A 72089-nucleotide genomic window follows, 5' to 3' on the forward strand; every position below is an offset into this window, starting at 1 on the left:
AAATCTCCTGAAGTGAGATAGATGGAAGCAGTAGTAGCGCAATGTGTGATCTGACATGTCCTCCGCACACTTTAGCTAGTATTATTAGAGAGCTTGACAGAGTGGGTTTGGCCTGGGAAGACATGTTGGACACACTGCAGCAGATCAGAGGAAAGACAAGGGAAATGCCTTAACACCTCTGAAACAGCGAGGCAAAAACGTGATGAGAAGATGGGAATTACTGCTGAATTAAGCACCGCTTTGATTGGAAAGTGATTGGCCGATGGTTGGCAAAACATCAAAGGATGACCTTGAATTCTCCAAAGCAAGTATGGATTGGCACTCAGCATCGCTCTCTCTCTCCTCCCTCTACTGCTTTCTCTCATCCACTCTCACTTTCTCTTGAGTATGCCAACACGTGCACAGACATACCACTGCACAAACACACGTACAGCCGGGCACATTCTGAGTGAAACACACCTGGCATTGAGGAACACATACATGTGTATCGGCACACACAAGCACATCATCTCTCTCTTTTTCTCACTCTCTTTAGTGAGGGGGGAAAAATGAACACACAGTCACGTACGACAAGCCAGAGTTGAGAGAGCAACTTCAAAGTAAGGCAGATGCAGGGACAGCACCCTCTGAATAAATTTTCTGGCCACCAGTCGATCTGCCCCCAGGCTAAGATTGTGGCTGTTCGTATCTCTCCTGACCCCTCATCAGCTCCCAGTTAAAACCAATCCTAGTCTAACAAGGAAAAAGGCAGAATGGGGGATACATAGGTAAATATAAGGGAGATTAAGTCCTTTTCATGTATAAAAATGTTTTTTTTTTTCAAATACTTGACAGATAATATTTGCCAAAAAGCCACAGTGTAGCTGCTTTGCTGAATAAATCACAATGAAAAGCTTTTTTATTTATTTTTTTTTATCCAAACTCAACATATATAAGATATGTGTATATATAAAATGATCAGCCAGTTAATATAAATTATTCTGTCCACAAAATCATCATTTTTTTCAAGCAAATTCAACAGCAAACCCATTCATGTACTTTAATTTGAACAACAGGCATCATTGTGTTTATGAAATGATGCCTTCCTGACTTTGCCATAAAACTTTTCAGATATACTGGATTTTTTTTATTTATCACAAACGTGTTATATCTCACTGTCCTGTTACAGCTTTCTGTGAACAACAGTGAACTTACTGCATGCCAATGGTGCGTAATAGCACACTGCTGAAACTTATGCATGAGTGAGAAGTGTCAGTGTTTAAGAGATATTCCTGTTCAGCAGCTGATTTATGCACATGATTATTATTTTTCTGTGTTGACTTGTTTTAATATTTGATTTCTTTATTAATCATTCATAAGGCTATGGTGCATGAGCACTGAATAATTGTAATTACACCTGCTGGGACATGAGTCTGTAACATCTCTGACATGTGATACATTTAGATAAAATTCTATGTTTGTTCTTATATGTGTTTCATTTAAGAGGAGAAAACTATAGTTCATTGACAAACAGGAGGGCTGCATCTTACATCAGGATGATTAAAATGAACATCTTGGGTGAACATCATTTAGTAAATGCATTCTGTTACATTCTCTGCATATACTGTAGCCCAGAAAAAACAATGATATGTTGCCCTTAGGGCAAATATTCACCTGTGTGTGTGCATGCAAGTGCAAATGTGTATTTCTGCGTACAAGGAACCCACTATCAATAACCACCCTGCATGCAATTCATAGAAATGCAACTATATGTTGCTTTTGACTGAATACAAATACACACACCTACGTGCAAGCACACACAAACACCCAGGAGGAGTGGAGATCTAATGAGGCCCGTAGAGACACCGCTGAATTGTCAGTCAATCCTCAGCTTGCTGACACGCAGTCGACAACATCAATGAATTCTTTTCTCAAACAGGGGAAGCCTGTCGAATTGCATCAGAACCAAAGAGAAGTCCATGAACAGGAAAAGGTGAAGGATGAGTGAGGAAGTGTTTTAAAATAATCAAATTGAAGGGACACATGAAAAACAGATAACTTATTTGTTACACATTGGAAAACTTTGCAACTCGTAGTGATTTTTGAGCAAACATTTCTTTTTCATACATTTGGAAACACATTTCTATGCCGTGATTATGATTTATGTGCATGTTACTTCACAGGAACAACACACACAAAAAAAGTTGTAACCACTTCCCTTGTTCTTCCAAGACTGCTTGCAAAACCGGGCCTCCAATCCTGTTCCTCAAATCAACTGAGGCCATGTACAGTATTTCAGACTACAGAGAGAAAAAAAGAGCCTGGCTTGTCCTGTCATACAGGGCTTGGATGTTCAGAGGCTTGCCTCACTCCATCACGCCTATAGTTGTGCCATAATGGGCCATGCTTATCCCAGGTGTTATGGCGCTTTGTCTTCCCCAGCATATTGTTTCAGGACACACAGACATGCAATTTACATGGCAGTGTGTAATTATGACTTTCCCACTGAACTCGGGCCTGTCATTTTCACACAGATGGAGGCAGTGTGGTCTCTGGTGTTTGCCTCGACAGTGCTGTGGATATCAGCAGGACGCACCACATGACTGCTGCTCAAGTTTACTTTGAGTCTAATAAAACACAATTAGGGAAACACATCATTTGTGCTCATCAAGTTTTAATTGCAACAAGCCTAGCCACATAGTAAAGAACAACTGATATGACGGAATGCTTCTGATGGAGATGTGTCTTCCTGTTTATAATAATAAGCATACAACATATGGTGATAATAATAATTTAGGTTATATAGGCCTATGTATTGGTTACTGTAAATCTTCAAGCTCTATTCGCTTTAAAATGCCCTCGATTATTTCATTGTGTTTTGTGGTGTGGTGAGTTGTGCCTTGGTGGCTTGAGGGTTAAGAATAGCTGATCTACATGGTGGTGAATGAAGTGTCGGTTTTCAACGCAAACTCCTCCTCTACGGACGGACGGGCTGCGCTTTTCTTCCACTTGAACAACCAAGTAGTTTTTCAGGGCGCATTCCCCGGCAGCAATGTGGAGGGAAAGGGCGACTGCGTCCAGCTGAAAATCTACCACTTCTGCATCGGGTTTTATTTAGCTTTTATAGTTTTTTGTGTACTGAGTTTATCGCCAGGAAAACAACGAAGTGTGGGTTTAAACTTCTGCGGGAATCAAGCGAGTCAGAAGTGAACTGAACTGCAGCCTGACCGTCTCGTGTTTTTTTTTTCTTCTTTTTTTTGCTGCTCGCTGGAGCCATTGTTTTCTTACACATGGATATTAGGAGATGAAATCGGACGTGTTTCTTGTTCTTGAGTAACCTCTCGGTCGCTCGGACTGTAGTTTATGTGGTCCCTGGGCTCTTTAGGAGGAGATCCCATTCCTCAGCAGCACAACAAGGAGACACACACACATACACACACTCACACACACACACACAGGGGCCACAAGTTGTCCACAAGCTGCGAAGGAGACGAAACTTTGCCAAGTTGCTGCGCATCCGGCAACCGACGCCAAATACTACCCATCGATATTTCCAAGCAGAGTCCTTGTTGTAACTACTTGTGGATTATTGCGAGAGTCGTCATGGATCACGTTCAGGGGATGAAAAGGGAGATCTGAAAATATGAACAGTTTCTTGTAGATAGTTTGCTACTCCAGTGACTCGTTTGGACTACACTGATCTGATAAAAAATAGCCAATTGTTCCAGCGATTGTTTTTCCTCCTCTCGATACTAACTCAACGCGCTGCAAAAATGCCACAGCTGAACGGAGGTGGTGGGGACGATTTGGGGGCCAATGATGAAATGATATCTTTCAAAGACGAAGGGGAACAAGAGGAAAAGATATCCGAAAACGTATCGGCGGAAAGGGATTTGGATGATGTGAAATCCTCTTTAGTGAACGAGTCGGAAAACAACAGCAGCTCGTCAGACTCAGAGGTAAGGACTTGGGTTTTAAAAATACGTTATGCAAACACAGATTAGCCTTAAAAGAAATGTGTTTTTAATGTGGCTGAAAGTTTCAATAGTTTCTTCCCCAATCCGTGTGTATATTCTCCCCTTGTCAGCAAGCAGAGAGGCGCCCCCAAACCAGACCCGACTCAGAAAGTTATGAGAAAGCAAGAGACTACTTCGGTGAAGGTAAAAAAAATGAAAAAAAAGAGAGACATAATATTCTTGGTATTCTGTGTACTCAAACTGGTATTTATATGTTGCTTTTGTGCCTTTATGAACGCTCACAAACGACTTTTCTTCTCCCCGCAGCACTGAGAAGGCAGCAAGATGGTGGCTTTTTTAAGAGTCCACACTATCCTGGTTACCCGTTTCTTATGATCCCAGACCTCACCAATCCCTACCTATCCAACGGCTCACTGTCTCCGAGTGCAAGAACAGTAAGTGCCCATGTGGATGTGTTAGTGTTCACTCTCTGTCCTGTGCTCTGTCGCACTCTCCAAAAAAACTTTGGCCGTGCGTAAAAGTTCCTGTGTGCGCTGCCAGACCGCCATATTCCCTCCGAGTGGCCTCTCAAGGAGTACTAACTACTTCTTTGTTCTTTTTGGGGATATAAATGTCTCCCAGCCATCCACCCTCGACAAGGGTTGCGTTTGACAACTTATCATTCTGCTCAAAGTTAAGACACATTAATGTTTTTTTTGGGTTTGGGATAATTTATGGTTACTCCTTATCGAAAGTACCCTGCAGCAGCACACATGCTGGATGTTGATTATAATGACCACGTCTTCCTAAAGCTACTTATAGCTCTTATACTATCACTGTAATTCCACTGTGGGGACTTATGTGTTGCAACATGGAGCCTAACATTCCTCTAAAATGTATTTCAGCATTGTTAGATATTTTTATGTGTGACCATTTTCACAACACTGCTTTCCTTTTTTTCTAGCCAGGATGCTTTTGAGAGAGACAGTTCTTTTGTTTGCAGGCTAGTAGTTGTCCACTGAGTCTATTTTAGAAGCTCTAGGCATTTTTGCACACATTATCTGCAGACAAAAAGTGAGAAAACGGTTCCTAAAGTCATATCCTACAGTCATAACAATGTAATACCTTGCTTTGACACACATGGGAAGCATTTTACTGCTGTGTCCATGACAGTTCATATCCAGGGACTTTTTAAAAAGTCTAGATAAGGTTGACAGTCGTAAGTAAGTGTTGCTGATTTATCCGGTGTATTGTTTTGCATCACATCAGCTGTCCATGAAGCAGTAAACGGTTTATAACCTTTAATGGCAATTGTCGCATTGACTTATTTCCTGGTAAAGTGTCGTTATGATTGAGTATAATTCTGCATTGCCATAAATATCACATATCTAACAATCCTTTACAATTGATAATTAACCTTACAATAATGTCCTGCCAGTTAGCGATGATGCAAATATTACTTAATGATGTAACATTTAAATTAAAGTTTGTTCACAAGAAGCAATAAGAAAGATTTGAGCTGATTTTACTAATAATATTTAGAAGGCTGTAAAATACATTTTAAATGGGACTATGCAAACTTCCTTGAAATAATCCCTGCTGGAGAGCTGTGTTCCTAAAAGCACGTCCATCCCCCAATCATTGTCACATCCCCCCAAAAAACAAGTACTTTCGTTAAGGCCTGGCAGGCATCTGACTGAAAAGACCCCCCACCCCTCCTCCTCCTTCTCCCTCCTCCCTTCTTTTTTTTCTGTCTTCTTTTCACTGTTCCAGGCCCACTCCCCTCGCCTCCCTGTACCTTCCATTCAATTAGAAAGGCGTTAGTTGACCATTGTTATTCTGAGCAGTCTTGATGGCTTCATTGGAGGTCCCCATTGGGGCTCATTAACTAAATGGCTACTTTGCTCACACTAGGTGATACATACCAACTTGTAGATGGTCTATCTCGTTTTCCTTTGGCCAACGGAGTTTAGCAGGAATAATGTCACAGATAAATATGCGCTGTGTATTTTGCTCTTCTTTTCTGTCACTTCAGTTCTGTTGCAAGAGTTTCAGTTGGAAGCATTGGCAGATGTTTTTGATATAATCAAGAAGTGCACAAAATCAGTCAGGAATCAGTGACAGATTTTTTTCTTGTCCATTATCTTGTCTTTTTGTTTTGTCTGTTGTGTCTCTGGTAGGAAAGCCTTTCACTTCCTTGTGTGGTTGTCCAGGAAAACAAAGATGAAAATTAAAAACGGCTGTTCTTGTTGCTTAAGGCGAAGTTACAAATAATTGGTGAGGATGTAACATTTAGAGCTTTAATCCTACATATTATAGAGGAGAAAAAAAGAATGAGGTCAATGGGACAGAGTCGGCAGACTGCGTCAATCATCACCATGTCAGAAAGCAAGCAGGCAGACAATGGCTGGCATACTTAAGGTCTCCATATTGCACCGTGCTCGTTGCTCAGTGTGGATGCAGTGAATGTGATGGATGAGAGGTTCAGCTTAGTGCCTTTTTAAGGCTCGAACTCAGGGGGTTTGGTTTGTTTACACCTGTGGACCAAACTCAATGCAATCAGATTTACTGGATGATATTTACCAGTACCCTGCACCCACATCTGGCTAGCAACTTTGTTTAACTAATGAGCCTTACAGTTACATTCATCATGCACACTTATGTGGAACATACTGATTGGCTTGTGTGATAAAAAATTTGCCCACTGAGTAAAATTATTTGTGTTGTTGAGATACTGCAAACAGTTCATTATATTGTGTGTCTTGGACAGCTCTGCTGGGAATGACACATTTGTTTTGTAAGCGTGGTGCGGTATGTGGTTGTACTGGTGCTGGATGAGACACTTAAGAGTTATGTCACTCAGATCATTTGATTAACACCAGGCAACAAAATCTGCTGAATAGTGAAGAATTTTGAAATTACACACACGCAACAATTTGTGTGTATGTGAGAGGCATTCATTTTTATATTTTCTGCATGTATCTATTTACAACTCCCCCTTCTGGTTTGACATCTTAGTACTTTGTGTGATTTTAAAACAGTTTACTGCATGTCAGTATTTTAAAGAACGCAGTGCTGAATAACAGATATGTTGCTCAAGAATCAGGCAGTGATTTCACTCTGCGATGTGCTACACGATGAAGGATTTGAGGCCCAACTTTTAAATTTGGATGTGGCAACCCTATCATGAGCAATGAGAGACAGGCCTACATGGGATCAGCACAGAGTTCCCCCGAGGGCCAAGCATAACTGATTTAAAGCCTGCTCAGAGCTGACATTCCACTGTAATCCACCGAGAGCTGAGGAGGAGGTTTTATGTTTTGAGAGATGTTCCACCAGACTTCTGCCTGCTGCGGAGTGGAGCTTTTTCCTACTAAGTCAGGCCCACAAATCTAGTTTGTTGTTTGTCGATTCATTGATGTGATTATCGCTGCATTGTTTCTGTAGTGACGGGCCGGTGCCAGATTTAATTGGTGAACATGCACTCCGCTTGACGCCACTTCTGTGAGCTTCATCAGCACTTTTAGATAACTCTGCGAGTACATCATCGTCGTCGTCACTAAAGAGTGAAATGTCTCTTATGTGTGAGAGATGGCAAGTAAGCGAGAGCAAGGTTAGCCGCTCAAATATATCTTCATCAAATACACAGTGGGACACTCAAACTCCCGAGCATGATTGTTGAATAGAAAATGGTTTGAGATGGAGATATGAATGGGGAGCTTGTATAAGTCTGAACATGTCAGTGGCTACAATTGCATGCCTCTCTGACTTCTTTTTTTTCCATTCTTTCTGCTGCTTTTGGTGCTTAAAAATGTGCAGACAAAGAAAAGTCAACACAGACATTGTCCCCGTGAATAAAAGGACCTCTCCCTGCATAAGCAAACGCTGTTTGTGTGGAGTCGTCTTTTCATCAGGTTGCTCACTTTGGCATTTCACTCACCTCAGTGCATATACGTGTGTGTACGTGCACACATGCATCCATGCGTGCCGCACGCTTGTGTGTGTAAAGTCTGCGAGGGTGAGGGTGAGGGTGAGGGGGGCGGTGGGGTGTTCAGGTGGATACTTTGCAACAGAGGGAACAGTGTACAGGGCTCACATTCTGACAACCCTCAGTGTTGTATTCCGCTGCTGCAAGTAATCTGAATGTTAGCGCGCAAATATTTTTTCTACCAAGCACTGTGTCAACACAGCTAACATTTTTGACTGGGTTTATAGTTTTTAAAAGGTTTTTCCTTCAAAGGCAAACACATCTACATCAATTTAGTGGCACTGTTCAATTAAAAACAGATCGCCAGCAACCGCAAAAATGCCATCGCTGGCTGAGAGCGCTTCCCCGGAGTGATTCGTTTGATAATGCACTTATTGCTAGGCTTGAGGAAATTAAAATAAATTTGGCAAAATATGCGTTTTGAAATATCTAATTAGTCATGATTTAGTTTAAAAGGGAGGTGATGCACTTTCATATTTCCAAAATATGAGCTTTTCAATTGATTATGCTCAAATGTCTCAGCAATTACTTTTATATTGCGCAGAGGTAATCACAGTCAGGTCTAATTAGTGCAACATAAAGCAAAGCAGTTTATAGTGGTGATTATATTGCCATAACATGTCACAAATGTTCTACTTTACATGCCTCTCTACATGTATAAATCACTCACTGTGTAACCAACATATCAGTAGATGTTACAACTGTATGGGATACATTTTTTTTAATAATCTTGCAGCTTTATTTGCTTCCCATAAAAGCTCTCTTACTGGATTTTTACTGGAGCACGCGCTTTGGCGTTTTCAGGCCGGGGATGCTCATGCTCATTTCCTAACCACACTTGTGTAGAACTGCGTGAAATGGTGTCAGTCCTGGTCTGTATCCTTCCCTCTTTGGTCTCTGTGGAAAGCATGAGCTGGCGTCAATTCCTCCCGCTACCCCATAGCCTGCTAGTTCGCTACCTACCCACCCACCCGCCCGCTTGACATTAGAAATTCTGTTTATAGTGCTCTCTGGCTTCTCTAGCGCAGGGCCCATCAGGAGCATCTCAGCACCCTTTGAGGAAAGGATAACCAACATCTCCCCTCTCCAGCCGCAGACTCCCCATGTTCAGCGACATCAATGAATCCCTTTGATGTGCCAAGATGAATATGTGTGCAAATGTGTTTTTATCAATTTATGTGTTTTTCTCATTTGCTATGTTTGTTGGCCAGAGCTACTGCGCAGTTTGGGCTTTCGGTACCTTGCTTTTTCCCTGTTAACATTTCGGGGCACGTGTTTGTTTGACACGTTTAGCTAAAGGTGAACATCTCCCATGCACCTGAAAATCTTTACCTTTACAGCTCTGAGACAGTTTGAAGACATGCTGTGTAGACCATGTCAGTTCAACAACCTCAAAAACAGAAAACCCATGTCATCAGGTCTGCACGTGTTCTGTGTTGTCAGTCTTCTTTCAGTGGTCACTGTAGGGTTGAGTGATTGTGGGACTTAAGAGACACAGGAGTTCAGGTTGAAGTGATGGAATTCAAAAGCCGGCTATCTGCACTCCTCCACAGCTGCTAATTATCAAAAAAAAAGAGAGGTTTCTGCCACAAAGTGAAACTCAGAGATGGAGGTGTGGGAGATGGAGACACGTATCATATGTCTTATGAGTACCAGGGTAGTCATATCTATCTTGCGGTGTTAACCTGGAAGCCTGGTGTGGGGGTGGGGGAGGCTTGAGGGTGGGCCCCTGGATTTATCTGGAGGTTTGGTTTAGTCTGTCTCGCTCCCAGGTGACAACACTCCTGAAATTAATCAAGTCAGACAGTAAATAAACCAAAAATATGTGACAAACTCCGTAAAACTCTAACATGAGATGACTGAAGCTCCTTTTTAAAAACATTTGTGTGTCATCACTTTGAGCTCTGGTAACTTCTGGCGGGTATTTGTCAGTGATTTTGACATTTTATTGAAAGTGGAGTAATTCATAATGAAATGACTCCTTAGCTGCAGCCCTAGTTGAATCTGACTGATAGGTGGGGTGGGATAGGGGTGGGGGGTAAACAATAAACTGTGGGATGTCCCATGTATGTGTATGTGGCCGTTGCACAGCCATAACCACTAGCTCACATAAAGAAATGTTTTCCCTCTATAATTGTGCCTTAAACGCTTCACTCCATGCTAATAAAACATGATTGTACAGCAGGAAGAAAAAGAAAAAGCTCTAAACAGGGTTTCATCAGTCTGGTATTCCAAGCAGCTGTTTTCAGTTTAAGCTCTGCAGGCAGCAGGAGAGGGAGAGAGAGAGAGAGAGAGAGAGAGAGAGCAGGCAAGAGGAGAGAGATTGTTGATGAGATGTGGTGGGAGCATAAACTGGGGCAGATACGGGTCCTGCTATTCCTTTGCCTGTTATCCCGAGGTGGGCCAGCGTCCAGACCTTGAGGCACTCACTTATCTGAAGGGATTCTGTCTCCCACAGAGCACAGCTTCTCCACCGTAGACCACATCGCCTCACCATTCCTGTACAGTCACAGCCCAATCAGCAAGCAGCAGGAGGCTATCAGATCATGCACATGTAGCATCGGTACTACTAAGATTTGTATCGGGCTTCGCTTCAGTTCACACACAGGGCATATAAATGGTTTCTCTCTGCGCAGGGACCGCTAAAGGCCATGTCGTACAGTATGTGCGTAGCATCAGCGAGGTTGTAGTGGTCATACTAAATTAAGAAGTGGATGGATATCCATCCAGGATGAGGTTAGTTGACAGAGAGCAGAGCAGCTGTGCTTCATGTTGAGGTTATAAATCAGTTTGGCTGCTTCCCACCGAGTTTGTCCTGCAATGGTGGAGCAAGTTTGGACTGCTGGTGAGGCTCATGTCCCCTGACAGACGCATGTCACGTCAACACACTGCACCTGCATACACGTGCGACCCGCTACAACCAGACCGTAAACAGTTTACAGCAGACTGGCTTAGCTTTAACTCATGTAGATTATTACTTTCCTGGTAATAGACCATGGATCCTTTTACATTTTAATACATTTTATGTTTCAGTATTGACCCTTCTTCCACTCACAGTAATATTTAAAAAAAATGGAGAATGAAACCCAAACTTACAGCTGTAACTGATGATGTATGTAACTGATGAGGCTGACGCACCATCTGTAATCTGAATTTAGCTCTGGCTCTAAAAACACAAGTAATGTATGTAACGGATCATATGTTTGACTGCATAAATCTTAGAGGGAGCTGCAGGGAATTTTCCATGTTTAATACATTTGCATGAGCAAGTTTCCATACGTTTGTCTAAAATACAACAATGAGCCAACAGTTTAAAAACTAGGGGTTGAATTTAAATTTTAGATCTTTATATGATGTAGATGAGCGGTTAGTCTTATTAAGTAACAATGTGAGTCTTATTGTTAGTATGGATTTCTCCTCATGGTGGTTTGCATAACAGCATGCAGAAAGTATACATGATCTGCTGACACCCATATTGTGATAATATAATAATAATAATAATGATATAATGGAATAACTATAGAATTGTGACACTAATTATGTTAAGTGTTTATTACGTGTTTTTAAGGTTAAGGTTAAAGGTTAGGGTCAAGTCATACAAATAATAGACTTCTTTTTTTTCATAAATATAAGCACCAATTTCCCATGAGATCTGGCTTCTTCTCCTAATATTGATAATAATTTAACCTTTGGGTGCCCCCTTGCTTCCCCCAGTTACCCTCATAAACCAATTTGACTTGTTAAGGAGTCACAATGTTCTGCGGAGCTTCAAATTTGATTAAAGCCAAGCAAAGGCACAAGTCATCTAAAATGTGTAGCCTCCTTATCTCAAGCAAGACTTGTGGATCCTGTTAGAACAAACAGCAGAAACCACTGATGGGCTGATATTTTTACGTTTGGCCTCAGCCACAGGATATCACTCTTTCCTAACCTTATCTGCTCAATTTAAAATTATGAGGTAATGTTCTTGATTAGTTATGAGTAATGGCTGTGGTTGAGGGCCTTGTGCTCCTCAGGCATAAGACACAAGTGGGATTCCCCTTGTGCCTGCCGCAGATGATCACCATGATTAGGTTTTCTTTGTTGGGAGATTTTATCATTTCAGGTTGGGATAGGGTTATAGTTAGTCTTTTGGATACACCTTTTCTGTAAATGTTGTCATCTTGGATAATGGCTGGATGACAGCTCTGCACCTCCACTGACATAATCCCTCACTCATTTACATGGCTAGATACCAAATCCCTACAAATGTGACTGACTTATTTGCTTCAAATTTAGAGTAGCTACATTAGAAAAAAAAAGATCTAATCAGCCTTATATGACATGGAGTAGGCCAAGGAGCCCTTTTGTTTGATTTGTACATGGGTTGGAGGGGCTGGCTATTGGAAATCCCTGAAGCAGGCTTTAGGGGCAGGTCTGATTCTCGTGTGAAATGGGAAGGCTCTATAGCTCTCGGCTGACTTGACTGGGGCTGTATGGGTGTGTTGGCAGGGGGAGCACCGGTCATGAATAGGGTCTTTGACTACCTCAGACTTGCCCTGAAAGGCAGGACAAAGACCCTAGGGCAACGGCTTAGAGCCTCACAGCTGAGCTACAGAATGCTTGGCCCAGTCTTCCTCCCTCCTTGCCTGATTTAAATACTACAGTGGCTTTCAGCATTCTGGCGACGGAGGCTCGCATTCACCGTGGCACATTTACCATCAACTTTTCTCTCTGTTTTTGTTTACAGTACACCGCTGCCAGAGCTGTTTACGTAATCCGTTGTATAGAAATGCTGGTGAATATGCATCAGCGAGTCTCCTAAAACTGAAGATTAGCTTCACGTTGTTCGTATTAAACATAATTTATTTCCATACACACTTAACTGCAGGCATGTGTGTACTCTCGGTCGTTAATTACGGAGCGTTTTTGTTTATCTTCATGCAAGATGGAGGCATTGGCAAGTAAACGCGATGAAACTTGGTGCACACCTCGGATTGCGCGATGATGTTTGACAGATCTGACTCCTAGGTTTTTTGGAGATTTGCAGGGGCAGAATAAAAAGCCATAAATCTTTTCTGCAGAGTTAATGGGGTTATTTGAGTCCTGTCCAGACACTCTCTCCCCACAGAGTGTCTAGTTTCAGATGTCACTCAGAGCTTTGTTTGCCCCCCAGGGTGAAGGGTTAGAGGTCAAGGTTCAGGGCCAGTTGGCTGAGTGGTCACAAAAGCCCAGGCTTCCCTCAGCACATCCGATCCCTTCTTCCACACCAGCCTGCAGCCACAATGAAGGGATCAGTTTGCAACATTTGTCTCTTCATATTATAGTCTAAAATTAATTTTCACTCATGTCAAGGATGTAATTATGAGGGTGTAGTTCACAGTTTCACAATGCGGTCATAAAACAATGAGGGCTTGAAGCTAGAATTGTTTGTAAGTGGAAACTTGTGTAATTATTCAGTTACAGTTCTTGTTTTGGAAGAGTTTTTTTGCTGTCCAGCTACCATGTTGGACCACTGTTACCACAGAGAAACTTTCAGTCACTTTCAGTTGCTTATTATTTGTATAACTTGACTATTTATATTTCTGAGATATCTGCAAAAAACACCCTTCATTCTTTCTTTCTTTGTTAACATCAACTTTTTTAAAAAACTGCACCTCAGCAAAATCTCACACCAGGCTGTTAAAAAAAAAAAAAAAAAAAAGTTCTTTGTTCAAAACACCTCTGAAAGTTTGCAAGCCCACAGCCTCACCCTCGTCAGCCCCCACCCACAATCTTAACTTCTCCCTGCCCCACCACCACCCAAACATGTCCTCCAGCCAGGTTTATTATGCCGTTTCACGCAGACCAAAATTGCAGCTGCATGGAGAACAATCTGGAGCACATTAGCCCAGGCGCTGTGATTTATAAATTGTTTCTCAGGCCATAAATCCCTGCTGTAATTGTGCACAAGCACCCCTCTCTTTCTCCAGTCACTCCCCCTTCGTTTTCTCTCTCTCTCTTTCGCTCTCTCTCTCTCCCTCTCTCTCCCTCTCTCTCTCTCTAGCTGTCTCGCTCTCTTGAGCAGCTTACAGTTCTTGGGTTAACACTAATTGTTTGCAGAAGTGTGCAGTTTAGGATTGAGTAGAAGTTTGTTGCGTTGTGGTGCAGATTTTGGGCTCGGAGACACAGCTCTTCATGAAAGATAAACTTTCCCTACTTTTATACCGTTCGTGAACCTTTTCTGTTGTGTGTATAGTGTGAGCCATACTTGAATGTCCAAAATGGGATGTGAGCATTTGTCTTCAGCTCCCTGTTACTGTGGTTCATGCTCTGCATTCCTGAATACTGTGTAATTGTAAGGGGCCTCTCCTAAACTCTGTCCCTGGGAATCTGATATTTACAGCAGCCCCTGATCGTAATCACCTTGCTGTTCTCATTAGATTGTATTGAAACTGAAAGATAGCAGCAGCTGTATATATTGTTTTAAATAGCATATCCAGCCTTGAGCTCTTAGTGGTCTGGTTCATGTCGCTGAGGCGTTTTTTTGAGCAACTTTGAAAAGTGGAAGAGCTTCTCCCCAATAGATGTTAGTTTGCTTAAAACTTCTCCAACTGTGTGAAATATAATTTGTTTGGGGGGGAAAATTATATTGTCATGAGGTTAGTGGTCCCTTGCTTATGTTTTCTATTCCATTGTTTTGCTTTCATCGGACCTGATGAAGCTTGACGCGGTAGGGGACCTCATGACCCAACCTCATCCCACCTTGTGACTTCTCCAAAAGCTTTCTTCAACCTTGGAAAACTTATATGTTCTCACCAGAGAATTTATCCCTTGCAAAGTTTCAGACACGTAAGACGAGCCCAGGATGTGAACGGGAAGCCAATTTATAGCCGGAGCTATCACTCTATCATGATTTAGCGCTCAATATCACTATGCACAGCATGATGAAAATGAAGCCTCTAGATTGCAGGGAATGACTTTTACAAATGTTTCAGGTATAAAAATGCTTTGGCTCCCGTCCAGACCTCCCCGCAGTCTGCTGACAATACGCATAACTAATCCTGGGGAATGTCATGGTAGTAAGCTGGGCGCTGTGTCGTACATTGTAGAAGTTTGAATCTACTTTTGAAAATATTTTCTTACTCAGTTAGATAATAATAGAGCATCATATGTCAAATGAGTTAATTTCCCGCTCCAAAAATGTGCCTTATTTGGAAACATGACTTATTTTGATTATTATTACAACAACTGTAACATCGTTCTTCTCCTCTGGCATGCGGATGACAAATTTTTTTTATCCTTAAATGTGTCTAAAAGTGCTCATAGTCGATGTGTGTTAAGATTCTAACAGGCAGTCTCTGTGTGTCTGCAGACACAGAGTGACAGGGTTGAATGTCGGAGCATACCTGTGGCATGTGAATATGTGTGTGTGTGTGTGTGGTTAAGTATCGGACAGAGCTAGAGGGCGGAGAGGAGACGGAGAGTGGAGTGAGTGGGGTTAGCAGTGGGGTGATAGGGATGTCAGGTAGTAAAAACTGAGATGAGGCAGGGCCCAGAAGTCTGGAGATTTGTGCTCGCACTCCGGAGAGCAAACACAGGAGGCATCTGCAGGCAGCTGTGTATGTGTGTGTGTGTGTGTGTGTGTGTGTGTGTGTGTATGCGTGTGGGGGGAGGGGCTGCTGCTCAGGACAGGGGAGTGGGGGTGTGGAGCTGGGTGGTGTTGGGTGGTGGTGAGGAGAGGAGGGGTGGGGGGGGGGACTTGCAGAGTGAACACAATCAGCCCTCTGTTTTCATAAGACTTGTGGTATGTGCGAGCAGAAACAAATGTGTTTAATTTAGGCCCTTTTTTTTTTCCTCTCTTGCCTTCTCCACTACACCCACTTATGCCCACCTCAGTTTTTCGAAACTGACTTTTTCCCTTCAAGATGCTTCATTGCCTCTCCTGCCTCTTTCAGCTGCTCTTAGGATGTTTAAAAAAAAAAAAAAAAAAAGAAGGAGAGAGCCAAGAAAAACTCAGAGAAAAAGAGACAATCATCCACTGTGCCCTGTCAGAAAAAAAGACACTTTTAGCAGACACACTCAAATGTACTCATATATCGGGGGGTAGGGGTAAATATTTATCTGCAATTTCTGGAAAAAGAAGAAAAAAAAGAGATTATTTTTATGTCTTCACTGAGAGTTTAGAGTGATTACTGCGCTGTGGTATTTGCCCTGTTCAGTGTGAGGGTGCACGCTGGACTTATTATTGCCTCCTAAATGCCTTGGCAGGAAACGCTGTATTATATTGGTAACCCATGCTGTCTCCAGTCAATTTGTGTTTGGTCATAAATGAAAAATTCAGGTCTCACTTGTGTGTCATTGGCGTAGACTTGGATGCACACCTACGGACTCGCGCACACACTCGTTGGATTTCTAAGTCGAGCATTACTGTAAACACCCAGCCAACCACGGGTAACCACCTCGTGTTCTGGAGTTAATTATACCGACGTTTACGGTTGTGAATTTCAATGAAACGAGGGCTACTCCCCAAACAATAAAAAAAAAAAAAAAAAAAGTTGTGTTCCTGTGCAACTGGACAAACAATGCCACAGGACATAGAAAAGGATGACAACTCTGACATCGGAGGTGTAGTCTGTCTTGACATTAGAACGCAGTGACATTAAACGGAGCGGTCGGTGACAATTGAAAGCAGATCTGCCAGGTATGGGAAACCACATAACTTACTTCACATAATTGACTTGAATAGCTTCGCACCCTCCTCTCTGTCTTTATGAGATGGCCTTGCTCTTACCAGATGCATAATTATTTTCTTGTGTGTCTAATTATACAGTGAGTTTTATTTGGGCTGTAGCAGAATTACTCACTTATTCCTTAACTTTAACCTCAGTGAAAGCACTTTTCCTTTAACTATGTCTGATTACCTGAAAATCAATGAGACAGAGTAAGAACAATGACCATCTAATTTAAAGACTCATATGAGATCCACTGTAGAACGCTCTAAAGCTGTAGATCCAGGAAGCAATAACTCAGGATCTTGTCATGCAAAAGGAAGAAAGAAAAAAAAAAAACGAAGAAAAAAAAAACACGAAACCCTGAAACAAATAATTGCTTGAGTTGCAAAAATGCAAACTTCTGCTGAAGTCGTAACTCATAGGGATAGAATGTTAAAGAAGCTTTTCGGGTGGGGGTTTGTCTTGGCCTTGTTTTCTGTTAATGCTGTTTTATTACTGAAACAGCAGTAAATTCACTCCCAGGACTTTTCAAATAAATCCAGTTTGCCGGCCAGTTTGGCCTTGTACAGAATATGCATGAGGCAGTCATATGACACTATTGCTCATTGAGATTTTTAAAGTTGAATGTTGGGATAGCTGTTACATTTAGGATGAAATGTGGAAAAGTGGCCTCCACACTATGTTTGTCTGATTTTGGAGTATTAAATGACCAGATATACACTAGTTTCTACTGTGTGTCCTCTAAACTGTTTCTGATCTGAAAATCTATGTAAGCTACGTACAGACATGGATGGAGCTGTTGCTGAGCTTGTAACCATCTTGAAGAATCGTGGAAAAAGCTTGACGCTGTGTTGTTAGGACCTCCCTCACGCTGCCTCCCCTCTTCACTCTCCTCTCTCCCTCTTTGCACTAATAGTTCTTTTGTGTACAAGAGCATGTTAAGAGGCCAATGAGCCTGGCCTTAATAGGCCACGTTACCATAGAAACCACAGCACTCTGGATGTCTGACCTTTGACCCAGTTTTTTTTACTGGCTGTGAATAAGAGTGCAGGACGACCAACCAGGTCACAATAGAGGCCCGGCAAACTGAGGGAGTGCCCCTGTCATAGTCACTTAACTTCATTCCTCTATGGGCTAATGGACACTTCAAATGTGGTCGCCATTAGCAGTATGCTATCTCCACTGCCAGACCACGGTCTTCTCAGGGTTAATATAATGTAAACTATGAGATGAGAGAAGGCTTTATCTGAAAGCTGAGTGATGCACTGAAGGACATATGTAGTTTTGGGCGCTTGTGTCGACAGAGTTTATCCTACCGTATCTAAATAAATGCAGGGAGACCAAAGCTGCTGCACTAATAAGCATAAAAATGACCCATGGTGTCTACACATCTTGCATTGTCACCAAAATATGTTTTGTTGTTCTTTTTTTTATACCTTCTTTGTAGATAGCTTTAATTAATAACTTCCTCCCTCACTAATCTACTTACTCCACAGTGGACGGGACAATAGGGCATGGTTGCCTCTCAGAAAAAATTGCAGTGGCCCAATAGTGCACGGCGGGTTTGACCAGCTGAGCTGCTTGTCGTTTCCCCATCAATTACACACTAATTAGCACAATGACTGCTGAGGTTTGCTTAAGAATTGTCAGTGTAATTGCCTCTAATGTTGGCAAACAATGAGTCTTAATGCAAACTCTGAGACAAGGCGGGGGCTACTTATCACATTGTCTTTGTCCTGAAAGCTTTTGATTGTGTTTCATGCATAGATCAGGTTGGGGTGTCAATGGCCCCGCATATTAGTGATAGGTGATATCAGCAGAGCAAACCAGGGAGGGACTGCTGTGTAGGGGCCTGACAGGGCCATTGTCTGGAGTTGCTGTTCATATGGGCAGGGGGACGGTAATTAACACCTCAGCCAAACAGCAAGCTGTGTGGCCCATTTGTTTTCTGTTGGGGGTAAAAGAAAACAATGGGGAGGGGCTCTCCACACAGTTGGTGATTGACATTATCTGCTGGAGTGATCCGTGGAGGCATTCCTGCTGCTCTGCTATTCACCACAAGTCGGGCAAAGCCATTTCACAAGCGTTTTAAGCCTTGTCTGAGCTGCCACTTTATACATATTCACTCTTTTATTTGTTGCTTGACTTCTCCTGATTTTTTGCCCCTGACCGATTGATTTAATGCTTTTTGGCATGTTGCAATAACATATAATCAGTTTTAGATAGCTGTAGTTGTTATGAATATCTGCCATTTCCTATGATTTAAAAAATGTTGGTATTCAGATTGTTTTCCTGTACAATTATAAACATTATTGTATATTAGTACTTTATTATAAAATGGATAGTCATCATCCTTGATTATTATTGGCTGAGCCATGTTAAAAGCCATTGTAAAATACATACCTGTCAACGCCAATTAGTAAACTATATAAATTGTTTCAAAATGTCAGATTTTGTGAATTTTGATTTACTGGGTGTACTAAGCGTGGTGAGTAGTGGAAAGAGATGGACAGGATAAAATATACCAGGCCAGAGTCAAACACCCCTGTACCAGCAAGAGGAGTGCTAACATGATTGAACACGACTTCAACAATTGCACAATTAATGGCAATATCCAGATAAATGTTCATATTCACTCCAATCTTTAAGCATGCTTGGTTAGCCTTATTAACATGCTTCCCACTGCGTCTGTATGTTGCTTGGCAACCATTCTGATAAATGTTGTTGAAGAACAACATTGCATGGTGGAAGAATGATTATTTCTCATGAAATTGTTGCATTTTTCTTTATTTTATGAAATCAGGTATATGTTGTAACTGTTTTATAAAAACAAAAAGCCACTTGAGGCCCTCAGCTGTTCTAAAATCACAGTAAACCACGGCCTCTTGTGGCTTATTTCTTTATTTAACTTTACTTTTTGTGTGACTGACAATCATTATGACTTGTCAGTGGTGTGTGAATTTTGAAGTAGGCAGATAGTTGCTAGCAAAGTTTGGAATTTTTTATGTCCCTTTGGCAGAGTGTCTGACTTAGTTTTGACAACAAATGTCCAGACATCTGTCTCTCCTCCGTGCTCTGATGTTGGCCTGCAGTATGGCACCACACACTTCAGAGATGACAAAGACTCCTGGCTGTGTTTTCCTCTGCTCTGTGAGAGCAATGTAACAATTAGAACCCAACTCTGGCAGACCACATGCCCCAGAGCATATGTTGTATTCTCTCTGTTCGAAAAACCAAAGGGCTCCAGTGTAGCTTTTTGGAAAAATTCAGTGGCATCGCTGCCACCTTTGTCGCATCTGGGTCCTGTAAAAGTAGCACATTCTACTGATGTCTATTCTGAGTGTTGGAGGCAGCAGGGAAGGCTGGAAGACAATTAGAGAGCGATGAAAATGGATCAGCTAAACTTCACTTTGGTTACACATTTCTTTCAGTACTCTGTCCGAGTCTATTTAGCAGAGCTTCCAGCTCCCATGCTGAAACAGACATTGCTATGGGCCCTGACCATATGTCTGTTCAAATTGTATTTTTTTTATGTATTTCTAATAAAATAAGGGCATGTGTAAATCACTGCTAAATGTCTTACATTTGATCTAAAATGTAATTGCTGATTGCTGATCAGTCTTTTACAAACATTTAATAATACTTAAACCATGTCACAACTGTTCAAATCAAATGCTGGCTGCTCTTCTTCAACTGTCCCCAGTTTTTTCTTACACTTCCCTTGTGGGTTTTTTTTTTCCTTTTTTTTTTCACTTTAACACTGAGAAAGTTTTTGCTGAGCAGCATGGCCCACAATCCTTCGCCTTTTGTTTCCTGTAACAACTCATATACCCAAACACCCCCCCCCCTCCCATGTGTTAGTGAGTGTTGTTCTGCGGTAGTCTGGACTGTTAGAGGCCCAGCAGCTTATGTGACAGTGTGCGGCTGGCGTTACCTGGCTGGATGTTGCAGGGAGTGTGTGAACAGTTGCTCCACAGGGCACACTGGCAATTAAAAGAAAAGTAGATGCTCAGAAAAAAAGGGCCTGGGGGCATGTTCCTCAGTCCTGGCAGAAGCTGTCAAATAAGGGATGGATTGGGTGGGAGAGCTGGGGTGGGCACGGCTCGGGCTAGACCAAGCGCTCACAATAGCGCTTGTTTCATTTGTGGAAGGGCTCATGATTGACATAGATTAGACAGAGAAAACTGCATTGTTTTGGATTTTTTCTCCAGAGAGTAGCATTCATTAGGCACCATGCACACAGCAGAGTAAAGTTTCAATAGGGAGCTAGCAGCCTCTAAAAGCAACTGCCTCCTGACAGTTGTATGGACTTGGGCCCATTAGTTGGAACCTACGATTCAGCCTTGAGCAGTATAGTGAAAATGAAGAGGGCTGATGTCAACTCCAAGAATTTCCCCCCTTTTCGAAAGGAAAAAGGGTCCCCTTCCCCCTGCCTCGGTGCTCTGTTGGACCCCAGCTGTCAGGAAACAATACCCTCTGCCTGCTCCGACAAACTCATTCCTGAAAATGTTTTTTTTTTCCCTCCTCTCCCTTTTCCCCCTCCTGCTATAATGTCTTTTCCATTTTTAACCCGCAGCCATCCAAGCTTCCTTCCTCCTTACAAATCCTGAGTGAGGAATGAAGTTTTAAAAATCGAAACCTGAATGCAGGGCTCCGCCAGTTTGCTTGTTTGTCATCATTTATCCTGCACCAACTTCTGAAAAGTAGACAAAAGCATTGCATTTTTATTGTTTTCTGGTTTTGTCACAAATTTAAAAAAGTGTCAAATCTTTTGCATTCATTAGATGTTTTCTGTGGGTGGATGCAAAACTGTTGGTGCATGGGAGCACACTGCTATGTAAATAAAATCAACTATATAGACTGCAGACTGATAGCAGTGGAGGCTGAACATGAAGAGATAGTGCAACCGCCTCTTAGACATGGAATTTGTATCATCTTATACATGTCTTTGCCCATAAATGAACAGAAATAATGACCTATGTTTCTGCATTACACAGACCTGGATGCAGAAAACACAGCTTATAATATAAAAACCTTTTAATTAATTTGAAATTGTACCAGGGAGAAAATCCACATGCATGACAAGCTGCTGTATCCGGTATTTAAACTGATTCATAAACCAGATGGTTGAGCCGTGCTTTTGGAGCTCTGGCTTCGTGCTATCTCCATTGCTGGAGGACACAAAAAAATGCTCAGCTTGTTGTATTGAGCAGTAAATCACAAAAACGTCTCTCCTGGAGAACACAGCTCTTTCTCCGTGGCACGGCGACAAGGGACGGGCATTAGTAATAACACTTGGTGATAAGTGACGAAAAAAAGAGGGAAAGCAAACATTTGCACAACCTCTGTATGATAACTTTGATACACGTGTGAAAAATAGCGATAATGAAAGGAGGAGGTACTAGTTGGATCAGGGTCAAAAGGCCAAACCAATTGAGACGGATAGACAGGAGTTAGCGCCGAGTCCGCAGCCCAACCTTTCATTGCACTGTAGATGGGGCTTCCTTCCAGCTGTCTCTTCCCACCCGCTCAGCGATGGGCGCCCACAGCTGGCCTCTTGTTTTTCCCTGACAAACGGCAATTTCACAGTCCTCCACCAGTCCGTTGTGTTCACATCACTCCCTCTCTTCCGTGCCAGAACTCACTGTCTGACTCAAGCAGCAATGTGGGTCTCGTACAGGTGTTTTCTGGAGATCTCTCTCAGGCATTGGCAACATTCAAACCACTTTTTATCCTCTCTAAGAAAAAAATACACTCCATACAGCTTAGTAACAATACATAGCATATTTTAAATGTATCTTTTTTTTATTACTGTGTATGTTTTTTTTCCTGCAGAATCTTTATTGTGTTGTTTCATTCTTCTCCTTTCCCTCTTACCCACAGTACCTGCAGATGAAATGGCCTCTTTTGGACGTCCCCGGATCTGCAGGACTCAAAGACTCACGTTCTCCAACCCCAGGACATTTAGTAAGTAGTCAAAAACCACTGCAGCTGTCCTGTAAACACCTTAATCCATCACATTTTTACTGATCACTCACCAATATTTCAGGCCACTGTGACATGTGCACACTGTAGTTGTTGATTCAGTGTATGCGTCAGAAAGATTGTGGAGTGTATTTGACAAAAGAGCAGCATGGGTAGTGTTTCTGAGGCCGTAGTAGAATTTCACACTGACCCATGGTGCTTTGAAAATCTGAACAGCAAGATTTTCTCTCCTTTATTTGATGGCACTAATAAGTTGTTTCCTCCAGGCTGCATCCTACGAGACATTAACCCAATTATCAAATAAATCGTGTAAGCTTATTGGGGGGGGGGGGGATCTGTTTACCACAAACCATATAAATGCTTTAATCAAACTATCACCATAATGTGGTTATTCACAATAATGAAGTTATAGTGTAAATTTACTGGTTCCCATCCATCTGTGTACAACTACAACCCACAGCACCCGCAGTGCCTGTCTTTATCACAGTAACTCCATCTCCTCTATAAAACTCTCAAGTTTGAACCTGAACTTTCCCACCCAGGTGCGAACTAGTCACCACGGTGTCTCACCCTGGTAAGACAATGCGGGGCCTCGGTAAACCTGTTTGGTAGATGAAGCTTCGAGCATCTATCTAACATCTAACATCTGACCTGCTTGATTGTATCAGGGCGTTCACTCGACAGGGAAGTTGAGTTAGGCAGTACACTTGAGTAAAAGCTGTGTTGTGACTCAGCCCCCTTGACCTTATATATCCCGGTTAGATGCTTGCTGAGTTTGCGGTTGATTCGCTGCATCCCATAATCGCAGTGATGCACATAACAAAGTCTTCATTGAGCGCAGTCAATGGGAAACTGTTATGAAGGGGACTGAGTTTGCTCATGGGAATCCAGGACTTACTTAAGTCTCAATGGAAACCAATTACAGATATTTTATTAGAATAAATGTTGACCTGTCAGTGACCCTGCTGATTTCTCCCTGACACAGCAGCTACTGTGTGGACTTCTGAACTCATTTCAATTTATGTACTTAATATGTAACAGTATGAAATGTACGAAAGCGTATCGCAGTTAAACAGGATAAACAAAAAAGAGAAAGAAGACATCTAGAATAATAGCAATTGATTTTTAAGGAAATGAAAGCACATTTTAGAAGGTTGGCTTGTTTCTGTTCTGTCCTTCAGTTATGCTGCTACTTTTCATGTGGCTGTGTGTAGGTGATTTTTTTGTTTTCTGTTTGGCCTTCATCTCTTTGAACGTCATTAAACCAGAAAACTCAATACAGAAAGAAACATTGAACAAGACTAAGAATGCGAGGGATCAAACAGTTTTCTGGCAGAAATGTTACTCACATTGTTTGAATAGAATAGTTGAAGTATCCACAACTTCTGTGTAATTAAACATGCACTTTCCCCAGTTTTTCTGTTAGAGTAGCAGTTAAATTATTTTTTATTATCTAGATACAGGAACTTGTTGATATGCAGGTTCTACATTGGTGGTAGCATTGGGTTTTAAATTATAGTGGACTTTTTACAGGGGACAACAGTTCACTTTTATTAATATTATGATCATTTTCTGCAGTTGAATAAAATGAAAATCTAAATCTAATGGAGAGTCTAAGGTTGAACACTCAAGTTGTGCAACTCAAATGAAACACTTGAATTGGCAGAAAAAGAATATGGGATAACACTGCTGTCTGAGAACATACTTTCATTTTAAAGCAGTGTAAAAGGTGGGGAAGTTCATTCAGAGTGTAACAGCTTTCATTATGTGAACCAAAAGAGGAAGTCACCATGCTTGTTCTGGTGACCTATCACCATAGGGTCATTTGATGATGTGTGGTGGGAAGCTCTAATAGTTGATACAGCGTACCCTGGGCACAGAGGATAGAAAGTGAAACACCCCGCTGTGCCCTTACCCCCGACTCTGGGCCAGGAGCCCACATGCCCCTCTGGTTTGCTGCTGCTGACAGGGAGCCAGGCTGATTATGTGCTCATTACTCCAGCCGAGGAGAGAAGGAGTGGGAGGGGAGCAGCAGGCTGGCTCCCCAGGCCTGCAGGCTCCCCAGGCCCCAACACTGCACTAATGAGAGCAGGGGGAGCGGATGGGCACACACGGGGGGCCAGGGATTACTGCCCAGGGCTAAGAGGAGCCAGAGAGCGACCCGAGGAGAGGCAGTGAGGAGACACCAGCAGGGACTCCTGAAGCAGACCTGTGCTTCTGCAGTCGTTCTCCAAGCATTTGTTAAATCTGACATCGCTGTTTTGTTTTCATGATGGACTGGCGTAGTTTGCAGTATCTGTCGAAACATGCTTGTAGGCATATGGATGTCTTATATATTATGTGCATGCCAGCTATGCTTAATTTTAGCTCACCTGTAAAGCTTTTGAGATCTTTTAGTCGACAGGCCTGCTCAGTCAAGTGCCTGCGCAGATTAATAAATCATCCTCTGGCTGCACCATAGCAAGCCTCTACATGGAGACACTGTTGATGTTTTGATATTTTTCTGAACGTTATTATCCTGCATTCCCACAGACGCTTGTTAGATATCAGTATAATTACTGGTGGTGAACTGAAATTGCCTTGACACTTCTGCTAATTCTGACCATGTGGAACAAGGGAGGAGGATGTAAAATAGAAATCAGAGCATTCGGCAGATAGTATAAAAGTCCAGGGAAAGGCCGTTCTGTCACAGTGCAGATTGGGTCCATAAGGCCTGTATGCTAATCAGAGCCTGCTCTGGCCTGAGATCCTCAATTATTCAACAGACAGGTTTGTTTAGCATTCAGTTGGTATTGCTTTTGGTAGTAATGGTGGTGGTGGTGGTGGTGGTGGTGGGAGGACTGGGAAGAAGGGAACAAGCTTTTCTAAGCACCCCAGCATGCATACACACACACATATGCGTGCACAAAGACACACACACACACACACACACACACACACACACACACACACACACACATATGTCCAGCACCCCAAAGCCCCCATATCAGCTCCTGTGTTCCTTCATGAATAATACATCAAAGGCGCTGCAGGGCCAGGTGATGCAGTATGGGGAACTTGTCATCCCATCAGTAGTGGCCGAGCCGGACCCAGAGAGGCGAGGTGAGGAAAGAAGAAGAGAGGGGAGGAAGTAGAGTTGGCGCTGCTGTCTGAACTATGTGTGCCTCATCTTCAACAACGTACCGACTCACAGTCATTAACACTGCACTGATAATGATGTCAAGGATGCATACTTCCCTCACTGAGGTCATTCAGTCACTTGCAGTAATTCATCCATAAGGCCTCCTCTCCTTGTCATTACCAACTACACTGACTAGTACTGTCAGTGTGAGGTGGAACTGACCAGTTCTCCACCCCTCCGTTACTTATCAGATCACGGCTCACTCATTGCTAAAATGTGGGCTGATCTTTACTTGACAGGGACACAAGAATCTTTGTTTGAATATTGTATTAGTGTCTAGAGTAATCAAGCCAGCAAGGGACCTGGTCCTGTCAGCGTGTCATAAGTCACTTAGTCATCGAATTGTTTAAGTGAATTGAAGTGGCATGGTCGAGAGCAGCATTCCACAGATGCCTTTTGTCTCGCTGCATGTGTCCAGTGCAATCATGAGCGCTCTCTGACAATATGAGTAGAGATACTAACTAGAAAAGATGCAGCTTTTTCTTTTCTTTTTTTTTTAATGTTAAAGTGATACATATAATTGCTTTCAACCCATATTCTTTCAACAGACCTTTGACTGGAAGTCCAGGGAGATTTTCCCCATTTTGCATTAAGCAGTGAACAACTGGGATCCATCATGAAATCAAAGGCTTTAGGAGGACTGAACTGAATACTGATCTAAGGTCTGCAGTCCTACTGGGCCACTGCAGAGATAAGATCCTCTTCAGAAATGAAATAAGGAACCAGAGCTTTGATTCCAGTCAAACTCTAACACGATCAGACTCAGATATATGGTAGAAATTACACAAGATAGTGTTTATTTGCAGATTTGCTTAAAAATATTTGTTACCAGACTAAATCCCAGTGATATTTGGGATGTATACGCTGTGCTTATTTTGTGTGCCCTCTCAATTTATTTAATGACCACTGGGGATTTTCACTCGGTCAGTGGATGACTGCAGTAATGTGATGCCGCTCTACGTTGTATTATTGTAACCCAGAATATTACCACCATTGACCTTTTCAGAGGCGATGACCAGACGTAAAGCACACGTTGTCTGTGATGAATGGCATAGTTTTCGGAGTGGTTGATTTTAAAGACATACGACACGGCCAGTCCCCTCTCGCGTCCGCTTCCTGTTGGCGTTGACAAACAAGGCTTGGATTTCTCAGCATGCCAGGCATTCTTTTCACCCTGTCTTTCCTGGAGTTTTGAAAGGCCTCTGAGCCTCCCACCCAGAATCGCCTAGCATAAAGACACACAAAGCTGCGGGGTTATTCAGTTTGTTCTAAGCTCTCTTCCCCATCGGCTGTTTGCCTAGTAATTCAATTCAGATGTGCAGGATCCAAAAACATGTTTGCTTGAATGAAATCCACCCCTCCACCCACATTGACCAAGGACTGTGCTTTTCTTAGCGCCGTTCCAAGTTGGACAGCCAAGCGAGGTACTGCCACCTCGGCCTTTTTAGTTTCAAAACCTCTTAAGAGACAGACATCTTTTCTCTGCACCGGCTCAGCAACTTTTTGCTGTGTTTTTTTTTCTTCTTTTAAACCTTCCTGTTACTATGCCCGATCACTCTAAGACCAGTTCTGGGTGTTTTTACTTGCTGGCTGTGCAGGTATGCACCACTGCAGACCTGTTTGCAACAAGCACGTCTATGTAAAGAGCTTGATTTCTGTCTGTTGATGCAGATACCATCTGGTTCCAGGTTGCTCTTTATCTGTCCTATCACGTAGATGTTGTTTATATTTAAAACATGGCTCATGTTCCATGTGGTTTCCTTATTACGCTTTGCTTGTGGATCATGAAACCGGGGTGTATGGAGCTGTCATGCGCTTGAGGAATATTGCCTCTACACATAAAGCGAGTGAATGAAGGCATTGATACATTAGTGTTTAGTTTTAAACCATGATTGAGCCATTACTCTAGCTTTTTAATTTTACATGACTGCTTTTTATGCTCTCTGCCCTGTGGGGGGCTTAATTAATTTAAATTGATTTAAATAATCAGTCTGATTTTGATGGATTTCATTCAAAAATGAGGAAGAGAGGAATTTGCTTGATGAGGTAACCATCTCTATCCCCATCGGAGACACTCTGGCAGGTAGGATACAGGTCAGAATAGTTTTGCATGCGTGTGCTCAATTTTTCTCCACATTTAGTCGTGCCGCTGAACTGAAAGGCAGGCTGGAGTTGAAACTAGTGCCTTCGAACTTAGAAATATGTTTAGAGCACACGATTGGTGTATTCCAGAATATGAATAATTAATAGGCATCATTTTAAATTCTCACTGAACTGCTTCCCAAAATGTGTTGGCACCCAGGTCTAGAGGTCTCAAACAGCCCTCACAATATAGGGAAAATTCAGGCATATTGTACATGAAGTAGAACAACAAAGTACAACTCAAATATACATGACATGTGGGACCTGGGATTTCAACCCCGCAAGTCAACAATATTTCTGCCTTGAAGCTTTATCAAAGCTGTTTCTGTGTTGTGAGAAATTGTGTTTTTGGCACATCACATGCATTGACCTTATATGCTCCAGGTCTGGAGAAACTAAAAAGGTCCTCAGGAAAGTGATCTTAATATAGCCATGTTTAACACCAGTAAATATTTTCCTCACTCCATCTGGCATTACCAGAATCAAAGCATGCTTTAGACATGGGAGAAACCAATTTGCTAAAGATTTAAAAGGAGGAAAAGGTTGGACCTTCCTTTAAAAAAAAAAAGTGGCAGAAAAAAAGCATGGCTAAGATTTGGAACAATTCTAAGCAGCTTGAAGCAAGAGAGTGTACAAATGTCTCAATGCAAACCTTGTTCCCTAGCAGACCACGTTGGAGAGACGAGAGGTTGAGAAGGGGGTGGGGAGGGATATTGAAGAAAGGTTAGCCTGGAGGAACAAGACTCCTTTCTCCCCCCCACCCCTTGACCCTCCCATGTGACAAGTTGAGCCAACAAGTGCTCTATTCAGCCAGGCAGCCAGGGGAAATGACTGCGAGGCTGAGCGCTGCCTAATGAAAGTAGAGACGCTGTTTGTTATTATTGTCTTCATCATCCTCGTTGTAGTTGCGGTGCCGGTCAGATCTCGTCAACGATCTGCACTTTTTTTTTTTTATGTTTTGTTGAAACAGCTAAAACAACCCTGTGAGTGCTTTAAGTAAAAGCAAGTTTCATCTCTGAACATTGTGTTCCTCACAACCTACATACTGTATGTTAGGTTATGCTGAAATGTTTTTATAACACATATGTAGCACAATGTGTGTCTGTTTCCCATACTCCCATTAACTGGCTACTCTCAGACAGAGTGGGAGATGATGTCTCCAGTTGTTTATGGCTATGTAGTTTACCTTAGCCTGATTGTGTTTGTTTGTGGGCTGCTAGTGTGACTTTTGGACTTGGTGGCACTGTTGTTTTTCTTGTTGGACTGAACAAACAGTTCTCTTCTCAACTAAATGGCCGTAATGGTCTTGGCATGTGTCTGCAAGGCTTTTTAGTGTTCCTTGGTGCCGGTCCAGATTGCATCACAGGGCACACGCACAGACTGTGATGTTTACCATGGAGGGCATTCACACATGATGGCCTATTTACTGCGATGCACGGTCTTTAGAACAATGACCAACAGAAGACATGTGTGTGTAGTGTATAGTATAGTGATACGCTTGTTTCTTCTACGAGTAGCACTGATGTGTTACATTGTGTGTGTCTTGGGTATTATGTTATAGATACTTGTTGCTCACTGGTTGCCTCCTGCTTATAAATTCTCTTTGTCTGTTTTTCTCTTTTTTTCCCCTGCATCAACAGTCCAATAAAGTCCCAGTGGTCCAGCATGCCCACCATGTCCACCCGCTGACGCCACTCATCACCTACAGCAATGAACACTTCTCCCCCGGCACGCCGCCATCGCACCTCTCTCCGGAGATCCTCGACCCAAAGACAGGTAAAGAGTGTACTGGATGGACATTGGTTGACTTAACAGCACACTGTAGTGATACATCTGTCAGTATCAAGCACTTAAATACCTCCTGTATACTTTAAAGGTGACTGTGCAAATTGTAGTTACATGCATGCCTGAGCTCTAAGGATACAGTCAGATTGAAATCATTTACAATGAACCAGTCAGTCACACTAGACTAACCAAAGCCTGTTTATCTGACCAATGAAAGAGCAGGAAGCAGGTACAAACTAATGCAAACTCCTACAACCTAGCCTAACAGGTTCATATGTGAGGTTTAAGAAGGATATACGTGTATTTAGCCACATTTTATTAAAAAAAAGGTCACTATTGGATGGCCACAACTCCCATGCTCTGTAAAGGATGACACTACAAACCCGTTACTGCCACATTTCAAACATAACACGGGTTTAATTGTAGATTATCAAGAGTATGGTGAACCTGATGACAGATATTTTACAGATTTGCAGATTAGATTACCTCTCGATTAAAATACCACGCCACCTCAGATGGTATGTCCTGTATTTTAAAAAGCTTGTTTCTCTTGTCTGTGGCGCCTGCAGGTATTCCTCGGACACCTCACCCATCGGAGCTCTCTCCGTACTACCCCCTGTCTCCTGGCGCTGTTGGTTCAATCGCTCACCCTCTTGGCTGGCTGATGCCACAGTAAGTTACTCTCCAGTCCAGACAGACAGATATGTTTATGGTTATATTGGTGCGAGAAATCAAAATTTTACAATGTTTTTCTGGGGAAAATTAATTTTTAGATGTTCATGTATGCTGTGCAGCAATCTTTTACGACAACCTTTTTAAATGTCCTCATTGGGTTGGCCACCTGCTGTAATGTGACAATTAAAACGCTTGTTGTTAGCTAATTAGCTTTATTGACCAACCTCTGGTGGTGAGATAAAGTTTAGCGAAGTACTATACAGTTTTTGATTCATGTTGAGAAGCTACAGACTTTTAAGCAAGAGTGTTAAACTTGTTTAAAGGTTTTATGCCCCTCTATCTAAATGCAGGTGCACCATATCGGGGCAATAATAAATTCAAACATTTCAGTTTACTGGGAGGAATTTATGAACATTTATGGGTTTTGCTATGGGTCTTGTAATCAATTGCAACGGTGCTGTTCCACAAGCAGGGGATTTGAGTTGATGAGTAGAGGATTAGTGCTGGTGGGTTAGCTGTCAGCTGTGTTTGATCCACCTCATACTGGAGCTTTCCCCTCACTCAGTCTCCCTCTGTCTCTCAGGCAGGGCCAGCCCATGTACTCCATCCCTCCGGGGGGATTCCGTCACCCCTATCCAGCGCTAGCAATGAATGCATCCATGTCCAGGTGAGTTGGATCATGTTCAGCAACACCCCCGTCATCCCAAAGGGAGAAATTTAATATCTGCTGCTTCTTTGACATGCTGTAATCACATTTCTCCTTTCTTTGCCAGTGTTTTTAAACACTGGCAGGTGTGCGTTAAAACTCCACTGTTCACATTGTTTAACTGTTGAATAGCCTACATCTTATTTTGAATGGTGGAATTTTGATAACTCTCAGTCACAAAAATGTGGGTTATAAAGAAAAACTCAATAACATACTTTCAACATTGTCACCTCAAGGACAGCCAGCGCTGTCAGGAATATAAATGGATGTAAAGTCTTAGTCTATCAAAGACAAGTTCAGCTTCTCAAATAGACTGAAGCATTATTGGCATTCAGTGTTCCTCTTCTGTCTTTTCTCTTGGAGCTAAACTTCTGTGGTCAGGCCAGTGTTCTGAGCGACTCCACAACGCACACATACACACACACACACACACACACACACACACACACACACCACAGAGATGAAAGAACTGAGGATCGATTAGGACAAATCAAAGCTTATCTGAACCTACACGTCCCATCAGACTAAACTCTCTGACCCTCTGTCAAAATTGGAAAGATTTGTAGTGAGCCTTCTGGTGTTAGTATGAAATGAAATATTCAAAAGGGTCTCTGTGATCAATAGCATGTGTGGCTCCAGCCTAAGATGGACTCACAACAATCAGAACATATCTCACACATTCTTAAATGAGGCCGGAATTCCTACATTTCTATACGCTATTGAATATGACAGATCTAGCAGGCGGAAAATATTGCACCAATCCACACAATTTTCAACTTTATTTATTCATTAGATTCAATAAGACAACATACAATTGTGATTATGAAATATCAGTTTTGAATTAAGAATAAAATGTTTTGGCAACATGACAGGTAACATAGATATAACTTTAATACATGAATTTAAATGGACTATAACCACTAACCATCAATATCAGTCAGAGCAAAAGTGACTCATTGGGGACTAAGTGGGATGTTTACAGATACAGTTATTATGGATTAATTACCATGGGAATGATATGGTTCTTCCTTGTTTACACTATGAATTATTAAGTGTTTCAAAGACAAATTGAAACTGAAGTAAAATATCACTTAAATATCTCAGTAGATGGCATGTATTTGCACAGTCTTGACTTCAGGTAAAAGTTTCTATTCATTCAGGTAGTAAATATTATCTGGACTCCAATTCTGTATAGACGAAGCTAAAGCAGCCTGTGTATATAAGTTAATTAACACTGTGTCAGTCCGTATTGTGTTTATTAAGATATAGCTGATGAGTCAAGCAAGTACAAGGCTATATTGTGTATTGTCTTGCATGATGGTCTCTGTAATGTTTTAAATAGAGGAATTTTCCAATCTAACGTTAACTCAAGCGAGTGATAGTGGAGCATTGAGTTTAATTTCTCCCTTTGTCCATTACAATGCTCCATTGTATTAACAATTGGAAATTGAGAGAGACACTTTGTAAAGGTGTTCTGTTATGGACGGCCGTCAGAACACTCTCCATGGTCTGGAACGTGGTAAGGAAAGTGGTTTCAGGTGTCATGGCCATGCTGTCACCATGGTAACAACACACTCCACTTTTCTCTAGCCATTGCTGAATAAAGGGGCTTTTGAAAAACTCTTTATTTGAACAAAAAGCAAGCATGTTACTCATTGCGTGTATGAATGTAGTCGAGACAAGGCACAGTAAGCACAGTGAATTTCACATGGAGAATAAGACAGGGCAGTTATGAGGCAAGTTAGCTCAATCTTTTTTGAGGTTTGCAGTGAAATCTGTTAAAGTGTTAAAATATATATGTTTCCTCCCTCAGCTTGGTGTCCAGCCGTTTCTCCCCTCACATGGTGACTCCACCGCCGCACAGCCTCCACCAGACCGGCATTCCCCATCCCGCCATTGTCTCCCCAGCCATAAAGCAGGAACCCAGCGGTGATAACATCAGCCCCTCAATGCATGCGTAAGAACAATTAAAATAGTCATCTTTGAGCATCTTTGTTGCACAATGTTTACCCGTGTTTGACTTAACTTACCGGTACCTCCACACCATTCACGGTTTGTTAACGGCTTCTTCTCGATGTTTCGGATTAGCAGGAAATCACCCGTTCCCAAGAAAGAAGAGGACAAGAAGCCTCATATCAAGAAGCCTCTGAATGCTTTCATGCTGTACATGAAGGAGATGAGAGCCAAAGTAGTGGCAGAGTGCACTCTGAAAGAGAGCGCTGCCATTAACCAGATCCTTGGAAGACGGGTAAGTAGCACAGAGAGAGACATACGTGTGCAAGTTTATTACTGTGTGTTTGGATGTTTACTAATCCTTTGATGTCTGTTCTGTCTTTGTCTACAGTGGCATTCCCTGTCGAGAGAGGAACAAGCCAAATACTACGAGCTGGCCAGAAAAGAGAGGCAACTCCACTCTCAGCTCTATCCAGGATGGTCAGCACGAGATAACTATGTGAGTAGGACATTATCATAATCGGAACGCCAAAATTCCCTTTCTTTCTCACTATATGACTCTGACCGGTACTTATAGTCACAATACTTCTTTTTCTATAAATTGTAGTTGTAGTTGGTGGTTTGTCTTTCAGTATGAAAATCAGTGGGTATTTTTTTAAATGGCATTGTTAATCTGTGCAGGGAAAGCGGAAAAAGAGGAAGAGAGAGAATAAACCAGACTCAAAGCCAGAAGGTAAGCGGGACTTTTCTTTCTGACCACTTTTGTTTGTTTTATTTTTCTTCACTGGATTACGACTGTAGAAACTAACCTAGACCTTCACAAGTGCAACATGGGACACTTTTTTATTTTTTCAATTATATTTATTCACCTACTTTTTTGGCATGCAGCCTTCACTGACACTCGAGTACTAACTTCTTTCCCCGTTCTATATTTTGACAAGCAGCTTATGAGGTTCAGTGCTAGTAGAGGCAGGTATGTCTGCTGTTGTGCAATGAACAATGTCTTTTTTTTTCACATCATGCATGCATACCATTTGAATATGTTTAATGTCTTTTTTCACTCTCTGTATTGATATGCTCTCTGTTTTCATGTTAACATGCACACGTCATGTTTCAGAACTGTCATCGCCATCATCTTCAGTGTTTTAATAATCACCCGTTCACTTCTGTTACCGGTAGCGCTGAGGGACTTGTACCAGATTTGAATCCAGCATAAGATCCATAATTCAGCTTTCTCACTTTGCCTTTGCTTCCCCTAGATTTCTCAATAAGAAGCAAGAAGCAGTGCGTGCAGTACCTGCCCTCGGAGAAGATGTGTGACAGCCCTGCGTCGTCCCACGGCAGCATGCTGGACTCGCCGGCTACTCCCTCTGCGGCTCTGGCCTCGCCGGCTGCTCCTGCCGCCACTCACTCCGAGCAGGCCCAGCCGCTATCGCTCACCACCAAACCGGAGGGACGCATGCACCACCACTTCTCCATACCTGGGAAGGCATCTGGATCCACATCCTCATCTTCCTCCTCCTCCTCCTCCTCTTCCTCCTCCCAACCTCCCATCTCCATCCCTATTGGTACTTCAGGTAGCCACTCGACCACACCCATCCTCACCCGGCCAATCCCTTTCACCTCTCTGCACCACTCCATGCTCTCTCCCCCTTCCCCTTTCCATCAGGCAGCCCTTCACTCCCATCATGCTCTGTTCCAGTCACAGCCCCTCTCCTTGGTTACCAAACCAACTGAATGAATCCACAAAGGCAATTTTCTCCCATTTATTGTGCTGTATATTGCTTTTCTTTCAAATAGATATTAGAACAACTTTTTTTCTAAATAATGAAAAGGAAGAAATATTATTGGTCAATATTTGACTGTCTCCTTTTCTACATCTCTCAATGAAATGTATTTTTTGTAAAGTTTACTGCAGAACTGGTTTCTTTTTTGATGCATTTATTCAATGAACCTCTTGTATAAAAGAACCAATGTACATAAAGTTTCTTTATAAAAACAAAAAGGAACAAAAACACATTTTCTTTTTAGCCAAAACCTGATTAATGTTAGTATTAAGTTTTAAGTCCTAGTACTGGCCAATAATTGCAGCCCCCTTTTCAATTCACGAGTGTGTGCCCTCTTTGACATGTTAAATAAACATTTGAAATTGTTTCTTATAAGAAATGTCTGTTTCCTGTCTTTTCACATTCATTTAGACCATGTTTTTGTCATTTAATAAGAGAGGTTTCGTTAACAAGGTAATGTGGTTGGGATTAATATTCTCATAATAGTGACCGCAGTGCATAACAAGTTGATAACTGCCTTTTTAGGTGGCTTTAATGAGAAGTGTCATTTTATTACGGCCACGCTGAAATAGAATACAAGTCCATAACACACCTGTCATTTTTAAGCATTGTTTGCCTCAGTTCTAAACAGTGAACGTCTTCATAAAAATCTTGCTTATGGTGTGAAAGAGTTTAATGTTTAATAAATCAGAATTAGGCTAACCACACTGAAAAATGAGACCCTGAACCAGGGTAACAACATTTCAAGCCCAGAATAAATACAAATAAAAAAATAATAGACATCTGCTCCTTCTTGGAATATAGCGTCCCATAACAATGACAAAAAAGCAGGTCAGCCCTATCCCAGCACACCGAACCCTGCTCGGTTTCCCTGTTCCTCTTGCACTTTTACTGCATCTTTATTCACCCTTTGGCACACTGCTTAGGCTTTAATTAACTCAGAGGTAATGGGATGGAGCCCCAGGGACCTCATTAGGCATTTCAATTAGTGAAAAATACACAAGGTAGGTTACAGTTTTTGGTGGCTTTGGAGATGAGGAGTAGTGCCAGGGATGGACCAATTATGTCGGAGCAGGGGGACCGGCCTGGACGAGCGCACTGACATCCCCCCACCGTCTGACTTGGAGACTAAACCAAGATTTTGCCAAGAGGGATATCTATAAAGCTGTTTCTCTTCCACAAGATTTGAGCTGATTGGGCCATTAAATATATACATTTCACCAGTAAAGATGACACTCCAGATAATAGACAGCATCAGCCCACACACTGGACCAGCAGAGCAGCATCTGTGATTGTTGATTTTAAGCCTAGACACCACAAGGCCTAGTTAGTTTCAGAGAAAATATTAATCGCCTATTTACCATCTAATTATTTATAAGAGAATAAAATATAAAATAATGAATAAATTCTATTTTTCAGTCAGGCTTCTAAAACCACAAGCAGATCAACTGTAGATGTGTTACTGTTGTTCTGTCTGGTCCCCTTGATGAGGTACCAAACTGTCAGTCTCCCTACTTAGTTTTAAGCAATCATTAGCCATAATAAGTCTTTGCTTGTTTGCCGTTCTATCTTACATCATTCCAGGCACAAACCTCCAATGCCACGGCTGCCTACTCTGAGCCACTTCAACAATCCGTCAGTGAAATTACAGGTAATGAGTTGTCAAAACAGCCAGCAAATCTGTGTCGTCAAGGCCATACATCTAGTGCAATGTTCAATTCTCCTAGGACATTGCCCTTATTATGAAACTCGATATCCCAAGTGATGAGAATGACTTCAGATGTGCTGCTTAGGTCAGGTTTTTCTTCTGCTAAATATGCTGATATTGCTCACTCGCATGAGCATTACGCACACAACTTATAAAACATAATTATTACAACAAATTACATTGTATATAAAATGCAATAAGGTATGTTATCTTAAAGTCACCATGCTTCACTGTAAATGTAAGACACTACTGTTTATCTCTAATAATGTATTTGGTTGCTGCTCCACTCAACATCTGCCATATAAGCACGAGGTCAGATTTAATACATGTTAATTTTGCTCATTAAATTCTTCCTATCTCTTGCCAAGGTTCTTTTTTGGGCATTCCTTTGATCTTGAATTTATTCCAGGTTAACCCTTTGATACATCACATGGGTATTGTTGCACCTACACCGGATTGTTTGTAGCTATTTGAGAAGTCCCCAAAAAATCTATAATTTTACAAGTGTGCATTGTGCAGTGCTTTAAAAAACTCCAATAAAACACACCTGTCAGTATCATCTAGTCTAAATTCACACAACAAGAATGGCAAACACTAGTGGATTCATATAATTATGTTCAAATTAACACCACAAAACATTTATCGGAAAAGACTGATCCCATATCATCCATTGACTCGTGACCTTATATTCTTATTAATAACAGGATGCTGCCTTTGCTTCACACACAGTTTCCCAAAATGATATTAATTGATTGTTTCTGTAACATTCAATGAGCTTAGCAAGACTCAGCTGGTGCTTTTCTGAAGATAGGTATGGCTGGCTGTGAGCTTAAGAACCTCCTTAATGTATTATTCATACCCATTTGACCTTAAAGATGGAAATGCAAATAGGTGTCAAGAATGAGAGGGATCATCGGACTTTTCAAATGTCAAATAGTCTTCCACAATTAAGACATATTCATTACAAGAACCCACAGGTCCCCCACACCCAGCTGAGATGTAAAACACCTCCAATTAACATTTTGATGATTATCTTACCTCTCAAGCTACTGCACACCTTTAATAATAATCCCTATAATATTTTTACGTAGTCAGCAGTTAAGTGACTTTGTGATAATTATTTTACTTATTCACTTATTATGAAGTAAATAAGTAAAAGAGCAGATATGCTGGAGGGTGAGATGTCATAGAGGTTAATATGGGTTCACACACACACACACACACACACACAGAGTGAATCAGTGTCATAATGTGCTTTTATTGCAGTTTTTTTTACTGTGCTGTATATCAATACTGCCATCTGCTGTTAAATATAGGCACATCTACTCATGTGGAGACTGATGTCAGAACCTAGCCTGTGGGTGGCAGTAGTAACATACATGTTTCCCCTACTCCTCTTGTGGTAGTTCATTAGTAAACAAATAAAATAAAATAAAAATCTACTATGCTTTCAGTAATTGGACAGTTTGATCTAATAAGAGAGATCACATTCTTAGCTTACAGGCTGCTCTTCATATAAGTATTTGAAAGTGGTCAGTGGCTGATTGCGTGCTGATTATTAACACAATCTCTAACACAATCTCTCCTTTTAGTATTTCTCAGCAGTTCCTGACTGTCATTTTTTGCCTTGTCTTCATTGCCCAAGTGCCAATCTAGGGGTACATCTCAAGTCCCTTATTTGGCCTGTTTGATTATTATTTCTACTTGCGTTCATTCACTTACCCTTAGCCCTTAGTATGTCATGACAGCATACTTTGCATGGAGGCCACTTGAAGAGCAGAGGGAACGTGGGCAGAGGAGGAGTTGGGGGTGTTAATGGAATGCACTCACCATTGTAGACGGTAGTCTCAGCCTAATGGGGAGTTCAGTCACTTCTTCTTAACTCTTACATTTCATAATAACATAAACAAAAATTTGGCTATTGTGTGGCCTAACATTATTATAATGGTAAAATGGTGTGCAAAACAGCATAATTCAGTAACATGGATAGTATGGGGAATTGCAACTTTCTACTGCAGTAAATACATCAAGCAAACAGTGATTTTGCAACCAGAATGTCAATGAATACATTACATCAAGATTGAAAACAATGATGTGCAGAACTAGAGGATAGGCGTGTTTGCTGATTATGCTGCTTCAAGTGTGCTGAGATTATAGTTACAAAGCAAACACTCACTACCTAAGGGCAACCAGTAGTTTTGAAGAACCGGTCAAAGACAATGTTGAAAATACAGGGATTGCCAAATAGTAGGTGTTACACAATTAATGTAGTTTTGCAGAAGTAGCTATTTACAGATATATTTAAAGATATCAGTTTCCTTATATTATTGCTTTATACACAGTAAATGAATAATTGCATTGAACTCTGCCTGATTTAGTGTGTTCTTTGACTATTGAAGTACTTTTTAGCATTTTTGAGTAACAAATGTTGTTGAGACCCTGAAGATGGATCTGGCTCATCCAAAGGAGTTTTTCTGCCACATAGGCTGTAGAGGGAAATGCTGCTGCTCTGGCTGTGATAACTATGTGTTTATTAGTATTGTGCTGATATATCAGCACAATACATGATAGTCACAGCTGTTATAGCCAAATGACAGCTGATCCAGCTGTAACCAGCTGATCCAGCTGTAACCAGCTGCCACTGTCATTGGAAATGTGATCAGATGTTGAAAAAAGTGATGCTTCAGAGGAAAGGATGTCTCCTTTCTCTAAACACATATTTAATAGTTTTCCAGTAAGTAGGTCTATGGAAGCTTTAACAGTGTTACCTACTTAGCCCAACACCACATGTTTTCACAGAAAAGTATACAAATGCATGCAAAGGAAGGTGAAAGTTTGGAATAGAAATTTGGTAACTGAGAGCAATGATTGATGAAAAAATATGTCACCTTGACAGATAAAAGATTACCCAGTTTTTTCTACAGCAACACATATTCATGGAATTGGGTTAGAGGAATGACTAAAGGAAAGCAAAAGTATAAATCAGTTCAAAAAGAAGAACAAAATTAACAAAAAGAGGGACAGGAATGAGGAGGTGGTGTTGCCTCTCTCATGACTCTGACAATCCTGGATGCTGTTTTTGTTGTTTTTGTTGATCATTAGAGAACTATTTTCAGATGTGTTGAATACTAAGTATATTATATAGGTTTATGAATTAGAAAGAGGGCACGCAATTATAGCGTAAGTATTAACTTCCTCCTGCTCTTTTTGTGTGTTTTCTGGTTTGTTGAGAGTTTGTTAGTTATGTTAAATTATATTAGTTCGTTTTTTGTTGTTGTTTTTGCTCGTGTTTGTTTTTTATACAATGTTTCGAAAGAAAGTTTATCAAATCAAATCAAATCACGTCCCCGTTGTGTTAGACATCATCCAGTAGGTGTCAGCAGTGAGTGTGTCAGTCGACGCCTCCGCCGCAGTGTTGACGGGAAGAAGAGGCTGGTGGTTTGTACACGGAAGCAGGAACTGGACTTCACACAAACACACCTCCAACCTGTCGAGCTGTATTTGTCAACCTGGATTTTGGCGTGAGCACAAGACAGGGTAGACAGACTATATCATTGGTTTTTTTTTTAATTTACTGACGTGGACACCATGAGGACTCTTTGCCTGCTTCTCACATTATTTCTGTGTTGCTGCTGGGTCAGAGGTGAGTGGAATTTTGTTTTTATCCTTTTAATATGTGTGCCTCTTTCAGACTAACGCCATTGTCAGACATGTTTGACTCGTTAGTAATCCTCATTATCTCATTCAGACAGTCGTTGGCCATTAGCTACGGGCCTGTTACACAATGAGTCTTTGTTTAAGAGAGAAGAGGAATCACATAAAACAGAATTGAGTTAAATCGAAATGAGATGACTGTCTTTGATATTATATTAGTTCAATTAAAACCATTGAAATAACAGCACACAATAATTAAATTGAGTTTGTGCATGTGAAAGAGCAAACACTTCTTGGTAGTAAAGAAAATGAGTGGAGCAATTTGTTTTATTATTAATAATTAGTTGTAATTTGTATCAGATTTATTTACTGTCATAAGACTACATACAATAAAACAACAACAAAAAACAAGAATGCTCAAAAATATGGAAAGAAAAAGGAAGAATCATGGATCATTGTAATCGCCAGATGAAGCCGAGGACCCTGGTGGGGATTGCTGCTATTGGAAGACCATTTCACCATCATTAAAATTAAGGCACATAAATGATTCTGATATTACACATGAAAAGGAAACTGGAAAGGGGAATTGGGTTTTGAAAGACTAATTTATGTTGAAAATGAAAAGTGAAATTTGCAATCCTGAAATGGAAAATAGAAGTGCTGAAATTAAAAGTTTCAATGCATATGAAAGAAAGTGGAAAGTAAAAAAAAAAAAGAATTATTCAGATATTATGCAGTTTTGTCATTTTTTCTCAAGTTTTATTTATAGTGCATTTTTTTATATAGTGTACCAGTGCAGTATCTTGTGATACATGCAAGCAAAGAAGATGTTAAGTCAGGGAATAAATTATATTATTATGTACTATTCTCCTATTGTCTTTTTGTTATCTGTACCCCTCCAGTGTTAAGTACTAGTATAGGGTCATCTTTGAAATAGGTCACAGCATTTATTCCCACATCACTCATCCAGGACTTGAGGAATGACATCAGAAATGTGTTTTATGTATTTTACATATACCAAACTGGTCATATTTCCAATATCGCCAGTGTGTCAAGGCTGCTTCCTTGACTTTTATGTTAAAGCTCCAACTTATATGCTATAAAAGTCATGACATAACATCTAATCACATAATAAAGTCATCTAAGCTAATTCAATCAAGTGGGGTGAGCTCAAAAAGAGGAGACAGCTAGGCCAGAACAAACAAGTAGTGTAAAATAGCATTAAAACCTTTGCTGTGGAAAGTTTAAAGGGAAAACAATTGGGAGAAGGGGGTAAAAGTCAAAAGAGTTAAGGTTATATGTCAGAGAAACTGATCTTTTTGTAATCTGTAAAAGGTAATGTTCATAGCATTATTTTCTTTATAGAAGTTATTTTGACCACACCCTATGTTTTGGCGGGAGAAACTACACAATTTATGTTTTTTATTCTTTACAGCGGCTTCTGTCAAATTGTCCCCGGAGCCAGATTCAACAAACAATAAGGAAAGCAATTCACATAATACAACTGATAATCATGGTAGTAAGACAGCAGGACCCACAGGAGAAATTCCACAAAATCGTGGGGATGGAAATGACAAGGACAAAACCACGGTTATGAATGATAAGAATGTGCAAAGTGATGACAAAACAGGAGGCAAACCCCAGGTGGACAATGCAAGAAACAAACTCCAGGCCGAGAACACAGGAGACAGTGCCCAGGGAGACAATACAGAACACAAACTTCATGGTGAGAACACAGGAGTCAATGCCCAGGGAGACAAAGCAGAAGACAAACCCCAGGTCAAGAACACAGGAGTCAGTGCCCAGGGAGACAAAGCAGAAGACAAACCCCAGGTCAAGAGCACAGGAGTCAGTGCCCAGGGAGACAAAGCAGAAGACAAACTCCAGGCCGAGAACACAGGAGACAGTGCCCAGGGAGACAACACAGCAGTCAGTGCCCAGGGAGACAAAGCAGAAGACAAACTCCAGGACAAGAACACAGGAGTCAGTGCCCAGGGAGACAGAGCAGAAGACAAACTCCAGGACAAGAACACAGGAGACAGTGCCCAGGGAGCCAACACAGGAGTCAGTGCCCAGGGAGACAAAGCAGAAGACAAACTCCAGGACAAGAACACAGGAGACAGTACCCAGGGAGACAACACAGGAGTCAGTGCCCAGGGAGACAAAGCAGAAGACAAACTCCAGGACAAGAACACAGGAGACAGTGCCCAGGGAGACAAAACAGGAGTCAGTGCCCAGGGAAGCAAAGCAGAAGACAAACTCCAGGACAAGAACACAGGAGACAGTGCCCAGGGAGACAAAGCAGAAGACAAACTCCAGGACAAGAACACAAGAGACAGTGCCCAGGTAGACAAAGCGGAAGACAAACTCCAGGACAAGAACACAGGAGACAGTGCCCAGGGAGACAAAGCGGAAGACAAACTCCAGGACAAGAACACAGGAGACAGTGCCCAGGGAGACAAAGCAGAAGACAAACACCAGGTCGAGAACACAGGAGACAGTGCCCAGGGAGACAACACAGGAGACAAACCCCAGGTGGATAAACCAGGAGACGATGAAAATGAAGAAGGGGGCAATGCCAAAGAGGATAAACCAAATGGAGATAAAGCTGGGAACAAAGAAATAGTATGGAAAAGTCAGTATGATCCAGCTGGTATTAAAGATGAGGCAGAAAGCAGTCATTTCTTCGCCTACCTTGTCTGCACAGCGGTGCTGGTGGCAGCGCTTTACATCACTTACCACAACAAGCGCAAGGTATTTGGTACTTTTTAAAGTTTTGTTCTTAATCAGACCTCTGAAGCTGACTTGTTTCCACTGACCTAGATTGTTGTTGAAAATGTTTGTGTATCTGTGTCAACTGGTGTGTTACGTCAATTCTTCTGAAACCCAGAAATTATCAACCTACTTCTGTTTCCGACCCTTAGTTAGTTTTTTTACATTCTGTCAGGTTTACATTAGATACAATGGAATAATTCAACCACACTGGTTTTTAATGTAGGTGTATGTTTGCTTGGTAGTTGATTAGGATCAGAACAAAACATAGTAAAAAGTGCATGTGTTGTGCACTTAAGGAATACTTATTCGTCTTCTGGGTATTCATGGCAATGCCAAAAGAATGAAATTTACTTACAAGTGAATGTTTGGAAGATGTTGCAACCTTGTGAATTGCAGTCAAGAATTGCAGGTGAGAGAATTGAAATTTTGGGACATATGCTTTTTTCCCCCTGTTGACCAAAGTAAAATGAGAAGATTGATACCATAAAATCAACAGAGCGTGGTATCAACCTTGTTGGCAAGAAAAAAATAAGTGTATTTGCCAAAATGTCAAATTATATCTTAGGTTTATTGAAAATTGAATGTCCAGTAGTGTGTGGTGCTAGACCAATGAATTGCTTTGTATCTTCATTCTAGCATGGGTATTTTCTTATATCCATATTTGTTTTGTAGGTCTGTCTTTATAAACTAGAACAGGTCAATTAAACCATCATCTTTTTTTATATTTTCTTTTTTTCCCCCAGATAATTGCCTTTGTTTTAGAAGGAAAGAAATCAAGATCCACGCGTCGACCAAAGTCAACAGACTACCAAAAGCTGGAACAGCATGTAAGTTCTTCATATGGAGTACTTTTTTTTCTCCTTCTTTTTATGAAAAAATATCATCATTAATTAATCTTAATTTTTGTTCCAGATGTGATCTCGTGTCACTATGGTGAATCCATTGCATCGAGCAGCTGAATCTCACTGTGGGTGGTGTAGGAGAAAGGCGAGCGGATATCGACATTTGACATTTTATTGGCGTACTCTGCGTTGATCCCACCTTGTGTTGAATGGACATTGTCCCATTTTGTACCTTTTTAGATGCTTATTGCATGACTATGCAGATGACACTCTTGCCTTATTGAGGGAATTAGTGAAATGCAGTGAAGGTAAAATAAGCATGCTGTTTTTTGCACTTGTGTCATTATTTCACTATTTAGGCAATCTTGTAATTTGACCTGATTTAGGTCCCCTGACTCAGGATATTCAGTAGCAGATGAAAATAATAGCTGTTTGGATTCCAGCTTTGTTTGTACAGTACTGTAGTTATTGCACTGTGTACCCAAATAAGCCATCTGAATCTTTGTAAAAATATTGGCATTGTAGAAATTCTTTGAGGAAGTCTTAAATGTCTATTAGGTAAAAATCTGCTATTGTTGTATTATGTATCAAGATTCACTTTAAATGTATGAAATTCCTGATGTTCCTACTCATATTCACAACCGTATGTTGTTGGCCAGATGAATGTAATAGCAAACTTTATTTTCCTAATGCGACACTAGCGCAGTGGTCACCCACTCCAGCTAAAAGAGCAGTTTGACATGAATGGGAAATGCACTTATTTTTTTTCATGCTGAGAATTAGAGACTGAACCCGTTACTTCTCTTATATCTGTGTGGTATAACACATACAGCTGCTGGTTAGATTATATTAGCATAAAGACAGCTAGCTTGATTTTCTGAAGGTAACAAAATCCTCCTCCTACAAGCATCTCTAAATCCAACTGACACTGAAACATATAAAAACACTAGTTTTTACAGGGGCTTTGTGCTCAACCATTTCCTGGTTGGGAGCATTTATGCTATGCTAGGCAAATTGGCTGCTGGCTAATACCTTCATATCAACAGATTTGAGAGCGGTATCTAAGAAAGTGTATTTTGTCTTGACTGTTTCTTTAAAACACAGCTTGATGATTAATGATGTTTTATCTGCTGTCAGGGTGTTTGGTACACATGGAAGTCTGTGCAGTGGGCCTGGCGTTGTTTAAATGTAACCGTCAGTCTGGTTACTGTCTGATTACCCAAGATCTGTGTGGACAGTTAGTCTTTTGGAAACATCTTTAACGTTTACCACTTGTTGCTTTGTGTCAGAACTCTAATTTTTCCAGATGGAACTGACCAACATTTGCATTGTTTGAGAAAATGTATGGATGCATGCGGGGATAGGTTGACCACTAATGAATTCATTTAAATCTTCTAATTAAGATGTGTGTTTATGTTCAGGGATAATAGACGTGTGCCAAATTGCGAATGATTTCACTGCGATTTATTGTTTTGAATACTTGTGTTGTGCCTGTTTCTTAAAGTATCACTGTATTTCTGTGGGGCAGTGGTCATAAATTATGGAAAGTTGTTTCTGTAAAAATGGGAAACATATTGCAGTTGTTTCTCAGGGGAATCAAAGCTCATAGGATATCTCAGTAAATGGTTTATAATTAAGTCTGCAAAGAAAAGTCATCATTTTTAGCCATGTGGCTGAAATGAGCATGTACAATGTAATGACCACATTGCTACATCTTTAGTATTTAGGTATTTATTTCAGTTTGTGAGGAATGGCTGTTCATCAATACATCCTGCTGTCTGTGTGAATCAAGTATTAAATGAAATTAAATGCTTTTTTGTACTTTCTAGCCTTAAACGAGCTGAATTTCTTCCTTGCATCAACATATTCTTCATTAACCTTTATTCTTCTTATCATTACTAAAAAGCATTTGAAGGCTATTGCCACAGGCCACACACAGTAACTGAAGTCATAATTGTCCGGAAGTTCTTATAGTGGCGTCATATTTCTGGCCTCATCTTCATAAATGTCTGGTATTTCTCCCATGGAGGAGGAGACCATCCGGACAGACGTGCAACCATGACGCTCCCTCTCATATTCAATTAGCTGCTTCCAGAAGCCATTATTCGGCCTCACCATGGGTCGACAGGTCTTCACCCACTTATGGGCCTCCAGGAGAGTCACACCACGGTGCTTCATCAGGTAGGCCATGCACAGGGCGGCGGAGCGGCTCACACCGGCGTTGCAGTGCACCAGAGTGCGGCCATCGACATCTGCCACCAGCTGTATTTGATCTGCAACACTGTCAAAGTGATCGCAGAGAGGAGACACTGGAGAGTCAGAGACAGGGATGTGGATGTATTCCTCCACCCCTGGAGGAGTAGGGCTGCTGCTCCTGGTCTCAGTGACGTTAATGATGCAAGTTATCTTATTAGGAGTCACCTGGGAGGCATCACGGGCTGTTCTGCCATTACTGAGATAAAGATGATCCGTGACTCGACACAGGCCAGAGAGACCTAGTGCAGCAGCTGACTGATGCATCAACAGCGTGCTTCAGCTGGGAAAAGCAAGCGACTCAGTCAACAACGATGCTGGGAAGTTGAGCCGCCGCGGACCGCCAATTAATTTACTCTGACTCTGATTGGTTAGTACTCATTACCATCTTTGACTGAGTTGTTTAGGTTTGTACATAAGGAGTGAGGATACTAAGCTCAGCCAGTCAGAGGCAGAGTAGGGGAGTAGGGCGGGTTATGTCTTCGTCATCCTAGGAATAAAATAGGAACAGGATATTGCCATTGATACGTTCATATTTGTGTAAACGTGCACGCTGTCGCCCCCAGCTGGATGGAGTTTATATAAACATTTGTTTTTTCTTTTTCTCTATTAAAAACAATATAGTTTCAAGCTGGATACTTGTATAATAACCCTACTTTTTCATTCTTGTATTTATTTATTATCATATAGTATACATAGTATTACAACTGAATTTAATTTTTGCTACATTTTTATTATGTGTGAAATATTTTTCAAAGTTGACTTCGAGTAGCTACTTTTAATAATACATGTAAATATAGTATAAGCAATACAAGGAAACACAAATAAAATCCTAATATTATTATTATTTTTTTAATCATAAAAAAACAAAATGTACTGGTTGAATTCACAGGAAGTTAGGAGTGCTAGGAGTGTGTGCGTATGATGGTCAAAGTTGCCCTTAAAGCGTAAGATTTAAGCGTATATAACATGCCATCAGTAAAAACTTAGAGCTGTACTTCCAGGTCAAAGTAGGCCTAAAACATAGCTGACCTAAAGGAACACCTCATGTTGCCAGTGTTCTTAAGGGTGAATCAACTTAAAAAATGCTCTTCTTTTTATTGGTTTATTGTTGTTTTTCATTTGGATAACTACACAGCCAACAGTGTATACATGAGCACAGCCTGCAGTACACTGTATTAAAAAGGCTGAAATTAGACAGACTCTAAAACATTATATTTCACAGTAGGCCTACCACCTACATCAATGAGTGTTTAGGTTAGTTAAAACAGTCTGCTACTTCAGACACCAGTTTTCTTTACCACTTACACAGTTCTGTGATGTAATTGCGGTAGTCCTCTATCTTGTGTCATGGAATCTTTTATTCTGATAACATATTTTTATTCTGAATATATCACAGTAGTGTTGTATAGTAACTTACTCTGTGATTCCTGTCCGTCTCTTTTGTAGAGTTTATCATCACAGTGGCTTTCACCTAGCACCACCATCAGGCCAAAAATATAAGACTTCTATGGAAATATATGAACACCTGTGCTCACCAAACACTTCTAAAATAGCTTGAGCTTTTCTCAGACCAAATAATAATGAGAATAGCTTGATCTCATTAGCAGTTTTTTCTCCTTGTGATGATTTTATATTTTACTTGTGCAGATATGTTTGCATATTATTGTTATATTTTTATCTTAAAAAAGTAGACAAAAAGAATTCTACAAAATGCTACAAATAACAGAAACAATGAATGACAGGAATTGCATTGGACTACCAGTGAAAAAACAATCATAAAACGTACTGTATATAAAAGACATATATATTAAGAATAAGGAAAAAAGTAATAAATATATTACTTAAATAAGATAATTGAAACCAGATTATTAACTGGCCTATAAAAAGATTAAGGATTCATTTCACCTTCAAGCTAAGATGACTGATAGTAAGTTCATTATTATTCTCTGGCTTCATCCTGAGTTTCATTGGGTTCAAATAAATGATCAGAAAAATGTTGTATTTTATTTATGTCATTATGTGGCGATATTAAGTTAATAATTAGGTTATTTTTATATACACACACACACACACATAAGGAGCTGATTGTGTTACAGTAGAATTAAGATCAGCCTATAGCAGAGTACTGAGGTGTCTGATGGTTTGAGGTGGATGCTGTGTATTAGCTGGTGGTGTTTATGCCTGCAGGCAGTCCTCGGTTGCCCAGGAAACACAGATGGTGGATGAAGGGCGCGCATACAAAAGACCATAAACCTGTGGCAGCAGCTGGAGACCGAGACCACTGATTAATTCAGGTCTGCGCAGTCCCACTCAGTCAAAGACATCGCTGTTCTGTTTAATACCTTCCATCCATTTCCTTTGTCTCGGGGTTTCCGTCTCCACTTTATCCTGTTTTCCCTGGACTGGACTCCCGTCAGTGCGCAGCTGTTGTTGGCACTCATCTGCTTCCCTCAGCTCGGCAGCCATATAGACGACGCACAGCCGAGGCTCATTTTAGTGCGTGTCGTGTAGGTCCAGAGGGCGACCAGTCTTTCACTGCAGGCGAAAGCATTGCACACACATGCGGCGTGTGTTTGCTGCTGGTAAGCTTGTTCCCAGCATGGAAGAAGAAGGGGAAGGAGAAGTAGAAGAAGAAGAAGAAGAAGAAGAAGATGTGAGTCCCAACACTCCTGTCGCTCCGTGTGATGCTGCGGGACAGGTGCATGTGTAACCTGGAGATCACTGGTAGGAAAAATCATCCTGTTTGTCATTCTGCTGTTGTTCTACATTTGATCAAACCACTTACATTTGATTAATCCTTTATCAGATTACATAACCATTAATTCATTTAATTTCCTGCAGAGGAGGGCCTAGTCTGAAAATGTAGGCTATTTCCTCAACCTGACATCCATGTATAGTTAATGAATATTAAATATGCTTATTCATAGAGTAGCTATTTAACACCACCATGTGTGTTTACAGTCATTTTAAGGTTTATCTACCCTAATCTTTGGCAATATCGCTGCTGCAGGCAGTGCTACAATATACTATAGCCTACAGTACAGTACTACAGGGTACATTTCCAGATCCAGGCTGTATCTGTATTAGTACCTTCTCCACTGCTTGGCCAAATGAACCGACCTAAAAATAACTTAAACCATGGCTGCGGTTTCCTTTTATTGTTGAATTTGTTTAGTTATGGGGTAACTATAAGGTACAATAGTCCTTACACAATCACCTACTATAACACAAGCTGTTGGTATTTATGGAATATGATATGCTTTTGGTTTGTAGGTAACCTTGTGATAACTGATGCTGGACTTTGCACTGGATTCATCTGCAGGGCTACTGACATGTCACCGGTCGGGATACTGGGAGGATCCACATTGGAACCAACATCAGGACAGGTTATGTGTACAGGCTGGATTATCTTTATTAAAATTGATAGTTTCACACAGTGTCAGTTAGATGAATAACATCACTAAATCCTATTGATATCTTGTAGCAGTGGGTGTATTTCAGTCTCATTTGTCTCAGACTAGATAAAAAAAAACAGTAAGGAGAAACAATGAAGAAGAAGCAGTCCCTGGGGTAGCTTGGGAGGATACTTGGGTTGCGTCCCACTTTTTCTGCTGCTTTGTGTTGTGTATTCCTCTCCAGTTACACTGATGAGAAAGCGGATTGGGGCTCGCGCCGGACCTCATTATACTCCTGACGGCATCACTCCATCACCCTCTACAGTGCTCCCTCACAGACTGGTACAGGATCTCTCAGTAGATTTACACTATGGTGACTTTTATTTCCCTCATATCCACTTTACACTCTACACCGTGACTTGTTATATAGGTCTAGATGAATATAAACTGCACTTACAGTTTTTACAGACTGTATATGGCTTTTGCTTTTTCCCCACTGTATGTGTGTTAATGTGTTTCTGGCTGAGAGTTCAGATAAGCGAGGAACCAATAGAACATAAGAGATTAGTGATGTGTTAAAATGCTGTCATATTTCCTGCTATATGCTGCTATCCTTCCCAGGATTATGGTTAAGAGGAGAGATAAACCAACCTGAAAGTGGAGACTGTGACCAAATCAGATTAGCATAATCTGCTTTTCGCATTCATTATTCAACATTATGCAGGATTATCCATGAAAAAAATGTTTGCGTGTGTTTGTTTGCAAATGTGTCTTTAAAATCATGTCATGTAAAAGAGGCTAGCAGGAATCTAAAAAGAAAACGGAAAAGAAAGAAAATCATATCGTTTACAACTGTATTTTTGAACTGAGATCAATTTGTAACAGCTCTTATGTAATTTTTCTGCAGTGTTTGATGCCCGGTGCCATTTCTGCCGTACCTTCAGAGGATCCATGCTCAAGTGTCTGAGACTACTTCTGCTGCTCTTGTGCGTCAGTGAAATAGGCATAGAAGAGTTCTGCTACCAACACTTTCTGTTCAACGTGATTCATTTTTAGCAGAGATGTATACCACAGGTGGTGTTTTGATTCCAGGATGATACGTAACAGTGTTCCTCCCTGGCTGTGAGTAATACTAACGTAGCTCCATCCACTCCTACGCTCTTTTTGGCTGATCAGAAACACTGACACGGCAGCCACCAAACACCTCTCACGCTTGTTGTTTTTTTTTAGCTACTGTTTGCAGTGACCTCTTCACAGTGTCACCTTGGTTACTCTAACACTTCACTTACTTCTCCCTGTATAAGACACTTTAAATTCACTAGAAGTGGTGTTTTAATGGTGTTGCCTTGTCTGTTAATTCACCAGGCTAGGATGTGTCTAACTCAGACCCAGAGATTTGAAGCCTGTGATGTTAAGAAAAAACCCTGCTGTGATTAACATGTTGTGGTGTGAGAATGACTAGTTCTCTCACATTTTGACAATTTGTAATTAACATATATTTATTTACTTTGAGGGTGATAATAACTATTTTTATATGAACTCTTTACAGTATGTACTGTGTGTATTGTACTGTAGTGTGTGGACATATGTGTGTGTGTGAGTGCATGTGTGTGTGTGTGTGTGTGTGTGTGTGCATGTGCTGTATTTGCGTGTGTGTTTGTTCCTGTATCTGTGCATGTGTATTCATATCTCTCCGATAAAACATATACATATATATCATGGGCCTGAGTTAAAAGCTGCTTTTCAGTGATTTTTCTCATATAGCTGCAAATTTTTCAAAATGCCTGAAGCTCTTCTTTTAGCCACTGAATGTACCAGACAACGGGCAAAATATTTACAAATGATTCTTAGCCTTTGCTGCACACTCACTGAAGTAGCAGTTAGGTGGGGATCCTTGTGATTTAGATAATCACAAGAATGTCGCTTAAAATTAATGGTGTGTAGTTTTCTAAATGAGGCCTGCTGGCATTAATTAAATTTTCCCAAAGCTTACAGCCCCATCATCTGATACTCAACCAAATTACAGCAAATGCTAATAATTATGTGCAAGTGGTATTTTACCCAGGTCTGGCTCTTACTAACAGAATCTCACTAATATCTAACAATACTAATGTCTGCTAACAGTCAGATGATTACTAACATGTACTCTGAATGCTGATGGCTGGCCTTGTTCTTTCTAACCCACTGACTAACCCTCTGCTTTATGCCCGCAGTCTGATGCACACACTCCTCTCTCATGATCCTGCAATCCTTCTTCGAGAAATGACTGATTCAGATTAATTATTACTGATGAAAATCAATGAAAAAGGGTAACATGTCAAGAAGGGTTTCAGGACTTGGGAAGGAAAATGCAATTAACCACAAGATGAAAAAGAGGAGCAGAAACAGCTGCCGATATCAGACTGGGTTGACCACATACTTCACATAAAAATCTATCAAGACTGATTGTTATATGATATCAAATGATTACTGCATCATACTTCACAGGCTAAATTCACATCTTCAGAGACCCAGCTTTGCGTCTCTGTCTGTGTGTTATGTGGTCAACCTTTGAAGGTGAGTGCCTGGCTTGTTGTCACCACAGATAATGCAGTAAGACACAAGCCAAGCAAACCTCGGCTCCAATACTAACCCCCTAGGATGTTGATACTAACAGTAGTAGGCTATTAGGTCCACCTGTTGCTCTTACTAACATCTCTCACTTTCTCTGACTAAAACACAGTTTTAATCTTGATATATGTAGTTAAATGATTCTGTCTCTTTGTTCAGATCAAAGCATGCCCTGTGTTACTGGTGCCGTTAGTATTTCCTTTTTAGCAATGGGCGGCAGTCGTACTGACAACTAAGCCCTTTAACTCTTAGCTGTTGATCTCTGGAAGTCCTCATAAACAAGCGAGACAGTTTTGTCCTCTAAACAAGCAACTAACATTTTCCATAATTACAATAAATTAACATATACTAACCAAAGGGCTTTTTTATTCTCTGCAAACTAACAAACTAACCCACTAATAAACTAATGATCTAACAGACTAACTACAATCACTAACTTTCTGCTAAGTGACCAAATCAGTGGCACCCTGAATTTGAGGAGTTGCATTACTTATTGAATGTACTAACAGGACTGAATGTGCCTGTATGTGCAAGTGTGTATGGAAGTGAGTGCAGAGGTGTATGTGTGTGTGTGTGTGTGTGTGTTTGTGTGTTTGTGTGTTTCTGTGAGAGCAACTGTAAACAAATTCCAAACTGGACAAGTGATCTTGATTTGTTCACTCAAAAAAAAAATTGGACATAACATCAAAGATGACATTTATCAGAGCCGTTTCACTCAACTGTATCTACAATCACTCGTGAACATCTTAAAACCTACACTGTATGGAGGAATCATACATGTAAAGAGTAAAATTTAAAGACCCCCTCCAGATATGTTTCAAGACGTGTTCAAAATGCTGTGCTTAAATAACATGTTAAAAAAAATCTTATACGTATTACGTATTAGACCACAATTGGTTTCTAAACTTGTTGTGGTGTCACAAATAATGCTGATAGGCCTTAAACTCAGATTTAAGATGTGCACAGAGAAACTTTCACACTTCAGCAGATAAATATGAAAACAGCCTTCTAGTGTCAAAGCACACATACATCATTCTAAACACTTAAATAACAATAAGCAAAAACACCTTTTTCACTGGAAGGGGACTTTAAATTACACAGCTGTATTTTTGTACCTGATTCTGATTTCTTATACTTTTGCTAATCTCCTGCTATGTAATATTTATTTTCATGCATAAACATGTTTTATTGTATTGTCTCTTGTCTCAATTAATCACACACAAAATATTGTAAACAAGTGCGTCTAATGCAGCAGGCCTCATGCAGGCAAGCATTCAAATTATCTACAGTAACAACAAAAGGTAGAGTTCTGCACCCAGCCAGGAAATTACAAGGTATTTTATTCCTATGGTCATATGGAGTGCCAACTCCAGGAGCACCATTATCTTAAATAACATCTTTAGATTGCTGTAATCATACTGAGGCATTATTACAGACACATTTACACCTGTGACCACCAACAATATCCCAACACACATACATACATTTTTACTGCTATCTTTGTGAGGACACTCATTCACATTATACACATAAACACAATTCTAAAATATCCTTACTCCTAAGGTCTAAAGTACTAACTGGTTCCCACAAAGACAGATGTACACGCATGCACACACATGCACTCATACACATGCACACGCCGCCACCACCACCACCACCATTAAAAGCTTCCAATAGAGCAATTCTGTCAATTTGAGTCATCTTTAATAACCTATTCATGTTAAATTAAAAAGGGGTTAGGGTTCCACGAAAAAAAAACCTCTTTTTTTGTGGATCAGGGAAATATTCAACCACATTATTACCATGATATTACAAAATGTAATTTAAAAAACCCACAGTGTATTTGTTTGACAAGCAAGATGTTCTACAATGTCTTTCTAAGTACTTTAAAAGCAGTAGAGTTAACATGCTCAATATTTATTCATATTTAGTTGTTAAAGGAACATCATTTTATATCTGCATTAAAACATATTAATGTACAATCCCCTCCCATATATGTTACATGTTACTTTTTGGAAGTATTTTTTTAATATTTTCATGGCTGCAATGTTACAGCAGGGGGCAGCAACTTATCAGGTTAGAGGATTAGATGGTTTTTTGGTGCAGTGGGATACTGTTTTACCAGCATAAAGGATGTTCTGTTTTCTTTAAAATATGCACACAGTCGAAACTTTAAAGCAGCCAATAAATTAAAAACCACAGTTTTCACCTTAAAACTGAAGTCACAGCACCAAGGAGATTCACAGGTTTATGAATTTGTAATATGAACTGAAGGAATGTATTGTTTAACCCTGTTTCTCTGATACATTGTATGGCAGATGTTTAATGTAGGCCTACATGTTATCAGACTGATTTTCCTTTTCTAGTCAGTGAATGCTCAAGAGGACATAAATGGTACAAATGAAATTTTCCTCCATCACTAAGTTGAAATTGAGAAGGATGCGAGCTGTGCATACTCAAGGAGTGACCTTAGGTTCCCTACACTGATAGCCTTGACCACTGTGTCCCATTATCTTATTTCATTTATTGTAAACAGTTCTGTGTGGTTGATGTAAACTCCAAAAATGTAATAGAGGTTTATATGTGTAAAAGAGAGAGACAGAAAATAATGATTTGTGTTGTACACTCACACCTACACCTACACACACACTTCACTAGACCTTCATTCCAGTGTCCTCTCTGCTTGTGTCAGACTAAAGGAGCTCTACCCCCCATTTGAGCCCGATGTGATCCAGATGACGGGGGTTTCCATAGGTAAGAGCAGCAGGGTCTGGGGTCTTCATGGGTCATCTGTAATTCACCGCAGAGCTCAGAAAGCAGAGTCTTAATGCACACAAAACCCCTCACAGAACAGTGAGGCTCCACTTAAAGTCTTAAATATCACACAAACTCCAGTTCAAAGGCAGGTATGTTAGGATGAAAAACATTAATCGGCTTAATGATGTTCTCTGGTGAATGGTTAGTTTTGCCAGTCTTTGAAAACACACTAATACGTGACTTTACAGGGACTAGGATGCCACAGAAGCATTTGTGGCTCCGAGTGAAAGAGCCGTATGGTAACAGTGTGGGTTGACAAGAAATAATTCCACAATTATCTCATCGTTTCAGAATTTCTGAGATTTTACCAATTATCTATTTCCGTCTGACTCTTTCCTTGAGTAAAATGAGGAATGTCTGTGCACAGTGCATGCGTGTGTGTATATGTGTATGTGTGTGTGTGATCCAGAAGCAGTTCCCTGTAACCAGAGCCTCCATCACAGGGAGGATGTCTGCTGGAATAACAGCTCACTGCCTCCAATGGAATTTGTCTGTAAGCTGTAAAAGATGGTGAGGGAGAAGAAGAAAAGTAAGCTTGGGAAGTATTTCTCTCTGTGGCGCTGTAATCAGCAGCGCTCGGCCCTGCAGAGTTTAAAATAGTAAATCCGCTCAAAGACAGTTCAAGGGCTGAACAGAGATTGCTCTCCCTGCAGGTGTGTGTGTGGGTGTGTGTGTGTGTGTGTGTGTGTGTGTGTGTGTGTGTGTGTCTGTGCTTGTAGTTCGAATGAAGATGTGAGAGACTGGTTATAATATTCTTGAGGTTTTCTATTTTTAGGGTACAAGTCTTATGCAGGCCTGCTGCACCAGTATATTCAGTGTTGTCAAATGCACTGTAGTTTACAGTCTTAAACAGTGTGTACTGTTTGCAAATACACATACACCAGTGTAATTTAGTGGTGACAGTGGAATCCTGTATTTCTAAATTTATCCACTGTTTGGACAGATAGGGAGAGATGGAGTACACCATGCTAAGAAAAATCATACAAAGACTCCTTTGGCAATCATCTACTGCAAGCATGATTACTCACTCCACTAAAACAAAAACATGCTTAAATAAGTCTGTCTCAATGCCAGAGTTGCATTTTAAGGAACATATATTATGATCAGACCAGGAGGCGTTAAGAAACATGTCATTTTGTGCTTTCACTTTTTTTTTAGCAATGTGTTTTTTGCTTCTTTTAAAACCTTCTTCTGAAATCCAAATGTACACCCAAACAAAATGTTTCGTTTGCATTTTTCCTTATTTTCAATAATTGCATATTTCTTCATGTCTTATGAAGTTAGCTGGTTTTCTATCACATAGCAGATACAGACAGGCTTCAGAGCTTGTGGCCAGCACTCGTATTATTTTGGGCCCCAACACAAGTATTGGAGAGCAGGAATGGAAGTGCAGAGCGGCAGAATTTGGGTCAGGGGTTGCAGGTCTTTAAATGTACAATAGGGGCTTTAACACGAGGGCAGGGGGAGTTCACGAAAATGGTTTGCAGACTTTTAAAACATTTGAAGAAGAGGAAAATCTAGCTAATCTCTGTGAACAGGGCAATCTCTGTCTTAATCATGCTGCAGGTTCTTCAGAGCAACAAAACATCCAAGGACTGACATGACTCAATGTCTGCACAACCACAAAACATAATGTGGTTCAAGTATTTTGGAAAATTTGAAGGCATGGAAACGTTGTTCACCCTCATGTTGATGCAAAATTACTTGCATACTTGCAACAGAGTTTTCTGCAGTGTTACTGTTATCCCTACTACCATCCTCACCACTGATTCTTGCCTCATGTCCTCTTTCTGCCTCTAAACTTTAAAATCATCTTTCATTAAACTATTGGACACACGATCTCCTTCCATTAAGCAATTTGACACATGATCTACTTGGTCACACCATTTCCTCTTCCCTCTCGTCTCTTTCTTCCACACACTAGGTCTTGTTAATAGTGTGAAAATGGTGATATTAAGCCAGAGACCTGGCGCTTCCTAAATGTCTTTCTTTTCCCTGCCTGAAGCCAACATTCAGAGTCTAGATAAGCGGACAGTCAGAGAGGACCAATCTGTCCTGTTGGCTGGTGAATGATGGACAGTAATTAAAAGTTAGCTAATAACCTCTTCACACCTGACATTTCAACAGGGAGGTCCTGGACACCATTATCTACATATAGATTAAACAGCGTAATTGGCAGGGAGATAGGGTTAGGAGGATCGCGAGAGGAAAAGGAGAAAAAAAAGGCCAGGCCATCGCCAAACCATTAAGCAGAATATCTGAGTGACACTCTGATTTTGCTCCTCTTGCTAATGCGACAGGAATTGAGCTGAACTAAAATGCTAAATGAATGAAGCCTATCTCGGTGTGGTTATTACCGGGGCAAACATCGGCCATGGAAAATAGCTTTAATTTTATAATAATTGCTAGATGGACGTGACTCGTTAGAGACACAATATGAGAGCAAAAGAAGGGAGAGAGAGGGGAGGAAGGGAGGAAGGGAGGAGGGGAGACTTGGACCCTCTGTGGATGAATGCTGTTAGTTGGGTTGCAGCACTTGTGCTTCCATAAACTGCAATATACACACACTCATTGTTAAACAATACTGTGGACCGATGAGATGGAAATGGAAACACGGTGGAAATATGAAATACTTAATTTAGAAACTCAAAAATCCCTGAATGACTTTTTTACACAGGTTACAGTCACACTTTTTATAGCTCCCACAGGTTGGCATTCAACAGTAATAGGCTTTTACTTAGCACAAGCGTCACATCATTAACTGCAAAATTTCTGATGTCTTTACAGTTATATTTGGTTGAGGATCACTTTTCCTAGGGCTGTTGTCAGGGAACTGTTGTCATTCAGTGTCTCCATTAAAGACATTTAAAAAGACCCAAGTTATTTTGGGACATTTTAGCTTTCTTGCTTAGTAAATGACGCTACAGCAATAGCCGGTTAACCGTTAGCTTGGCTTTGTCTGAAGAGTAAAATATTCAGCTTATCACAACCATCAGCAACTGTAAAGATAACCAGTGCCAGTTAACATGTTAAAGCTCATGTGGATTCAATTAACAAAATATAATATGTTTACAAGCTTTAGTGGTGTTCATATGCAGATTTCTTTTAACCTCTGGACACAGCCATGCTAGCTGATGTTGCTTTAGTGCTTAAGCTAACCATTTCCTGGCTGAAGCTTCACACTTAGCAGACAGATGAACCTCTCTGCAAGAACGTGAATAAGAATATTTCACTAAATGTCAAACTAAGCTTTTACTATGCTCCCACTTGCAGAATGAAATATTTACCTTTTACCTCTATTTGCTATTTAAAACCTCAAAAACTACATAACTCATAACTCCCAAGACATTTTTCATACACAGTTATTTTTGATGGCAACATCATGTTACTATTCTTGCTATTTCTATTCCCAGATGTATGTTTAGCCTTTGTAACACAATCTGAGTAAGGCTTTGTACTACCAAAAGCTATTCCAAAACAAAAGTAGAATTAGCCAAAATATGGAATAGATCCCTCACAATAGGATGAGTTTGACAGATGAAAAGAAACTGCTATTTCTCAGGAGCAGAGGAAAGATGTCTGTCCACACCTCACTTGCATAGACTTGATATGCTGTCACAACTCACCTCATTTGTGTTAAGTCAGTAGAAAGTGTTGTAAAACTGTAGCTGGAAAACAAGCACAGCCCTTGAAAACAGCCGTATTTGCTTCCTCCAAAATAAATCACATTTACACTGAAAACTGAGCAATAATGACAAAAGCATGCAGATACTCACTGCTCCTAAAGCTATCAAATTGTTAATGGTTACCTTTAAACCTGCCAGGTCACTGCTCAGTGTTTTTCTGACTCTTATTATTGTTTGGGATGAATATAAGCCCTCTTTCCTGCCATAGGAGGGTAATTAAGCCAGATTTGGGAAGGCTTTTGATTTTTGGCCTATTATTTTCACTGTCTAAAATGGGCAATTAGCTTACAATTGGCGCAATTGCCTTTGCCCAGTAGTTCTTCCTTTCATTGTTTTTTACATTGAGGGGTTACTCACCCCTCCAGAAAACCTACATAAAAATACCCTTTTAAGGGCTAAATAATAGCCACTTGCTATAACAATTTCTTCTATGTCCCCCTGAGTAACAATGTGTTTCACGGCTGAGTGTCCATCGTTGTTGCTCAAACGTGAGTGTATATGCAGATAAGCTATCATGAGGAATGGGATGGGCTACTGCTATAGTAACCAATGTGCTTCTCTCATTTAGAACAATTTCAAAAGAATTGATTATAATTACCAAGGCTGCTTATATATAAATAAATATATATATATGTATATATACATATGTATATATATATATATATATATATATATATATATGTATATATGTAATTGATTGAAGAGAAATTTAAATATCTCTTCAGCATCTTTTCTTTAGTGAAATTAACATATACAAAAACCATGTGTTTTCTTAGTTCTCTATGTCTTGAGTCCAACAACTGAGGCCCGATGCACAACGATCACATAGAGCATATTTGGCTAACTCTAATTATAAGTGTTAACACATTGCTGTGAATAAGCAGTCACAAGTGCCTTAGCCAAAGAAAATTATACTCAGCGTACCCGTCCAACAGCACTTCCCCAGTCAGCTAAAGATGAGATATAGGAAATGTCAGCCAAAGCCTACAGATAAGGAACTACATAAATCAGATTCCAGTTTTAGATTGTTGTAACACAGCCTGTTAATGCCTTATACATATTCATTTGTTTTTTTTCATTATGTACATTTGTTTTAAAAATGATTAATTCACTGTACATTTGTAATTATGCCAGCTTTTTTTCTCTTTAATGTTTTCTTATCTGAAGACTGTAATTGATGTTGTAAATAGTAATTTCATTGCATATTTAAGCTAAATAAATAAAATATTCTTAAAAATGTACATTACATTGTTTGAAGCTTGACATATAAAACATTAGTTTAAGATTTTTTGATTAAATCCAAACTAGTTCAGCTAAAAAGTGATAAAGAATTGTGGTGGAGTTATACTGTCCACCGCTAGATGTCCCTCTTGCTTTAGTCTGGAGGCAGCTGTGGCGTGATTGGAGTGTGTATCTGAGCCATCTGTCCATGACTTGTCTCTCCAGACCCTGGGTTCATCCATCATGTCCAGAGGTGCTAGTCTCTCTAAAACCAAACAAGAAAACATTTCTTTATTCCTCCGCTTCATCTCCCCTCTCAGCTCTCTCCTCTCACATTCTCCACATTCTCTTTCTGCCTTGTTTTCTCCGTCTGTCTCTTTCCGTCCCCTTGCCTTCGATAAAAGGATCACTTTACTGTTTATACAAGGGGATTGGTGTTGTTAACAGGTGTAGGGTAATGGGATCCCTACTGGCAGCCAGGCACAGAAAGGGTCGCACCCCTCCTCTTCCCTGGGCTCACACTCACACCAGCGATACCCTTCTGATGGATTGCACCCACCATTCATCTAAATTATGTCACTGGCAATGAGCTATCAGTTCAATCTGGCCTAAACGAAGCACAGGGTTTGTTTCTGTTGACACTTCCTCAGCACTCACTTCTCCTCTTGATTACTGTCAGGGCCTGTAGGAGAGACGCAGCTTGGCCAAGCTCGGTGTTGGGTGCCCACTCTGCTTCACAGTGCGAGTGCGTGTATGTGTGTGTGTGTGTGTGTGTGGCCCCATTTTCATTGCCACTTTACAGCTGTTGAGAAGCTGTTATCATGGAGAGGATGAGGGCTTTGAATTTGCATTCAGCAACTGCAGATTGCTGTTACATCAACCCTGACGTGCTGCAAATTTACCACTTATTAGGTCAAACTTTACATAAAGTGCAAATGGTAAAACAAGGTTTTTACCATAAAGGTCAGTATGCAAGTCTTGTTTTTTAGCTTTTAGCTAGACTTGCATGCAAAGTTATTTGTGGAACAGAGATCAGTCCTGTATGGCGTGGACCAAGCAGGCTTAAGAGATTGAGTAAACAGAAAGGTGTTCCTTCACTCCTGCCATTTTAATCCAGTCCAGCCATTTTGGATCCCGTGTTTCTCTTCTCTCCCAGCTTTCAGCGTCCCTCCTCCTTCTTGTATTTAATTCCTTTTTCTCCTGGCGTCCCTAAGAATTCCTCCCAGCTGCATAACAGATGTTGAATCTCTTTCTTTCTTTCTTTCTTACTTTCTTTCTTTCTTTCTTTCTTTCTTTCTTTCTTTCTTTCTTTCTTTCCCTTTATCTGTATAACTCAGCAATGGGCAATAACTGAATTCATAACGCTGACCACACAGCCTACATGAGATACCAGCTAATCTAGGATTGTCAAGCAGGCTGTAATACAATTTACATTTATTACAGTTCTTGCGTTCTCCTTCCCCTTTTATTTCACTCGCTCATTTCTCTCAAATTCGCAGTTTGCCTGGAGGAATTCCACCCTCCTCCAGTCAATGCTTTTGGCAAGGCAAGTGATGAGGGACCGCAGACAAAGTGAGAGGGCCCAGAGTGCAAACACTGAACACTTACTCTCTGGTCTTTCCTCTCATTGAGTAAAATTATTCCTGGGGTAGAGCTTGATTCATTGAGCAAATTCCTGAAGCTGATTATTTGACCATTATTCTCATGTGGGTTCATTCATCATTTGAGGCTTGATAATGTGAGGTAAAGTCTTCCCCTTTCCTGACAGCTGGGCTAAAGAACACCTCATGGTTTAGACTTTTTAACTAGATGGGGGTGGCGAATAGCAAACAGAAGAGCAGAAATTGAGAAAAAAGAAAATAAAGAGAAAGCACAGACATTACACTTGGTTTGTGATTTGCCGGTTAATTGAGCCTAACACGTTGTTAGCTTGTTATTTCAGATAAACAACCCAATAAATGTTCTCCAGATTACATTATTACAGTTGTAAAATGTACCCGGGGAATCAAGTACTCTATATAAAAAAAATCGACATCATGCCTCCCCCATACTCATTGTATTTTATTGCGTTCTTCACCCACCAGAGCCAAATATAGAACCAAAGCTACGCTGATAGAAATAATGTGCAATAATGTACACTCCCAAATGTTTTAAAATGCACATTTTACCCATGCCTGACAGCGAGTTCACAAGACTTACAAAAGAAAGCCCTTTCACAACATTTGCGTCATTCTTTTGATGTCTAGACATCATATGTTTCTCTCTCTCTCTCTTCTTTTTTTGAGAAACTAAATCTGACGGGCTAGTATGTCATCTCCTAAGAGAGAGGTACTTGACTGAAGTCACTATGTAGACAGTACAAAGCTTCCACATCGGTCCATATTCATGAAGGTGTAGCTATTACTGACATATTTTCTTATGGGAACAAATCACCAGCAGGGTGTGAAGACGTTGCAGTGTAGACTATAGTCTCTGGAGCTTTGTCACATTCAGCTGATCTGAAGTCCAGTCTTTGTGTGTTGCCTGTCGTTTGGGGAAGTTCCCATGGACGGGACAGTTTTCAGCCCCCACCCTGAGTGAGAGTCACTAGGTGGATGGTAAGAGGGAAGACAGAGTGAGAAGGGGTTATGGTGACAGGAGGTAAGATGTGAGGTAAGGATCAAGGAGGTTCAACTGCAAAGGAAAGTGCAAAAAGTCAAAGAGAAGTAAAGGGACAGAATGAGGAAGCATCTGTTGTGTCTTGTGTGCTCAGCAGTTTGGGTTTGGCCTCCAGTCATTCAGGGTTAAATCTGAACCCAATGATATATTTCTGGGAAGGGTGGAAAAGTAAAATGAAGGCCTGTGAGATGAAGAGAATCCTTCTTATGTACTCTGTTAAACATGCAATGTTTACTCTCCTTCACACAGCTGCAGAAACTACGAATGGTCCCAACATATGACAAAAGTATTACATCAGAATATCTCCAGAGAGGAGACACACATTCCCTGCAAATAATTTGATAGCTTTTGGATTACTCTTGCATTACAGATACAGTATCAATTTTGTAGAAAAAAGCTCCTTTAGATTAACAATATTTCTGAAAACAAGCTGGAAAACATATTTCCTCTTCATACCAGAAATCATTCCTATTATTCAGTAATAGTATAGGTGTCGTCTTGATTTTGTGATTTCTCTTTGCCTAATGAATTCATTGTGATCAATGCAAATAATATAAACATTTGAAGTGTTTGCTGATCGCTTATGGTGACCTTAACAATAGTGCTATTGATCAGTTACCCTGATTGTTTTTTCAGTGTTTGTTGAGACCATTGCTCTCTTTGCCAATATTCCTCCTCCTGCAGGATGACATTGAACATGTGCCGGGTTGAACACACATGGGAGTGAGGGTTAGCAACAAGTCAATAACCGAAACACAGCAGAGCAGTGAAGGTTATGGGGGTGTTGTATGCATGTAGACTGCTAAATGTGTGTCTGCCTTACCTGTGTGCATTAGTGAGATTGGATGGCGAAGGCCTCTGTAGTCTGTGAAGAGGCCTAGGTATTCCTCCTCTACCTCATTAGTGCTGATTTACACCACAGCTAGGTGAAGGCAGGCAAGATGGACCTCCCACCACCCCCTGCCGTTCATACACTCACACAAACGCACACACACACACACACCCAAGTTTGTGCAGCTATTCCTGTTAGGACATTGCATTGACTTCATTGTAGACAGCCTAAGCCCGAGCTCTGACCTTAACCATAACCAATTCACGTCTAACCCTAACCTTAACCTAACCTCCATTCACACCTTAACCGAACCTTAACCAGGACCTCTGAAGTGACGTCTTGCCTCATTAGGATCGGGTTTTGGTCCCCATGAGGTCTACTGGTCCCGAAAAGGTCGGTGTTTGTACTGGAAAAGGTTCCAATGGAGTAACAAAAACGCACGCACTTACGAATGCACACACGCACGCACACACACACACACACACACACACACACACACACACACACACACAAACTGTCCTGTACTCCCCCATCCCTCTCTTTTCTCCCTCTCTTTTCCTATCTCTCTCCTTCTCATTCTCCTGCCGCGCACAGACAATGGGGCCCTGGAGAATACCGGCTTGTGCTGAATTATTCAAATCAGCAGTGGCAGCAAGCCGGAGAGCAAAGAGGAGAGGCAAGGAGGTAGAGGAGAGAGAGGGAGTGAGAGAGCTAGAAAGTGAGAGGATGCAGGATGATGGGAGGAGGATGTGCAGGGAGAGAGAAGCAGTCAGAGACAGAGAGAGAGAGAAAAGATAGATAGGGAGAAAGGCAGTGTAGAAGTGGTGAATCTCGTTGTCTCTGCATGCAAATAGCCTCTTGCTCCTCTCTCCCTCTCCCTCTCTCTCTCTCTCCCTCTCTATGAGTCACCCCCTGCCCTTCACTGCTTCATTAATACACATCTGTACCCCGGCCCTCCCCTCCACCTCCTTCCTCCACTCTCTCCTAGTGAGGAGGAAGAGGGAAACAGAAGAGTGGGGGAGGAGGTGGTGGTGGTGGTTAGGAAGGCGGGAGGCGGGTAGGCGCTCGACAGCAGCAGCACGCTGTTGGCAGGAGGAGAATGCGCCGGTAATTAGCCAGCACCGGTACAGATGAAAAACCCAGGAAGGAGAGAGGAGAAGAAGAGGAAAGGAGAAAAAAAGAGCATAGCTCTGAAAACAAGCCTCCTGCCAGGCTGAACTCCCCAGAGGCGAGACCTGGACATGACGGTGTGCAGTCTGGGAACAAAGGAAGAAGAGGAGAGCTGGGGAAAAGATTGGAGGCTGAAGAGTGGGCCCGTGACAGCACCTGCAGAGATGGAGAATCTGATTGTGTGCATGTCTGTGTGTATGTGTGTGTATGTGTGTGCAGGCATAATTTGTTGTTTTGCCTCCCAGTGAAGGATGCCTTCAGTTGTACAGACATAAGATTCACCACCAGTGTCTATTTTAGACTGTAGGGTAACAGCTAAATTTATTTCCTTTATGTTCAAAATAATCTTCAAAATTACAAAGATATTCTCATGTTAAGATAGAATCCTTCCAGTGCTGATTGGTTGTCTATATCTACTTCCACACTCTGCCTTAGCGAAGCAGCACAGCATCAGATATTAAGACAAAAAGCCTAGAGAGGCCAAGGTTTACATCTGTTATTAGGCAAGCCATGGAGCATGAGTTAATTTATAATTCATTATAAGATAATAAGATTCATAATATTCTCCCCAGCAACATAATTGTTGAACAGGTTGCCAAGCAACATATACAGTATTTACAATTATGAGTGATGATTTCTGGGAAAGGCTTTATTGTGCTTGTTTATTTTACAACAGATCAAACATGGCTACGCGACAGCATTATTTACCATAATGTGACAATTTTAGATGTGATCATGCAAAAATTGCAGATGGTATCTTCTAAGGTCATAAAGGTGTGATTCCAAGCAAAGATGTGAAATGAAAGCGGCCCTCCATATCCTGGTGCCATCGAAGGTTAATGAACTTAAGTCTAATGAAGAGACTCTGACCTGTCCTTACTAATTAACTAAGAGCCTTTAAATTTTGCTGCAGCTTTTTTTCATACAGAGCTTCAAAACTAAGTGTAAGAGGAGATAAAGTGTGTGTGTGTCTGAGAGAGAGTGTGTGAAAGAGCGAGAGAGAGAGAGAGAGAGAGAGAGAGAGAGAGAGAGAGAGAGAGAAAACCTGACCCCTGAGTCCTTTGCTAGCCTCATTAGTGAGAAGACTTGGTTCATTAAATGATGTGAGTGAGCGGTGTGGGCTAAGCACTGATCACACACTGAGAGGCTGTCCCTGTGTTTTTCTTCTGTTAATGGTGTTTTTGCAGTTGAAGAAACGAAATGTGGAAACGGTAAAAGGGAAACAATGAAGGCTGTTTTATATAACACCTACTCAGCGCAGAATATGAACTCACTGATACTGGTTAAAAATTGAAATACACTTTCTTGCTTTCACATATTTGGTAGCTACTACAGTATTTCTTGGCCAGGAGCAGTGACTTCCTGTCTTGTCTTATCGCTTTTCATTTTGAGATTGCCTGGAAAATGGTGGAGACTCCATGAGGTCACTGAGCCTGACCAGGAACAGTCCCAATCATAATCCCTGTAAAACCATAATTCATTATTATACACATTTGCTTTTTAACTAAAGAAGTGCTGGTAGCTGGATTATGTTAATTTCAGACAGAGCTAGGCTAGTTGTTTCTCACTGTTTTCAGTCTTTATGCTAAGCTAACCTGCTGCTGGCTGTAGCTTCATCTCATCTTCTCATCTAAATCTCAGCAAGATAGTAAATAACAGTATTTTCCAAAATGCCAAACTATTATCTTTAATCTGTCTACCAAACCTGAGGCTAGAATTATGATTCTACGAAGATATGTGTAAACATCTCTGCAGATCTTTGCAGAGAGGGGTGTTGTGGCTCGCAGTTTGGACAAAAAAATAATTTTGTTCATGTTTGTACAAAAACATCTATTGTCTATGCCAAAAACATTAGACGAGAGGCTTGACATGGAGTGATAATATGTCAGAAATCACAGTTTAAAGGCACTGAGCACATTCTCCTATGCTCCTTCCTCGCTATCATTGATGTGTGGTGGCCTCTCATGACTTTTCTGTGGATCGATTCAGCCCCCTGCGCCTGAGAGCGTCAGACCCGTCCAGCCATGTGGAGCCCCAGGAGAGAGACTGGCTCTGGTTTGACATGCTTCATGCTTCCCTCCAGCAGCAGCAGGAGCAGCAACAGCCAACCGGCCGGTCGGCCTCCCCCGTCTCCCCACACACCGTTTGGAGTGTCAGCCCAGTGTGCTCTACTGGGATCTGGACTTGGCAATGCTGGCTACAGGGCTCAGATGGACTGCTGATGGGGCCTTCTGCCCAGTAGCCCCATGAGGGTAGGTAAAGAGTGTGGGGGAGACAGGTTTGTTTATGTTCCACTTGTTGCCCCCCCACCCCTCCCACCACCAGAGGCTAGGACAGATGCCCATAACATTGATTTTGGAGAAGGCAAACAGGGAGAATCAGACAAAGAAAAAAAAGAGACAGGGGGCTGAGGGAGAGAAAGGAAAATGTGATGTGATGGTATGAAAACTGATCTAATAAAATCTGCTCAATAAAAATCAATAGATGATTCCTGTAGGATGCAGTTTTTGACAAAGGCCTCTCCTCTGTACACAGGCCTGTGCATATGATTTCCTGTGTTAACATATTCCCGGCCTTAGGCAAGAAACACATTTCCAGGAAATCCATTTTTCTCAATGCTCCCTGGACAGTTTTGAGTAGTCCCTTCATAGTCATCAGAGCCTTTTGGAAAATTGTATGAATATTGCAGCATGCTTTTGGAACAAGCATTATGCAGGGTGTCTAGGTTGACGACTGAAGCAGAGTCAGGTCGTTTGGCTCAGCAGGTTGCAAGGCTTTGAGTAATCAGGGTTTGGGGATTCTAATTAGGACAATTAAGTCCTAATTACAATGTAAACACATTCTGCTGCCAAAACCCTAGACCCCTAGAGTGAGGCCTCTGTACCGTAGCCTCCCATTCTGCTCTGCTGTCTAAAGAACAGCATGGCCCCCATACTGTACAGCACTAACACTGATAACTGCTAGAAAGTACCAGCGGAAGAATACCTTTACTTCCCTGTGTACATGCCTAGTGAGTACATGCTGCTGTGTTTGTGAACATTTTACAAAATATGACAATTGTTGCATTCAACTTGTGTTGACACAGATTCTTGTCCAGAACAATGTAAAATAAGTTGTTTATCAATTGTTTAAAATGAGAGTGTCCAAAGTGTCAAATTAAATCATTATTTTATTCAGCAGTATTGTAATGTTTCTATGTTGGAAGTTTTGTGAATACCAGTATGTTCTTATAAATATAAGTGATGGGAGATATAGTAATTGGTCATTTACTTGGTGTGTCCATGCTCTATATGTGCACTATGTGCATACACACATGCAGGATCAGCCCAATGTTATCATCTCATTCATGTGTGTGAATATGTGCATTGTTTGTGCATACAACTATTAAAAGCATTGCATCTTTCAACATATAGAAACAGATGTGTTTTTAGAAAATCTTCAAAAAACTTTTGTAAACAGTTTAAATGAGTTTAAATATGGCATTAAATACTATAATTGATAAAACGGTGAAGTTATCGATATAAAAAGTAGTTTTCATTTCAGTACTTGACCAATCCCAGCTTGTAGCAGGAATGCAAGAAAACAAAAAACAAACAAACTAATAAACAAAAAATACCTCCGCTGAATGTAATTGGTTGAAGTGGAAGTGAACAGACACTATACAGGACAGTGTCAGTTGTTCTCCCATCAGCTCTGGCTGACAATGAAGGAGCTCCCTGGAGAGAAAGCAGGGAGCATTGTCAGGTGTCTGGATGCTATTCTTTCCAGGATCAGAAGTAGAGAAAATGAATAGGGTTTGCTGAGGTCAAAGAGTCACCATGTGCTGTTATACCTTTGAAGACCAGAAATGTGTGCTTAGATTCTTCAGTCTATTCAGCTAACCTTTTTATGCCCTTGATTTTCCTCTCTTCATCATTCTCATTAGTCATCATTGCCTCGTCGTTTTGGCAGTTGCTAGTCCCTGTGGCAGTGGGCCTCAGTATGATGAGGCTATGAACTGTATTCAGTCCCTGATGTCCAGATTCTTTCCTAGGAACTAATTTCATGGAACATGTGACATGTTTCAAATCATTTTTATCTAGATACACTGCCATTTAATCTACTTCTGACTGATTTTACAGTTCAAATTTACATTTGCTGCTCTAAACTCAACTGAAGTTTATTCTCCAGGAAAAGGAATAGGCATACAGAAACTATAAAATGCAAACCTATAGACATTACAGGGCGAGCATATCATTTCAAACCAATTTTTTTTTTTTTTTTTTTTTTTTTTGTTAATGTGAAAATGTAATATAAATGTATGTAATCCTATGTTTGGAACCCATTGTGCCAATTTTTCGTACAGCATGGATTCTGGCTGCCCTTCTGCACCCAGCCCACCTCCAGTACCACATAAGCACCCTAATTGTCACGCCACTTCACATTACACATGTCATTCCTCATGCCACGCTCCCATGCCCATGTGCCTGGCCAGCTGCTCAGAAGGGCGTGGAAAGCGAGGACAGGGCAAGGTGTCACTGTTCTCATGTACTGATGTCACTCAAACTGAAAGTGTAATTATTTTTTAAAAATAACTTATATAAAAAGTTTTCTCATCAAACAAAAACGATCTAGTTCCAAAAATGTGTAGCCACATATTGTGAGGAAAAAAAATCAAAAATATCATAATGTATTTGATGTCTTAAACTTTTTTTCAAGCAACAATAAATCATTTCATAAAATAAATTATGTTCAGTTTTATTTACAGTTTGCACTTATTTTACTATTTTACTTGATGAAGGCATTTTCACAAATATCACATTTGCACAGGTTTCTAGCAAGGGAAAAAATATAATCAGTGTCAATTCTCAGCCTCTGGGCCAGAACATCTGCAAAAGCACCGTTAAGTACATGAAGAATACATTTGAACAGCTTGATATTAGACAGCTTTTGTTCTGTCTCATTACCTTGGCAAATGTAATCTAGGACTCCAAGACTCTCATCCATTTGCACGCATATGCTCCCTGTGGTAGTATTTCCTCTGTATGCTCCTTCCTTCCTATCTGGAAATAGCTGGACCTGGCAACTCTTCCACCCCCACCTGCCACCACTTGGACAAAGCAGAAACTATATTTGGCAAATGAGGCAGGGAACGGAGGACATGGTTGACTGGTCCTAAGGTGAAGGCGAAGGCTGTGTCCAGGGGAATGGGATGGAGAACCAGAAGCCTATCAAAATGAGACCACTTCACACACAGCCATGATGATCTCACTTCCTGCTGGGCAAGAATGTTGAAGAAACCTGTGATGTTGTTGTCTGAAGGCCCATAAGGAAAAGGAGGTCTGTGATCTAACATGGTGATTTAATAAGAAATAAACACAGACACACAAATACATGCATGTATACATGAACACATTCATCACTGTGAGACAGAGAGGGAGAGCAAGAAGAAGAATTTATTTTCATAAGCCATTTCCATGATATTCATGACAATATTTCAGTGACATTTAACCCCAGTGAGTTCAACATCTTAAATCATCTTCACGTTGTGTGTATTCATGTACCTGTTTTCCGTTGGCTTGGGGACTACTGAGACAGATCTCTGAGAAAAAACTACAATTAACTACTGCGGTTGCAATTATTGCAATGGCCATTTAATTCAGGTCTTGTTCATTAGCACTGAATGAAAAACATGATCAGTCTGTCATAATGAAGACTTACTGGCTTCTGTGGCTAGACTGCAAGATGTGCTGAAGCAAACTGGTCATTCCTTAATGTACTGTAGATTTCCATTGTTGACACGACCATTTTCAGTTTAACAATTACAAGTTGCTAAAACTGAATTCATTAAGGCATTTGTGTTGTCAGTCAGTGTATCCCAAGGAAAGAAATTGCTGCAAAACAGACACGAGTGATACATGAGTGGAAAAATAACTGTAGTTAGCAAGAGTTAGCATTTGAGCAAAAACAAGCCAATCTGACTTTGAAATGATCCCAAGGCTGTGCAGTTCAAAGACAGCTGTAAATGCTTGTCACCAAAGATGTCAGCAGAAAATGGGCATTATATGACCGTGTGGTCATGTGGGGAATTTTTTTCTTTCATTTTTATGAATTTCCATTTGCTTTTGATTTTTGAGTGAGGTCATGTGGCAGAAAAGACCTCTGGTGAGAATATTTAAAGTACTTCTGCAATAAAAAAAAGGTATTCAAACAAAAGAGAGATAGTCTGTGTTTTATTGGGCTGGAAAAAGAAAGGTTACATTTATTCTAGATGAGGCAAAATTGTTCCAACCATGTGTTATATCTTGAGGATGGGTGATCATTCTGCAGATCAGCAGTCATGTTGGTTTAGTTTAGCAGCTTAGATCATTCTCCTTTTGTGTACAACATGTTGATTTAATTCTTTCTCAGAAAGTTTTCTGTTTAATTCAATATACAGTAATGCCTGAACATGACTGGGCTGCCAATGTCCCTGCAGCTAGGCATAAACTTTTATTCGTCTGAATAATCATCTATGAAACGTGGTTCATAAAACAAATTGTCATTATAAAAGGCATAAAGACATTTTGTGAGCAGCAGATAGATTGTGGTGGGAGAGATAGTTGAAAAGGAGGAGACACCATTGCCTTGTGTGCAGAGCCTTTCCTGTGCTGCTTCCTCTTTTATGGTCTGACCTTTCTCTTAATTGGCTGCCATGTCTTTACACTGAGATTCTGTTGGTCTCCCAGCCAAGTAATTTCTCCCCCTCTTCCAGCTAAAGCGTCTCCCTCTGACCCATAAATTGGAAGTGCTTTAACCTTTCCTGAGTGCTCACTTTATAGTGCTCTCTTTACTCTTTTATTATGCAGATGAGATGGATTTTCAAATTTCAAAATGTGGACTGGTGTCACTCACACCTGCCTTTTTAAATGAAATTCTCAAATTTCTGTTTTAAAAACTAATTTTAGAATCATTACTGAGGAGTGCACAGAATAAATAACAATAATATTTATTCAACTACTATAAAATGCTTTGAAATAGGAAGTAATGATACTGGACAAAGCAGATGACATGTAGGTCTTGTGTTATTGCAGAAATTGTCAAGAGATAAAAAAAAAAAAAAAAAAAATCATTATAGTCTGTAATCCCCAATTCACCTGAATTAGCAGGCATGCAATATTCCTCAAATAAGTAAATGCTTAAAACAATCACAATAAGAAATGCCAATTTTTGCTAATTTCATCCAGTTATCTATGAAAGCCATTATGTGTGCATTAATCAACCATCTATTAGGCTAAAAAAGGTTTATAATATATCTGTGACAGTGTATGTGTGTGCTCAGGGTGTAATATACTTGATGTATTGATATGTTTATTTCAATTTATTTCAAGACCTCATCCTGTGACTCTGACCCTGAAATCAATACCTTCATTTATGGTCCACCACCTTCAATCAATTCTGCCCCCGTCTCTTCTCCACGATGGACTGCCTCTGACTGGACACATGTAACCAGAGTGCCGCGGCACTCTCTTTTTCTGCTGGTTGCCTTCTGTGTCGCTGTGCAGTGGGAGGTAACTGGTCACTCAAATCCTAAATTGGCTGCTGGTCATCATCCTACAGCTTTCCCCAACTCTTTGCTCTCCTGCCCTTCTTCTCTGCATCCTCCTTCAGCTTTCA

The 72089-nt window shown here is 40.8% G+C and overlaps 3 protein-coding genes across 4 annotated transcripts; 2 read left to right on the plus strand and 1 right to left on the minus strand.

The window, feature by feature from the left end:
- Positions 1-3752: 3752 nt before the first annotated feature.
- Positions 3753-35189, plus strand: tcf7l1b (transcription factor 7 like 1b). 2 transcript variants are annotated; one of them, XM_053324669.1, is made up of 12 exons: positions 3753-3938; positions 4067-4139; positions 4263-4390; positions 22500-22583; positions 29565-29700; positions 30279-30381; positions 30968-31051; positions 32904-33047; positions 33179-33338; positions 33435-33542; positions 33725-33776; positions 34303-35189. In XM_053324669.1, exons 1-12 carry the CDS (start codon positions 3753-3755, stop codon positions 34782-34784), a joined length of 1740 nt encoding a protein of 579 aa, XP_053180644.1. In that variant the 3' UTR covers positions 34785-35189. The 2 variants fall into 2 exon arrangements, with proteins under 2 accessions (XP_053180644.1, XP_053180645.1); XM_053324670.1 differs by having other exon boundaries at positions 33182-33338.
- Positions 35190-40024: 4835 nt separating this feature from the next.
- On the plus strand, positions 40025-45645 carry tgoln2 (trans-golgi network protein 2). Its single transcript, XM_053325301.1, has 4 exons — positions 40025-40181; positions 41628-42946; positions 43711-43794; positions 43880-45645. Exons 1-4 carry the CDS (start codon positions 40127-40129, stop codon positions 43883-43885), a joined length of 1464 nt encoding a protein of 487 aa, XP_053181276.1. The 5' UTR covers positions 40025-40126; the 3' UTR covers positions 43886-45645.
- On the minus strand, positions 45525-46491 carry zgc:153044 (uncharacterized protein LOC751678 homolog). The gene has a single exon (XM_053325302.1). It carries the CDS (start codon positions 46327-46329, stop codon positions 45778-45780), a length of 552 nt encoding a protein of 183 aa, XP_053181277.1. The 5' UTR covers positions 46330-46491; the 3' UTR covers positions 45525-45777.
- Positions 46492-72089: the final 25598 nt, after the last annotated feature.

The sequence above is a fragment of the Scomber japonicus genome, chromosome 9 (genome assembly GCF_027409825.1).
Source record: "Scomber japonicus isolate fScoJap1 chromosome 9, fScoJap1.pri, whole genome shotgun sequence".
Classification (NCBI taxonomy): Eukaryota; Metazoa; Chordata; class Actinopteri; order Scombriformes; family Scombridae; genus Scomber; species Scomber japonicus.

What these genes read in the sequence shown, in the direction of transcription:
- tcf7l1b (XM_053324669.1), top strand. Translation starts at nt 3,753, where the DNA reads ATGCCACAGCTGAACGGAGGTGGTGGGGACGATTTGGGGGCCAATGAT. An exon ending in ATGAATGCATCCATGTCCAG is followed by an intron (nt 31,052 to 32,903) that starts GTGAGTTGGATC and finishes TTCCTCCCTCAG; the next exon opens with CTTGGTGTCCAGCCGTTTCT. An exon ending in ATCAGCCCCTCAATGCATGC is followed by an intron (nt 33,048 to 33,178) that starts GTAAGAACAATT and finishes GTTTCGGATTAG; the next exon opens with CAGGAAATCACCCGTTCCCA.
- tgoln2 (XM_053325301.1), top strand. Translation starts at nt 40,127, where the DNA reads ATGAGGACTCTTTGCCTGCTTCTCACATTATTTCTGTGTTGCTGCTGG. An exon ending in GTGTTGCTGCTGGGTCAGAG is followed by an intron (nt 40,182 to 41,627) that starts GTGAGTGGAATT and finishes TATTCTTTACAG; the next exon opens with CGGCTTCTGTCAAATTGTCC. An exon ending in CTTACCACAACAAGCGCAAG is followed by an intron (nt 42,947 to 43,710) that starts GTATTTGGTACT and finishes TTTTTCCCCCAG; the next exon opens with ATAATTGCCTTTGTTTTAGA.
- zgc:153044 (XM_053325302.1), bottom strand. Translation starts at nt 46,329, where the DNA reads ATGCATCAGTCAGCTGCTGCACTAGGTCTCTCTGGCCTGTGTCGAGTC.